The sequence below is a fragment of the Eleutherodactylus coqui genome, chromosome 3 (genome assembly GCF_035609145.1).
Source record: "Eleutherodactylus coqui strain aEleCoq1 chromosome 3, aEleCoq1.hap1, whole genome shotgun sequence".
NCBI lineage: Eukaryota > Metazoa > Chordata > Amphibia > Anura > Eleutherodactylidae > Eleutherodactylus > Eleutherodactylus coqui.
This window is the reverse complement of record NC_089839.1, coordinates 301064341-301136429: the sequence shown is the minus strand read 5'-3', so window position 1 is coordinate 301136429 and position 72089 is coordinate 301064341. Positions and strand designations below refer to the sequence as shown.

The window sequence follows — 72089 nt, the reverse complement described above, 5'->3', positions numbered from 1 at the left end:
ACTACAATGTAAAAAAAATGTATTGTGACGATGAGGGATTAGTCGTGTCTCAGGACCACCTTCTCCTCACAAGATGGGTGGCAGCACCTCAGGAATTCACTTCCACACCGGGTCTTTAGTAAAAAAAAAACAAAAAAACTTGCGTAACAATATCACAGTTATCAGAGGCTGCACAGTGCAAATACAGAACAGTAGCTGGCCGTCTAGCCACTAACTAAACACAAGCTCTTCAGTCTTCTCGAACCACAGGCCTAAAGCCTTTATGTAACATAGCAATGTCTGTATGCAATTCCCAGTGTCAGTCCAGAGGGCATCCTTCCCTGTCTAGTCTCACAGCGACCATCTCTCTTAGACCGCAGTGGACCCAGAGAACAGAAAAGAGCTTTTTACCCGCCTGGAGAGACACAGAGGCAGGTGTCTCCTGATTAATGGGCCAAAAACACCCTTTCTCTGCCAGACACTTTTGTGTCAGTCTGCAGCACAGAGTGTTGAGGTAGCAGAAATGCAGTCCTAAGCTCTCACTCATAACCTGAAGGTTGCGGGTTCAATGCCCACATGATTCAGGTAGCGGAAGTTGGTAAAATGAGTACCCAGCTTGCTGGGGGGATAAAGATGACTGGGGAAGGCAATGGCAAACCATCCCGCAAAAACATCACAATGTGATGTCACCCTAGGAGTCGATCGCGACTCACTGCGTGCACCATGGGACTTTACCTTTATCTTGCAGCCCTTTGGTGGCCATTTCTGGTATTGCACCTACTACAGTATATTGAGTAGGAATACTACGCTTTTCTATCCTACAAATGTATGGCTAAACATAGACCTACAGCTATGCTTACGATCGCATCCAGTTCCTTCATGTATCTTTAACATATATGCTAAACGTACATTAAAACGTGATGCGTTCCCTCTTAGATCGGAGGTTGGCGGGGCATGAAGGCACTTGTAGTTCTACAGCAACTAATAAGCCCCAAGTTCTGAGAACAGCCGTCCTAAAAGGTGCAGAGCCGGTAAACCCCCCCGATGTTGAATATCGCTCTACAATGGCCTTTTGTTATTTTCCGTGTTATGCGATAAACACTCCCATCAAGCTGCGGGTTAATTAGCGCTACAGTCACATCAAGAAAGCAATCTGATTCATTATCACAGCCGGAAATGCCCTTCTACGTTCCTTATTCTCAGACAATAATAGTAATTAATGAGTATTATCATGAAATCCTTTACCTGCGGCTCACCTCTAGGGCTCCTTCCCAGAAAATAGTATATTTACAAGCGCGGCTGCTATTAGAGGACGCCACGTCGGGCTCTGTTGTTCTGCAGAACGCCACTCGAGGCTCCGGCAGACTAATACAGTTCAGGCCGGGCAGAGGGTTTGTTTTTAATTAGGACTAAACTGATGTTCTAGATTTGATGTTCCTCTCAATGACTTCATTCATTGATAATGGTTACAACTTCCGTTTTTCTGATACAGAGCACCAAATTTCTTGTATAGACATTCACTGTCCTACCAAAAGTAACTGGACACCTGAATAAGAGTCGAAAGTAGTACTTATTCCCGTATGGTAATACTTAGTGGGGCTCCTTCGACCCTAATGACATTGGATACTCTCTGTGGTATGCCTTCTACTAACGTCTGATACACTTCAGCTGGTATTTCCCTCCATTCACCCTGCAAATATCTGGCGAGATCTTTCAGAGGAGAAGCATTGGCTGGTCTATAATGGTGCAAGGAGTGTCGTCATTGTGCAGTTGAGCGATGAAAAAAAAACGTTCCATGGAGTGACGAATCACACTACTACATCTTCACATGAGATAGCGGTACCTAGGTGAGGAGGTAAGTACGGCAGAGGTCCTGTTATGGTCTGTGGATGTTTTACGTGGCATGGTCTCGCTCTGTTGGTTGTAGTGACAAAAACCATAAATACAGAAGTGAACCTTGACATCCTGAATGATAATGTGCTGCCGACAATGTGGTAATACTCTGGAAGTGGTCGGCCATACTTCCAACAAGACAATGCACCTTATTCCAAATCCAGCACTGATTTACCTTGGTTTGAGGATATGGATGTTTCACGATGGGCCTGGCTGCACAGAGTTCCAACCTGAACATCTCTGGGACATACTGGAGCATTGGGTCAGGAAATAAGTACAGCGTCCATCTTTTTCTTTGAGAGAACTTGCTAGACATTTGCAGGATGAATGGAGGGAAATACCAGCTGGTGGTGGTGGTGATACAGGGCAATCCACTGCTTTGCCAGTAGGGGTTGTATTCCTGTATGGTGTGGAGCACTTACCTATGGCTGGCATCCTTGGTATCAGGTCATATGTGCGGATTATGTTGTCTGCAGTCACTCCTCCCCCAATCTGGGTTGAGTTGAGTGGCTGCACATTAGTCTGCACTGAACATTTAGCTTCCCCATATTGCAATCTGTCTTTCTACATGCTACTAGGGTATATGGTGATGGAGCCTCCCTGCAGTATCAGGTGATGCATATTTGGCATGCGCATAATCATAAACTTCAAGCACTTCACTCCTCAGCATTTTGGAGTAAAGGGTGGTCCGAGTAGGTTTTTTTTGGTAAAATCCTGTTCCCCATGAAGTAAAATAACTAAGCGGCACATACTCGCCTCTCCCTGTATCTCCCGCGCGCGCCGCTCGGTGCCTCGCTCCGGTTGTTTACAGGCTGCTGCAGCCAATCAGTCGTGACATCAGTGGGCAGACCCGGAGTGCCGGCGCGGTACACAGCGGGGAGCAGGGATTAGAGGCCAGTTAGTTATTTTACTGCATGTGGAATGGGATTTTAACAAAGAAAATACTACCTAGACAATCCCTTTAAGACCGGCATATGAAATGTCGTTTCTGAGTAAGTCACCCTAAAGTCCATACAGGAGATTTGGACTTTTCTAACAGGAAAACAACTGCTATAAAGATATAATAAAGTGGATCCATCATTGAACTATGCAAAGGCAGCACTGTGTGGGGACAGGTCCGCTCCCCAATGATCCCTGGGGGAACAGTCCGCTCCAACTCGAAAGGTAATATAGCATGCATACCTAAATAAATCCTTATCCCATTGCGGACGAGTAGCTACTTGATTTGCACGGCCAAGAGCGCCCCTTTATCTGTATTATCCCAAAAGGCGCGCGCACACAAAAATATATCATGCCGGTTGGCTAATAGGAGCCATCAAGAATATAGTCATATTGAATACTCCAGCCTTCCCTGCTCCTCTGTGATTGATGTCCGGCTGCATATGAACGCGAATGAGTAGGGATGAACTGCAGTACCAGAGGCGGCCTATGGACAGGTGTGGTGCCGTATCTGCAGGAGAGTAAACATTTTTCTAACCGCATACAATCTCTTTAAAAGGGAGGGGAAATACCGGATCCAGCGGTGTCAGAGCCCCCCCTTGTGGCCGGTTCCAACACCAGGCCTTGTGGTATGGCTCTTCCGTTGCCTGTGAAGTCATCGCAGCTGTTTGGCTTATGTTAATACCAAAGCCAGCCCCTTCTGTCTCTCCATTGGTTGTCACACAGAAGGGGTCTGGCTTAGTTATTAAAATGAACCCAAACGGCCAGATGCCTTCCGAAGACGTCACGGACAATGGAAGAGCCATACCATAGGACCAGGTGTTGGAACTGGGCCATACAAGGAGGTCGTGAAACATCAGGACTGGGCATTTCCCCTACTTGGGCAACTACTTTAATGCCCCAGTGGAAAGGTAATGGAGCCGGTCTTGGTAAAGACGGATGGTAACAAACCTGAGTGTCCGAGTGTATCTAAATAACAGATGTAACTCCTACTTGCAGTAGAGTCTGGATTTCGTCATAAAGAACTTGTCGAAAACTCAACATTTCATTGATGTTTTTGTATGCCAACATCTCCTCGATGGAAAGCCTTCTGGCGTCTCCCAGATCTGCCGCCGACTTGCTGTTTATAGCCTTCAGCATCTCCACGGAGGCCCAGACAGATTCCTGCAGCGTTGCATAACACGGGAAAATACGGGCGTTCCATAAACTCAAAGACTTTTGGTCACCGGAGAAAAGCTCTTCAGAAACTCGGATGCCCCACAGCTCCAGACTCTGCAGGAGGCTCGTTCCAAATATCTGAAGCGAGTTCACATCCGACAAGGAACCCACGTTCTTCTTTAAGTTATCCTCAATCCCAAACATGATGGTTGCATACATTACTTGGCCATCAATCATCAGACTTAATGAACTCACGAAAGATTTGTCTGGGATGACACATCTAATACTTATGCATGAGCCGCTGATAACACAGCATTCCCCCACGGACACATCAGGGCCCAGCTTGGAATATTCAATGACTGTGTGAGGTGAAACTTTGCATTTTGCATCTAATAGGCTTTGAATGACACAGGCTTTTTGACTCAAATTTTCATCTTGATCCGGAACGATGCTAAAAACTTTCGACTGTAATCCAAGTTCTGCCTGGAGGGAAGTATCAGAAGTGAGATGATATAAGTATTCCTGCAAGGTCCCGATGTGATAGAATTTCGAGTTATTTAAAACTATGACAGAAAATTCCGTCCCTCTAAGGAGAAAGTAGATTTTTCTTCTCACTGCCGTCAGCTGGGATTCCACTTTCGAGACGTTGGCCGTGTCTTCTGTGTAGTCCAAAGTTGCGTCGGGTCCCAAGGCTTGCAAAAAATCCCCGTAGGCGTCAATCTCGCAGTTAATGACCCCTAAGTCTTCATAGAACTGGAGCAGGATCTTCACAGTGCCGTGATCCATGTAAAACAAGCTGTCCGTATAAACCAGCTCCGATGTGGAGACATCTGATTGGGTTCTCGAAAGACCAACGATCTTTGGGTTAAGGGTTACCGCCCCCGTCTTACGCATTTTATCAACGCTGGGCTTGTGAAGGTAAGATCGGCACGTTCTGTATTCTAAGTCTTTATAGTCAGACGAGGCATCCTCCAGCACAAACACCCCGTGCGTCGTCCCCGTTTCCAGCGGTGACGGGTGAGCTAGAGCGGTAATGCCTGGTCTGTTGAAGGCGACTGCCAAACCATCGGTGCTGTAGAGTTCGATGTCGTCTGCGCAGGTCACCAATACACCGGGATTCATGTTGGAGGGGAAATCTATGTAAATGGCCAGTTTGAGGTCTAGCATTTGATAAAGCGGATCACCGAACGGTAAAGCTGTAAATATCTTGCCCAGCGCACTTGCATTCGGTAATCGTTGACTGAAGCCACCTATAATAAGAAAAAAAAAATGGCAGAAAATGATACTTTACTAAAATCGAAATATATCAGCGACTATAGCGAGTACACAGCCATCATATATAAAAGCATGTAGGTGCTGGAGTATCAAACATGCCAGACTATTAGATCTTTGACTATATATGGCCTATCCTCAGGAAAAGTCATCTGTAGTAGATTGGCAGAAGTCCATTGCCTAGGACCCTCTGCTGGCCAGCTGTTTGCCGAGCCGGTGTGCTTGTGAATGTAGCTGATTTCTGCAGGAAGTAGACAGCTCCGTTCTTACTGTAGTGGCTAGGCGTGGTATTGCAGGCCAAGTTCCCATTGAAATAGCAGAAAAAAAAGCTTCCTGATCTGAACTGGTAGGGATTCTTTAGTGTAAGAGCAATGACAATATTGGGCTCTCTAACACAGTGTATTTAATAGTTAAAGGGGTTGTCCACTTGTAAACTCTTGATGGCCTATCCTTACTACAGACCATCCATAGTAGATATGCGGCAGTCTGCCACTCCAGGCCCCTGTGGATCAGCTGTTTGTGGAGCAGATGCACTCATTAACCGAGCTGATTTCTGCATGAAGCAGACAGCTCTGTTGTAACTGCAGTTGCCAGGCTTGGTATTACAAGCCATTCACGTCAATGAGAACTTCGCCTGCAAGTCCAAGCCTGGTTACTACAGTGGGAAAGGAGCTGTCTGCTTCCTGTAGACATCTGCGCAGTGCATGAGCACACCAGCCCAGCAAACAGCTGATTGGTGGAGGTCCTGGGCGGCAGGACCCCGACAATCTACTAGTATCTTATAAAGTCATTGTTATTAGGCTTGTATAAAGAGTCTAACATTGACTTGCAGGAATACTGCCTTCCAATAGGTGGCGCTGTTCCATCTTCCTTATTTGCATTAATGTGCACCTTCACACTTAATTTGTCCAATGTGCAGACATTTGTTATTTGTTACCCTGCCTACTATTGATGACCTATCCTGTGGAAGCCTGGCCACTACAATGGGAATGGACCAATGGGAATGGACGGAGCAATCTGCTTCCTGCAGAAATCAGTTCAGTGCCCCGGCCTAGAAAACTGTTGATCAGTGGGGGTCCTGGGCAACAGACCCCTGCCAATTGACTACTGATAGCTTATCCTCAGGGCACGCCATTAACAGTTTACAACCGGGCAACCCCTTTAAAGACGCGTCATTGATCCAGGGGTTTAGTACGATGATCACATTTGTCTGGAGGGAAGGTCTTTTCCCGCTACAATGAAGAATTTAGTGAACTGTCTCATAATGATTTGTTTTTCCCCACCTCTGTTGCAATATAGCGCCCAAGTTCCGGTCCTCAGACCCCCTATGGAAGTGATGTACCCCATTTAGATAACCACGGTAATGGTGGTCCGAGTGCGGTTCAGTACGGCCTTAGATCTAGAGCCTTTAGCTGTAGGTATACGGTATTCCGTGTCATTGGCAGAGGTATATATGAAATATGAATAGGAAGCTCTGACCCCAACAGAGACCGGTAGACAAACTCTGCCCGACTCCAGGAAGGATGTTTGCGTAATTGAAAATCATTATGAGAGCCGTTCAATGTAAGCGCATTGATTATGTTTAATTAGTTAAAACAAGATCATGGGAGATTATCTATTGACTAAAAAGAAGAAAAAAAATCCGGTAACCCCAGGGCCAGCTAATTATTCCTGGAGTAATGAGAAAATTATCAAAGAAATGTTGTGATTGATAAATGTACAAACCTACCGGCATGGATCAGGATCACCGTATAGGAATCCAATTCCCGTGGATACAGCCGCTGCAGGCAGCGCAGGGCGTACAGGGTCGAGCCGCCGTTTCCTTAATTTACAAAGATGCAAAATTTTATATTAGAAAAGCATGATGAAGAACGGCGCACAAAACCCAGGTTGGTACTGCACTGAATTCAATGAGAGCTGTGCCTGCAGTACCAAGCCAGGCCACCGCAATACGGACAGCGCTGTCTGCTTCCAGTGTTGTTCTCACTGAGAGCTGATCGGCGGAATCCCAAGCGACAGACCCCAGTCCATCATCGACTGATGACCTATTCTGAGGATAGGTTATCATTAGCTGAAGTCCTGCATAACCCCTTTAAAAAGAGGTCCTGACATGTCTGTTTTAGTAAATACGTACGCTTTCCATTAAACAATATTTCTGGAGTATCTTTTCGAAAAGCTTTTTATAAGGGATGCGGAAATGCCCGACAGCTGTCCTATCGATAACTGCGCAGTGAATGGAGGTGGAGCGGCCGAGGATCGTTATGGCCCACCGGCCCCCATACGCAGTACAAAAAAGCTGTTGCTCAGTGCAGCTTAACCCTTTCCAATCCACTGTCTGATGTCTAAAGACATTATGATTTAAGGCTGTACAGCTCCGATGTTGGAAGGCATCCGTCGGGGTTCTCTTACTGTATATTGCCAGCCTCCCTGCTGTCGGAGCCTATCCAATGTGTCACCTCATGCAGTACTGGCTTTAGCCAGCAGATAGCGCCGTTGTATAACAGCAGACAAAGAGTAAGCCCCCTAGGAAAACCAGGATACAAATTGGATTGGAAAGGGTTAATAAAGGATATGCTTCCTCTCCCGTCTACTGTCCAGTGCGCAGAGTTCCCTTCTTCCTCGAGTCTTTGCCGATTGGTTACGGGGGCAAGCGCTCATCCGCTGGGGTGACCGCACAGCCGATCCAGGTACCAACGTTCCTAATGCCGCATTTACACAGGACGACTCTCGGCTAAATGATCGCACGAGCAGGTGACATCACCACTAGTGGAAGCGGCGAGCGTTTACACGCAGCGAGAAGTGAGCGAACCCGCCATGATTGTTATGCTTGTTAGAAGTGAGTGACAAACAAAGTAAAAGATGGCTTTGCATTTAGAGGTAACGATTATTGCGCATTTTCGTTCATTTGGCGAATTTTACGTGATAATCGTCCTGTGTAAACTGCCCTTAATGCCCGCCTACATGCACTCTTTTGCCCCGTCCATCAACTACTGATGGGTCAGTAGTTGAAAAATGTCAAGAATATCCCTTTAAGGCGAGGACAATAAGTTGATGGGTATCAGATCTACATCGGGGTCTGGGCGAATATTTTACACAAAATTCCAGGTCTGATGAAAGCGAGGCTGATGACAGCGGGCAGGATGCCACACGGCTCGTCGCTGAGCTGCGTGACCAGACCCCATGCTGCTGCACAGCGGCGGGGCGGCAGAGCTGCCACTATCTACCAGACAACAGAAGGATCAGAGAGTCGAAAGCAGCTGCAAATCTCCGCTGAGAGATAATGAGCGGGAGGATGCCCAAGAACCTCCGCTTGTAGTGTCAGAGGGTTCCGGATAATGAGGGATCGGTCAGATCTGGACGGCGACGGGTTAACAGTGCGAGCGGGCGCAGAATGTACGGGAACGTGAAATATAGCAAGTGCTCAAATATCTAGATCTTCCTCCCTTTAAAGGAGTTTTCCCATTAAAGACATCTGCTATCCATAGGATAGGGGATAACCGTGCGATCGCTGGGGTCTGACCTATGCAGAACCCCAGCGATTCTGACAGGAGTGGAGGCGTGCATGCGTGGCCACCGCTTCATTCACTTCTATGGGAGAGAAGGAGATCGTCAAATGCATCATTCTGCAGCGGTCCCATAGAAGTCAATGGAGCGGCGGCTGAGCATGTCAGAATCACTGGGGTTCCCAGAGGTCAGACCCCCAGCGATCAGACATTATCCGTTACCCACAGGAGGATAAAGGGTCTTTAAATCTGAGAAAGACAAAAGAAATCTGTGCAAGTCCCAGAAGACCAACCGCATTCCTTCTCCTCAGGGTATTGGGTCTGGCTATAACCAGGAGCCTCCCCCCGTTGGGCGCCGATAGTTTCCGCCAAGTGATGGATTGGACAGGACTTCATGGCTGCCACTATAAATGAATGTCATAACGCAAATACTTGCAAAGATGGTTGAATTGAGTTTTTCCTTCACTTCACTCCATTTCGACATGTTAAAGTTTTTCAATACATTATGTGATATATAAACAGGGTTGTCCGGTTGTAAACGACTGCTGGCCTGTTTTTAGGACTTAATATAATAGATCGGTGATCGGCTACCAACAAATAACTATGCACCTTTCTGTGATGATTTCTGCAGGAGGCAGACAGCTCCATTCTCTCTTCAGTGACCAGGCTTGGTATTACAGGCATAGTTTATATTCACATCAATAGGGACTTTGGCTGCAATACCAAGCTGGGCCACTGCATCAAGAACGGAGCTGCTTCCTATAAAAATCAGCTCAATACACAATCACACTGTCAGAGTGAACACATCATCCGTGGGATCAGACCGCCATAGATCTACTATTGTTGGCCAATCCTGCGAATGGTTTACAACGGGACGACCCCTTTAAATAATACCAGTGAAGTAAAATAAAACAACTTGTCCAGCAAAAAACAAACCTTCAGACAACCACGTTGACAGGAGGGGAAACAAAAAAAGTTATGATTTTTTGAAACTGGGGAGGAGAAGTTGAAAATAAAGAGAAAAAAAAATAAATGTGCCGCACCCTTAAAGGGTTAAACGAACCGGACTTCCTACTTTGCAGACGACGCACTCACCTGCTTCTCCGTGGTGTGCGAGTCGACACAACACCTGATGTGGCACATTATTAGGTGGCGGCGCCCGGTGGGCGTACGCAGCAGTTATTTGGGAAGTCAAGTGTTGTGGAGAGAAGATTAGAGGGGAAGCCGCTTGTTTCTCTAACCAACAATAAGGCTGAGGAACGAGGGGATATTTATAGGCTCGGATCAAACGCTAATTGGCAACCCGTGTGCACAGCGGCAGACACACCGCCACAGATGGGAGCGCTGCTCCGGGCTTAAGGCTGCCAATTAGAAACATCGCTGAAGAGCTCACCTATTTTTGGTCCCGGTGGATCAGAGAAAACGTGATAACGAACTCCGAGAGGAAGTTCTTTCCTCGCCACTTTATCAGCTATCTGCCGCTGATAAGCCCGCTCCTGTTGTCTGTCGGCCGCGGTAATCACAACCACATCCCAGAATTCCCCAGGCTGCGCTTCTCTACCTGTATGGGGCACAAACAATAGAGGATCAGACGGACGCAGAACACATCACCGAACCTAATACAATGCTGACTACATCGAGGCCTTATTCCCGCGGCCGTATAGACGCAGCAAGTCGCGACCGTCCGCGGCATTAGATTCCAATGTAATCATTCAGATAAACGATTTTTGACTGCGTAAAAAAAAAATTGCGGCGGTGAAAATAGCACATCGGCGACCGAAAACAGTCACCAATGTGCTATTTTTGCCGGCGCGATATTTTTACGCAGCCATAACTTTTTTATGCTGCGCCCAACGGTAGGTCTTGCCCGATCTTTTGCCGAGATACGCTGGAGGCTCCCATAGACTTCAATGGAAGATGAAAAAAAAAAAGGGGGGGGATTTCTGCTGACCAAGGGATTTCCGCGCTGCAGCGTATTTTTTCGCTAATACGCCGCAGCACACAACTTAAGCGCAGGACTTGATCACGGTTATTTTTCTTTCATGCGTTTTCTAGTTGCGATCGGCCGAGAATCACACGTACAACTGTGTGAAGAAGGCCTGAGGGGGGATTTGTCCCGAAATGCCTTTTTTGTGGACCCTGTGTGGTTCAACACAGTGCTCAATTAGGAGCGCCCCCTGCTGGTGCTTTTATGAGGGGTGACACCATCCGGGTCTGACTGTGAATCTAATGAGCCCAACTAACTGCAAACGTGCGCCAATCAGTCTGCTTAATACTTGGTCGCCCCAAAACAGCAGCAGTAACCCCTCAAGACTTCACAAACCCTCTAAGGGGTCCGGTGGTATGTGGCAGCAAGATGTTCGCAGCAGATTCTTTAACCGCTTAATGTCGCAGGCCATACGTTTACATCACGGGACTCATGGTCCGTAGCGCAACATGATGTGAACTTGCCACCGCGGCGACATGGCAGCCTGCCACTACTTACCGCTGAGGGATCAATCACAGCGGTCCTGCCCAACAATTACTGTGATTGGTTAAGTTAGCATTGGCTGACCAATCAGAGCGCAGCAGACAGAGTTCGCGCTATTTACAATGCTCTCTCTCTACCCCCCTCCACCAATGATTGGGGGGGGGCTCAGAAAACCCCTTTAATGGTATAGCTAATCAGTGTATGTTCTTTAGTAGCCCTTGACCTTCCCACCTGTGGGCCGGGCTCACACGTCCGGATTCGTATTGTGGTTTCAGCGTCTGCGCGGGTGATCCGCTGGCAGTGAAAGGCACGCATTTTCGTTTTTTTCGTTCACACTCATGGATACGAATTGCGTATTCCGCAAGAGGAAGAAAGATTGTGGCATGCTCTATTTTGCCACGGAATCCATGCGGACGGCCTCCATTGTCAATAGAGGCGTCCAACCCGCAGCCCATATGGAATTAACCTGGCATACGGGCTGTGGGTACTTGCGTCACTGCTAAGCATCGGCGCAGGAAATGCAAATTAAACATTGTACTTCCCATGAGCGCTTGCGAGCCGCCACGGTCATCCACAGTACAGTAAATGGAGGTACGCAGGGTCACCAGCCGGGCTGACAACGGGAATCAGACCCGCTCCGCATAGAGCACCTCCTCACACGTCACCCATAGTTGTGCGCTATTGTCCTAGGCGCAGTCCTTCAAGGAAGTATTAATAAACGCCGCTGAATTCCACGATCACTCAAGTTTTTAACCCCTTAGTGACCAAGCCTGTTTGCGCTTTAATGACCAGACCAAATTTTGGAAATCTGACATGTCCCTTTAAGATGGAAAAACACCGTAAAGGTTTTTCATATCCAAGTGATTCTGACATTGTTTTTTCGCCACATGTTGTACTTCATTTAGGTGGTAAAAATAGACCGATAGAATTTGTGTTTATTTATTAAAAGCGCCAAAATTGGGAAAATGTTTAAAACATTGCTATATTACATTTGAAAATGTGAAAAAATGACAAATATGTGCAAACATACTGGACACATTTTTGATAAGATATATATTTCCATCTGTTTACTTTATTCTGGAAGCACATTTGAAAAGCTTTCGTTTTTTTTTTTTTTAACCATTTAGGAGACGTACAAATTTAAGATTGATTATCAACATTTTGAGGAACATTTTACTTTCCTGCACCGAGCCAAGATTACAAAGACTCATGGGTGTCAGAATGATAGAAACCCCCACAAATTACCCCATTTTAAAAACTACACCCCTTAATGTATTCACTGAGGGGGCCTGGAGTATTTTGACCACACCGTTTTTTTTCTGGAGTTAATGCAATTTAGGAGAGAAAAATAAAATTTCAGATTTCTGCAAATACGTCATTTTAAAGGCAGTTCTGTAGTGCACAGAAAATGAGGATTTGCACCCCAAAATGGATCCCCCTGTTTGTCCTGTGTTCAGAAACATACCCGTTGTGGCCCTAATATTATGTCTATATGCACAAAGGGGCCCAAACCATTGGATAGTGCCGATCGCATTGCCGGGGGGGGGGGGGGGGGGGGGGGGAACTGCCCGAGGCCGGGATGACAGCTTCATGCTGTCGGCTACCTGCGGGCACCGACAGCGTGAAGCTGTCACGTCCAGAGCCCGCATTGCATTAATCCCTGCAGGACACGTGTTTTTACGTCCTCAGGGATTAAGGCCCACTTGGGCAGGACATAAAAAGACTATGGGCTGGTCACTAAGGGGTTAAACATGATACTCCGGCAGCAGAATTCCGCGACGCTCACGAGCATAAGCCCTAAATCTGTACTGCGGATTGGTCCGGCTGTTGCACATGCGCAGCACAGATTTCCCCGTGCCGTCACTGTGGCGATGACGTGGTCCCGCCGACATTCCAGAATTGATATTTCAGAATGGCTGCGGGTCGGACGGCTTCCATTCACTTCAACAGAAGCCGCCCCCACACAGGTCCCACATGAAAACGGAGCATGCTGTGATTTTTCATCCGTGGGTGGAAACGGCGATTGGTTTCCGCTCGTGTGCGTGAAGAATCGTTTTTGCATTGCATGCTATGGAGGTTATTGCTGCGGAGCCCGGGGACGGTCGCCCGCTCCGGATTCCACAAGTTAAATCCGCCCGTGTGCATTCACCCGTACTAGAGGCCGCCGGGAGGAGTGCGATGACAGCCGAAGACTTCTGCGGCGAGCGCTGGCTCCCTGTGATTGGCTGCGGGGACGCAGAGACCGCAACGTTCCTGCCCCGTGTAAACATAACCTAATGTGGATTCACACTGAAGCACACGAGTAGATTCCCACCCTCCAATTGGAGCTTCCAACCCTCAGCGCTGCTTGCTGTCAGTGAATAGAAGCGTTACTGCATTTATCTGAGGATCAGCTGCAGGACTCGTTACAGTGTGTCAGACGGTCAGGACGGGTTTTCTGGTGTCGACTTCAAACTGGTGCAACTTTCTGCACTTTTTTTTATTTGCCACATAAAAAAGCGACAGCCGCAGCGTTCGGCTCGTTCGCGGGGCGCGTGTGAATTCACTGCATCTACGGGACCAAAAAAAAAACCACACACTTGCCTGCGAGCCTCATCCGCTGCTGCACTACATACACTGCGTATTTACACATGCACGAGCGCAGAAAAGCCCATTGATTTGCCGCGCAGATACGCAGTGTATACGTCGCCCGCTACGACGTGTAATACACGGGTCCTGCTGCACGTTATTTCAGGCGATCGAACATTGTTTGAAATAATATATTCAAATGTGAATGATTCCCTAAAATCAGTGGGTTCTATTCACTGCGGGTTATGCACATGATGTCTCCTTGCTGCCCATGACAACCAATCAGAGCGCACAATTCATTTTACCACCGCAGTTCAGGAAACGATAGCTAAGCTCTGATTGGTTGCTAGGGGCAACGGCGGCACTTGGATCTGCTGGTTGCTAGGGGCAATACGACTCCAGCAAGTGGCAGCTAGTGTGTTGACATCACGTGACCCAGGCGGCCACAGACGCAGGGGGCGCCATGTCTGTACCTCTGAGGCCGCTGTACTGGGCCAGCCTCCGCCGGCTCTCCCCCAGCAGACCGCCCGCTCCGGGGTCACACATCCTGCACCTCTGACGTCACGGCTCCGTGGAAGGCGCAGTTGTTCCTGGTATGACGTCACTGGAAGGGCGGGGCGTCTGCGGAGAGCAGGAAGTAGTAGGGGGGCGGCTGTCGGGCGTGCTGGGGGAGGGGCCGCTGTCGGAGGGATCATGGCGATGACTACAGATGGTATATATAACACAGTGCCAGCCTCAGGTGCCCCCATATAACACTGTGCCAACCTCAGGTACACTCGATGTAACACAGTTCCAGCCTCAGGTGCCACCATGAAACACAATGCCAGCCTCAGGTGCCCCCATGTTACGCAGTGCCAGCCTCACGTGCCCCCATATAACACAGTGCCAGCCTCAGGTGCCCCCCATATAATGCTGTGCCAGCCTCAGGTGCCCCCATATAATGCAGTGCCAGCCTCAGGTGCCCCACTTTAACACAGTGCCAGCCTCAGGTGCCGTCATGTAATACAGTGCCAGCCTCAGATGCTACCATGTAACACAGTGTCAGCCTCAGGTGCCACTACGTAACACAGTGCCAACCTCAGGTGCCCCCATATAACACAGTTCCAGCCTCAGGTGCCACCATGAAACACAATGCCAGCCTCAGGTGCCCCCATGTTACGCAGTGCCAGCCTCACGTGCCCCCATATAACACAGTGCCAGCCTCAGGTGCCCCCCATATAATGCTGTGCCAGCCTCAGGTGCCCCCATATAATGCAGTGCCAGCCTCAGGTGCCCCACTTTAACACAGTGCCAGCCTCAGGTGCCGTCATGTAATACAGTGCCAGCCTCAGATGCTACCATGTAACACAGTGTCAGCCTCAGGTGCCACTACGTAACACAGTGCCAACCTCAGGTGCCCCCATATAACACAGTTCCAGCCTCAGGTGCCACCATGAAACACAATGTCAGCCTCAGGTGCCCCCATGTTACGCAGTGCCAGCCTCAGGTGCCGCCATGTAACGCAGTGCCAGCCTCAGGTGCCACCATGTAACACAGTGCCGGCCTCAGGTGCCACTATGTAACACAGTGCCAGCCTCAGGTGCCCCCATGTAATGCAGTGCAAGCCTCAGGTTCCACACGTAACACAGTGCCAGCCTCAGGTGCCCCCATATAACACAGTGCCAGCCTCAGGTGCCCCCATATAACACAGTGCCATCCTCAGGTGCCCCCATATAACACTGTGCCAGCCTCAGGTGCCCCCATATAACACTGTGCCAGCCTCAGGTGCCCCCATATAACACAGTGCCATCCTCAGGTGCGCCTATATAACGCAGTGCCACCCTCAGGTGCCCCCATATAACACAGTGCCATCCTCAGGTGCCCCCATATAACACTTTGCCAGCCTCAGGTGCCCCCATATAACACTGTGCCAGCCTCAGGTGCCCGCATGTAACGCAGTGCAATCCTCAGGTGCCCCCATATAACACAGTGCCATCCTCAGGTGCCCCCATATAACACTGTGCCAGCCTCAGGTGCCCCCATATAACACTGTGCCAGCCTCAGGTGCCCCCATATAACACAGTGCCAGCCTCAGGTGCCCGCATGTAACACCAATAACAATGCAGCTTTTATTTTACCTCAGTGGTATAAGAATTGTAAGCTGCTCTGTGATTGGTTGCTATGGGCAACAAAGAGTTAGAGGCCCTGCGCTTACACCCCCATGCGGCTGCGGCAGCGCAAATGTGACCTAAAACATCATCATACGTTCTGTAACATCAAGACAACAACAGACCTTAATGCCCTTAATGCCCCTGATGCCACTGATGTCCTTAATACTCCTGATGCCACTGATGCCCTTAATGCCCCTGATGCCACTGATGCCCTTAATGCCACTGATGCCTTTAATGCCCCTGATGCCACTGATGCCCTTAATGCCACTGATGCCTTTAATGCCCCTAATGCCACTGATGCCTTTAATGTCCCTGATGCCCCTAATGTCCCTGATGCCACTGATGCCCTTAATGCCACTGATGCCCTTAATGCCCCTGATGCCACTGATGCCCTTAATGCCACTGATGCCTTTAATGCCCCTGATGCCACTGATGCCCTTAATGCCACTGATGCCTTTAATGCCCCTAATGCCACTGATGCCCTTAATGCCACTGATGCCTTTAATGCCCCTAATGCCCCTGATGCCTTTAATGCCACTGATGCCCTTAATGCCCCTGATGCCCTTAATGACCCTGATGCCCTTAATGCCCCTGATGCCGCTGCAGGGGTTATACTAATAATATATTGATGTAAGCACCTATTTCTGCGCTCCCGGACTGACGTAACGCTCGCCGCGGCTGAAGCGCTTTTCTCTCATCTTTTTCTCTGTTGTAAAGGAATGAAATGTGTAAAAAAGAGATGCTAAATCCGTAGCAGAAGCCGCGATCCGTCCGCCTGTTAACCATCGCCGCGCCGGCCCCGCAGGCCCACAGTGAACAGCCGGCAGTCCTGGTGGCTCTGGCCCTTTAAGGCTTGTTGTGGTTTCCATGGCAGCAGAATGTATCACACACAGTGTATCTGAACTTCCCGGTGCGAGACAAGTGGCTGAGCGGAGGTAATTGTAGCCGACTGTCAGGAAGCTTCCACCAGGGAATAGCCTGATATATACTGTATATACAGGGCGCACACTGATCCCCCTGCGGCGGGGGGATGCACCAATACTTACCTCTCCCCCACCCCCATAGTATCCGCACATGACATTGTATGATTATTGTATACGTAGCAGATATAGCTTTATGCTGCGCGCAATAATAGTAAGAGTAGTTACAAACAAGGCGGAGCCTATGTATCGCCCTGGGACTATACGGAGGCGTCTATGGCGCCATCCTGAGTGGTTCGAGGCGCAATTTTCTGCCACTTCTACGTTATTCATTAAACGAGTGTCGCGGAAACGCTGAGACTGCCTTTGGCGTCCAATGTTTCCTAAGGGCTCCTTCACACTGGCGAATGCGATATCGCTGCGATTGTTTTACGCAAATGTTAATAGGACTTTCTAATGTTAAAATCGCATCGCACAAAAATGGCCAGTTGGCGCTCAGCGAAGTCCTATTGACATTTGCGTAAAACAATCGCAGCGATATCGCGTTCGCCAGTATGAAGGAGCTCTAAGGGAACGAAGACGCAGGCGGTGACGGAAACGCTTCAGTGCTCGTAAAGTCGCCCGTGACTGTGGCGGTGTCGCCCTTGATGTAGCGAGAGCAGATGGATATAGAGATGTAGCGGAGCTGAGTTTGTAATGTGGTTTTCCCCTCGTGTACTTTTAAAAGGAACGATTACCATTCAGTATAAATTCGCGCAGCGGGCGAACGGCGGAAAGTCTTTTTTTCACTAACATGTTTTTTTTTCACAGTTTTAACATTTTTACACCTTTTTTCTGTCGTTGTTTATATGATTGCTACGCTACATCTGTACTGCGTTCTATTATCGCTATGCTAATGATCGTATGCCATGGCAGACCTGGACGCCAGCCAATCAATGTTCGTGGCACGTAAAGAGTTAACAGCGGGGATCGGAGCTCTGCTGCAGCGGGATAGTGCAGCCTCTGAGCCCACGCCATACACAAGACGTGAGTTTATGTCCTGTTGTACTAGACAACCAGGAAACCCCCTTATGTCCTGTGGCGTTAAGGGGTTAACGGGTCTGTCTGGGACTTTTACTATCCTCAGAATATAACACAGTGCCAGCCTCAGGTGCCCCCCATATAACGCTGTGCCAGCCTCAGGTGCCCCCATATAACACAGTGCCAGCCTCATGTGCCCTTATATGACGCAGTGCCAGCCTCAGGTGCCCTTATATAACGCTCTGCCAGCCTCAGGTGCCCCCATATAATACAGTGCCAGCCTCAGGTGCCCTTATATAATGCAGTGCCAGCCTCAGGTGCCCCCATATAACGCAGTGCCAGCCTCAGGTGCCCTTATATAACGCTGTGCCAGCCTCAGGTGCCCTTATATAACGCAGTGCCATCCTCAGGTGCCCCCATATAACGCAGTGCCAGCCTTAGGTGCCCCATATAACGCAGTGCCAGCCTCAGGTGCCCCCATATAACACAGTGCCAGCCTTAGGTGCCCCATATAACGCAGTGCCAGCCTCAGGTGCCCTTATATAACGCAGTGCCAGCCTCAGGTGCCCCCATATAACACAGTGCCAGCCTCATGTGCCCTTATATGACGCAGTGCCAGCCTCAGGTGCCCTTATATAACGCTCTGCCAGCCTCAGGTGCCCCCATATAATACAGTGCCAGCCTCAGGTGCCCTTATATAATGCAGTTCCAGCCTCAGGTGCCCCCATATAACGCAGTGCCAGCCTCAGGTGCCCTTATATAACGCAGTGCCAGCTTCAGCCCCTCTATATAACACCAATTGCAGTGCAGCTTTCATGTTACCTCAGAGGTATAAGAATAGGTTGGTCGTCCGCTGCTCAGGATTTTTGCACAAATGGCCCTTGCGCCAAATTTTGCGACTCCTCCATACCAGTTTTTGGCGTACAGCCTTCTTAAATTTCACTCGATGTTCATAAAGTAAGGGCTCCTTCACACCGGCGATCGCCATATCGCTGCGAGAAAATCACGGCAAAATTGTGACCTTTTACCCGCTTTTTCTTGCAGAAACGTCGCGGCCACTTGCAATTTTCTCGCGTGTTTTTTTTTTTGTGCGATTTTTTTTTTTTTTTCTTTTTTAAAGCAATTTTATAGGGAAAGTCAATAGAGTTTCTAATGTTAAAAACGCGTCACATAAAATCGCAAGTTCGTGTTTTATGATGCGGTAAAAAGGAGGCTCCATGGGAAATGAAAGAAAGAAAAATCGCAGAAAGGAAGGACACGCCACCATTTTTTCTTGCATCATCGCACGAGTGAAAACATCGCAAATCTGAAGGAAAGCACCGAGAGGCGCGGGTTTCATAATTTGGTGGCTTTATTCATTCTCGCATTGCGCAAAAATCATGTGATTTTCTTGCGGGCGTAAAGGTGCCCTAAAAAAAAATGTCGCTGGATCACATGGTATGCTTTCAGTGACTCAGCTGGCATTTCTCCCAACACATGGTATTATGTATATCCAATCGTTTATTACCGTAAGTGTAGACGGCACAAACGAGTCAGCCGGAAGGTGCGCCAAATATAATCTGCAGTATGAATTCATCTGCAAGTGTGAACTGCGACTCAGCAATGACCCGGGACGTTTTTATAGAAAGTGGGCGCATGGGCAACAGATGAAGTAGGTCTACCATGGCCATGGCATTACTGTGACTTCAGCCCACATAATACCGCCGCACCGCCCTATAGTGCCCGTATAATGCCGCCATATGCAGCCCACATAATGCTATATAATATGTGATATTCAAATACAAAATTGCTAATAGATGTCACACAATACCACCACATCCACTGATTGGCCGCTTTATTAGAGCCCCGCCTCTCTCATGATTGGCTCTTCCCTGTATGGTAATTCTCCCCGTGACCCCGGAGCATAAAATCACGTGACAAGTTTTCCGTGGGTCAGTCTCTATGTGAATCCACATTAGATGGGAAAATCCAACGAGGCCGGTCATCAGTGCTGGACTAGCCGGGGTCTCACTGCCAACCGCGGGGGGGTTATTTCTCATGTAACGATGTGGAGAGTATACGGAGAATGGCGCGATCGAGGAAAAACATCCAGCAAAAAGGAATCCTGTGGACGGAATCAACTGCTTACTGAAGGGGTCAGAGGAGGATGTCAGGAATCACTCTGACCAACAGGAGCTGCCCAGTCAACAGCAGCCGAATACAACGCTGGTGCTACAACTGATGTGTCTGAACATGCACCTCACCGTTCCTCCGCACGGACGGGCTATAACAGCGGACGACCAGTTCCAGCGCCATTGTGTCTAAGAGGAACAGAAAGACGAGACTCCAGCGGGCAAAACTTGTATCACAAGAAAAACATCTCCTGGTCAGATGGATCCAGGTTTCTGTTGCTGATGGGAGGTCCGAATTTGGTGCAAGCAGCATGAATCGCTGACCCCTTCCTGTCAGACGGTCAGAATATGTCAGCACTGCCTTCTAATCTACAGCAACTACAAGAAGCTTCCTGTCCGCAGGGGCCGATATTCCTGCAGGCTGATGTCATCACCAAGTGGAATCTTTGCCACGGCGAATTGCTGGGGTTCTGAAGGCCAAAGAAGTCCAACGCCCTACTAGATGGGGGTCTCTAATAACGTGGCCACTCAGGGTAGCAACCACAAAATGCTGAAATTCATTTCCCAAATAATAGTGGATGGATTTCGTGCGCTCCTGGAAATACCTCCTCGTAGGACGTCCAGGGTGCGACCTGTAAACCTTCCCCTCTGCATTTCTACTCCTTATTTGTGACCTTCTGTATATTTCTAGGATCCCGCCGATGGTTTGATAACATGGAGGAGCGTTATCTCGCGATCGCCTCCGAGAGCCTGGTACTTGGACATGGGCGCTCCCTGGATGATTGTCGCGCTGCCGAGCTGGAAAGACTAGTGACTATAAATTTAAGCAAGCAGCTCCTGAAGCAGGTGGAGGTCCTGCAGGCCTGCAGCGCTCTGAGGTCCTGCACTCTGGCTAACAACTACCTAACGGACATCGCAGCGCTGAGAAACTGTGTGCAGATCATTCACTTAGATTTGCATGGGAATCAGGTAGGTGGAGTCTTTTGAACACCTCATTTTTGAATATTGAGTTAACATGGTTAGGCTATTGCAGAAACAGCGCCACTCTTATGCATTGACCGTGCCTGGTATTACAGCTCAACCTCATTGACTTGAACGATGCAATAGCAGATTATGGCCGGGCCTTAGCTATGCGCAACCTATGCCGTCCCACAGGGTGCTGGCTACCAGCTTAAAGGGGGTGCACCAGGCGGATATAGGCTGGGGGAGGGCTTCCCCCTTAGATCCCCCTAGCCAGATGATCCTCTGTGGGGCAGAACCTTGTGGAGCTATGGTGCATGAACCATTTTCCTCCTGGCTCTGTCTCCTCTCCTCTCCTCTCATTGTCTGAGCCATCACTGTCGGCCCATAGGTATTCCTGAAACACAATCACTTAGTTCTGATACTGTATTTATGTTATGAGCTTGGTATTGGTATTGTATCTATGTACTGAGCTCATGCTTTATTTATGTTATGAACTTTGTTCTGGTGCTGTATTTGTTATGAAATAGGTTTGTTCTGGTACCATATTTACATTATGAGCTTGGGTTTGGAGCTGTATTTATGTTTTGAACTTGGATCTGGTGCCGTGTTTATGTTATGAACTTTGTTCTGGTGCTGTATTTGTTATGAAATAGGTTTTGGCATTGCTCTATGTACTGAGGTTTGTTCTGGTACCATATTTACATTGTGAGCTTGGTTCTGGAGCTGTATTTATGTTATGAACTTAGATCTGGTGCCGTGTTTATGTACAGAGCTTAGTTCTGGTGCTGTGTATATGTTATGAGCTTGGTTCTGGTGCTGTATTAATGTACAGAGCTTGGTTCTGGTACAGTATTTATTCCCTAAGCTGTTCTGGTGTGGGTTTGCTGATATCTTGCTGCACAAGCAGAATACAGGCAGACTGTTTATCAGTGCAATATTTGGGGCACCCAAAAAAAGTCTGTACAGGGTGCTATCTAACCTGTACCAGACACAGCCCATGGACAAGAATGGCCATATTGTTTTAATCTCATTCGATTTTCTAACAGCATTGAGCTCTAAGGAGCAATAATGTGTCAAAAATGTCCAGTGTGGCCCTCGGTCTACAAGAACTGCCTTGCCCCTTGACCCATGATAGGGGTTGTAATGATGAGGGGAGGGGTATCAGTAATTCTCATGATGGTAATTGACATTATAAGCTTACATAAAGCTTACTGAAGGGTTCAGGAACTTCAGGGGAGGGGAAACAATGGCCCAAATATGACCCCATAGGCACGGCCCTAATACAAAACTTCTAAACATATTATAATTAATAACTTGTAAAAAAAAAACTACAACATTTCTGTAACTTTTAGGTATGAAATTCACTTAAAGAACAGATGATGAAAAGAGTTCACAGCGTCTCATTTATTTTTAGTGAACTAACCCGGGAAGCTTCCTGTTGAAGTACAATAAGAACAATTTAATTGCAAGAGCATAATTTATCTCTTCTCCACTTTCTCCCAGCTGACAGTACTTTTAATCAGGTCCATAAGTGCTAACAGGTGACCAGGCTGCCCATTGTTGCATGAACAAATGAATGGTAAAAATAAAGTAATTTAAATATACATTTTCATGAGTGTCTGAGGAAAATTGTCCTTCTCCGGCTCGAAGATGAACATTTCCAAAAATATCTTTAAAAAAAAAATGTTTAAAATTAAATGTAATTAACTGTAACATTATATTTCACTGTCAAGGATACTTCGAGAATGGGCAAAAGTAACACAATGCAGAAAGAAAAGTAGATTCTATAGCAAAACTAATATAGGTCCCTCTGTTACCTTAGTATGGGCCCTTTGTCAACAGTATTCCTCCTCTAGCACTGCTCACCAACTGCATCCCCACCCCCGTTCTTGAATCACCAGCTCCTCAGGGGCGGAGCTGCTTGAAGATGAAAGAACTGAAAAGCGAGGGTTGGAATACACCTTCTTTAAATATTAATTTTCCATATGGGAATTGATGCTTGTAGAATAGCAGGTTAGCATAGGGCGCCTTCACTTTCTAAGCCCGAGAATAATATTATGGCCTGTCTTATTGTAAGGTTCTACACTGACAATGGGAGTTTGTCACTGTGATGACCTCAGAGGGGGCAGAGGGAGGTGTGTGGGGAAACTTTTAAAACTGGGGGCTCACAAAGGACGGGTTGTCAGACCACGGAGATATGCTGCTGCATATGGAGTGTCCTGTTTTTGCTTCTAGGAACTACGCCAATCAGACTCTTTGGGCTGTGTATCCCAAAATCTGGTAACTTTCTTTTAATTCCTGTTTATTTAAAAAAAAAACTGTCTTTTTATGTATTAAATACTGTATACCCTTATACTACCATGTAACATTATTTTCTGCATATATCATATATATATATATATATATTTTTTTTTTATATCTGCACTGCTAGTCTTTTTTCTAGAATAAATCTACAATTTATTAGTTAAGCCTTGTCCGTTTTAAAACAAATCATAATCGAAGTAATCGATCCGTGAATAATCGGGAGCAGAGGCGGGATTGATAGGTATTGTTTCCCTCTCTCTCACCCGTGACAGTCATGACAAGAATAAAGGGGTTGTGCTAAGATAGAAAGTTTTTCCCTAACTACAGGATAAGGAATAACTTTTTAATGGAAGATGTGATCACTGAAACTCCCACCAAGAACACAGCTCCTGAAGGGCACTGTATGAATGGACCAGCAGTTGCATATGCCCATTGTTGCAGCATTCATTTCATTTTGGGTGTTAGAGATATCCGAGTTCAAGTTCCTGACAATATTTGGCACTCGTGAGCACCACTCCATTCAAATGGGGACCTTCAGAACCACCGTTGATTTGTGGGAGTCCCGACAGTTAGACCTCCACTAATCAAAAAGTTGTCCCTATTCGGGTAGACTACCAATACTCTATACCTGCCCTCTAATTGGCAAAAGCTGGTCATGTGATTAGCACAGACTAATTGGAAAGTAGTGCACAGTGTGCATTAGGTAGTTAGAAAATTCCTGCAACCATCTTGGATGACTGAAACACATGCCCTGTAACCATCAGGGCGGTACAGAATAACAACTGTGGGTATTCGCCCTCTTCCTTTTGACTTAGGACAGAATTTTGTCTGTAAACCAGAGAGTCGCTTTAAGGCTACTAAGTATAGGATGTCCTTCAACTTAACGTCCCCAACATACCGAAACCCAAAACATTTTGGTGGATGGGATTGAAAGATATGACCATATATTACCTTTACAGGGGGTACAAAAGTAGCATGTGCCCAGTGGCCTTCCCGCCTGGTAAGGGCAAAACGTAAGAAGGCAGAAGTGTTATAAATTTATAAATGTCACATACTAGGTGGGCACCCTACTACAAATTTTGTATTGGGGCCGAGTAGTTTACAATTACACCTCTGGTGGGCCTTTATGTGTAACGCCCACCTAACTTGTGTCTTTCAGATTCAGAATCTTCCAGGTCAGGAGTTTTGGAGACAATTAAAGAACTTGAAGCTGCTTTATCTCCACAACAACAGGATCAGAAGTGTGCAGAATGTTGAATCGCTGTCCTCCTCCCCAAATCTCACAGGACTGACTCTGTACGATACACCACTGAGCCTACAGAAGAGTTACAGACACATAGTCGTCAATAGTATATGGTCGTTAAAAGCCCTGGACAACTTTGTTGTTTCTGATGAAGAAATCATTGAAGACTGGACCCTCCAGGGAAAGTTCAAAGCCCTGAGTCCTGATTTACACATCAACATGTTACTTGTATTCAGTAAGGTAATGTAAGATTGAGCTGTCAACCGAGCATACGCAACATGTACGTCCAGTAGACCTGACGCAGAAAATTTGCAGTAGTTACATTTTTACAAGAATTTCCTATTACAATAACCCTGAAAAAAGTGATAAACCCTAGTAGGGAATTGGGTTATCTGCTGCTTATCTTCATGTTCGCTGACCTGTTCTGTGTTTTTTTTAACAGGGAGGAATGCAAAGTCCTAGATTTGGGCAAGAAAAATAAAAAAAAACACATACAGAATGGGAGGAATTGGGCTAAGCAGCAGCACACTTGAAAAAGACTTGGACGTACTAATAGATCACAGACTGAACATGAGTCAACAGTGTGATGCAGCAGGAAAAAAAAAACAAACACAATTCTGGGATGTATTAAGAGAAGCATAGAGTCTAGATCTACTCTGGTCATACGACAGAACTTTTGTCCCAAACCAAAAAGTTGTTTTAAATATCTTCTTTCTTCGCTTTGCGTTAGATGGCCAATTACAGTCCCCTTTTAGGCTTATTTAACCCTGACCTTCACTTTAAACGGCATCGTCCAGGATTTAGAGAAACATGGCTGGTTTCCTTCGCAAACAGCGCCACACCTGTCCATAGATCGTGTGCGGTATTGCAGCTCAGCCCCATTCACTGCAATGGAGCTGAGATGCAATACCAGACAGGTGCAGCCATGTTCTTCTCATCCTGTACGACCTCTTTAATCCGTATAATGCAAAGTAAAGAAACAAGTCTTCGCCCCCCTGCCCATCTCCTGAGAGCCCATATAATAAATTCAACGCTTCACATTTAAAAATATCGCCTCCGTCGAACTGTTCTCCCCCCCCCCCGCCCCTTCGACAGAGCATCCTTCAAGATGCCAGAAAGTCCTTATTATAGGAGCGAGGCGCCGTTAAGTGAGACATTAGTACACGGGTTACGTCTTAGGTGTAAGGTTAGAAAATCCCCTCTAGACATTTCCAGTAAATGAGCCGGTCCTTTCGGTAATCCTGTCTGGCTCTCCGTTCTTGCATGCGCGCTTCAGGCTTTAGCTGTAACACATTAATGAGACAATGCTTTGTTTACTAAGAACTTAAAACCCGTAGAACCTGAAAGCTCCCTCTCAGTGGCGAATCTTCAATATATCACGCTTAAGCCTCAAACGAGCGTCTGTGCACAGCGCCTCTTTGTTAGGACGTCACGTGACGCATTGATTATGCTCTTGTTATGTTGCAGGATATCAGCCTAGAGAATGAAATGAAAGCGCTGAATGAAATCATTAGAAAAATCAATCGCGTTCTGGCAACTAGTTCCCCGGTGCTAATTGTCCAGAAATGGATCCGAGGATATTTAGTACGCCGGAGAATGGGGTGCGTGTAATCCCTTCACTTCATTTTATGTTTGTTTTGAGCAAAATGGGCAAAAAAAAAAATCATGTTTCAGAAAGTGGTTTATGTTCCCATAAAGTATTCGGGCCCCGGCGTACCATGAACACGCTGCTATATAACAATAATAGGCCTCCATAAAGGGCCCGCACCTCCCTTAGCCCTGTTCTTTAGGGTGAAATAAACTCGTAAGTAGCAAAGTCTGGAGGGCACGAGCTCCGTGAAAATATTCATTCTCAGATGCACATTGGACTATAAGTGGCTGAAAGAGAGAAAAATGCAGCCTCGGAGTTCTGCCGGCGCGATGCAGCATTTCTGGTTTATAGGTAGAGGTTAGCGGGGTTACCTACAGCGCAGGGAGGCCCGGCCCGCCATGTGTGAGCGCTCCCTGCAGCTCCAGCTTCATTATTTTATGTGCCCCCTCGCAAAGTAAGACGTGGAGTTCAGGATCTTTGCCCCCTCTTATTACGGTTGTGTAACAACAAGCTTAGAGGAATTTCATGAAATAGGAACGGAAACACGCGCTTCAGCGCTCAGATACGTGTAATAGTTAAGTCAAATTGCACAACTGTTGTTTATACTATGCAAGGTTCTCAGCACATATTTTGATCAAAACATGTGGGCCCATCCGCCATGCCCAGGTGAACCTGATTGAATGGGTTCCTAAATTTAAAGACACCCCTCTTTGGGTAAAAAGACTCCAAATGAACTGGATAGTGAGAGTATATAGCCAGATATCCAGCTTTCACTTTCATTTAGAAGCTTGTTGCCCATAGTGAGGTGTCTTTTAGAGTTAGGAACCCAGCTATAAGGTTCTCCTGGACATGGCGGATGGGCCCATATGTTTTGATCAAAATGTGCACTAAAAATCTTGCATTTTCATGCGGTTAATATAGATAGTTGTGTAATTTATTCAAATACTGTGTATCAGTGCTGAAGCAGGTGTTACTGTGTTTGTCGCAGCCATGGCTTAGACTCCATTTACACTGAAGGATGATCGCTCAAAAATCACTCAAACGACAGTTTGAGTGACAGTTTTAAGCGATCATCTTTGCATAGTCTATAGTAGCTAATTAGCTACTAAAGAGCTACGCAGGCGGAGCAGGACACCGCCGCTATCCCTCGGCAAACAATACAGCTGTTTTGCTTAAGCTGGCGTCCCGCTGTGAACTACCAGCGGGACACGAGCTGAAAGAATCTTATCAGCACTGCCAACTGTGATAACAGCCTGCACCGCTGATAAGAGTTCAGTGCTCAATTCTACAAAATGCACAAAAGCTGCACGATGTCCGTGCATTTAGACCCAACGATTCTCGCTCAAAAGACGACTTTGAGCGAATTTTGAGCGATAATCGTTGTGTCTAAATGGGCATTTATGTGCACTTTCATATTTAATTTATTTTTTGCTAGTGTTGACTTTGTTTTTTGCTCCCCACATAATCATTCATGGCATATCAGGAAAATGTGTTTCAGGAGGGTGCAGTTCCTTCTTGTGGAGAGCGCCAAGTAGGCATGCGGAGACTTGGAGGCCATGCAATGGTTCTCTGGGAAATTTGGCATGCCATGGTAGATAGTTCAACATCTTTAGAGCGCCATCTATTGGAAGTAGCTTCCCTATAAGTGGTATAATGCCCTTACTGGTGGTGCCAACCAGATCCTAAGTAAGACGTTCATTCACTTCTGGTAATCCATGGAAAAGTGACCGCCACAAATGTCTCAGTGAGACCAGTTTCTATGATTCCCATTTGTTTCATTGGAGAGAAACTGAAATACACATTATCTTGGGGTCCAGCTGGGGTTTAACATGTTCAGTAGAGAAATCTATTTGATACAAAGAGAGGTTAGAATAGCAGTAAGAAATGCTAGCAGATTTCAGCTCTGAGGCCTACATTTTGTGAATGTAGCTCTGGGCAATAATGCAAAACGTAACTCGGGATCAGTACAAGATAAGTATTGTATGTAGATAGTGACTGCATCCGCAGAATAGTGAGTGCAGCTCTGGGGTATAATACAGGATGTAACTCAGGATCAGGATAAGTAATGTATGTACACAGTGACTCCACCAGCAGAATTGTGAGTGCAGCTCTGAAGTATAATACAGGATGTAGCTCAGGATCAGTACAAGATAAGTAATGTATGTACACAGTGACTCCACCAGCAGAATAGTGAGTGCAGCTCTGGAGTATAATACAGGATGTAACTCAGCATCAGTACAGGATAAGTGATGTATGCACACAGTGACTTCACCAGCAGAATAGTGAGTGCAGCTCTGAAGTATAATACAGGATGTAACTCAGGATCAGTACAAGATAAGTAATGTATGTACACAGTGACTCCACCAGCAGAATAGTGAGTGCAGCTCTGAAGTATAATACAGGATGTAACTCAGGATCAGTACAAGATAAGTAATGTATGTACACAGTGACTCCACCAGCAGAATAGTGAGTGCAGCTCTGGAGTATAATACAGGATGTAACTCAGGAGCAGTACAGGGTAAGTAATGTATGTACACAGTGACTCCACCAGCAGAATAGTGAGTGCAGCTCTGAAGTATAATACAGGATGTAACTCAGCATCAGTACCAGATAAGTAATGTATGGGAAATATACCCATTTGCTTTAAAAAAAAAAAATCCCTTTTCCCAAATAGTGCATAATGACAGACTGGGAAATACGTCTGCTAACACCGGTGTAAATGTAGCCTAACCTTCCTTACTGTATATCTCCATATTCCAACTCTAATAACACACATTCCCTAACTGAAGGGGTCGCAGACGTCCTTAGCCTAGAAGCCTGCAATTATAGTGCCCAACATTTCTTGGATTTGCTATATAGAGTGCTGTGTGCTCTATCGCTGTGAGTGTGCAAAGAGGACGGACTGTCAACCATCCGGTAGCTCCGCCCCCCGGACTCCACGTCCAGAGCTTCAGAGACTCTACCAGTGATATCATTTTATTGGAAAGGATTCAGTATATCAATCTGCTCAGCTCTATAGCATGCCGCCAGCAGGGAGGGCAATATGTTCAGAGTCAGAGACCCTCTTACACATGCAAAGAAACTCAGAAAATTACTTTACTATTTTGAATTTAGAAAATTGTATTTATTTTATCGTTTTTTTGTATCCAAACTTTAAGATTTTTCCTTTCACTCCTCTTCGTTGTTTCCTTCCAGTATTGCGGCTTTTGCTGATATTCTTGGTCCGCGAACTCCTGTCCACTCAGCCCCTGATCTGGATAATGCTGCGGAGTTTTCCTTAGAGAGATATACCTGTCTCAGTGAAGAGTTAGCAACTGAAGGGAGCTCAGACGGAGCAGGTAGCTGAGAGATAGCTCAGAGCTAAAGAGAGCACTGGGACTTAGGGAGAAGTGATGGCGACATAAAAAAGAAAAATGAAGTATCCATAAACAAAATAAAATAAGATACAGAAAATCCAATCTTCACTATGGCTGCAATAGGAATCTCCATTATTAATGTGCAGGGTCACAATGCGACTCTTCATCCTTCATATATTACCCCAGGCTTAGAATATTTGCAAAGTATACTAAAAATAATATGCTGTGCGTATATTTGCAGCCTTATTCCGCAGCTGGAGATGAAGAGGATGAAATTACATTACCGGCGTGGAGGAAGCCAAGAGGAGAGAACGAGCCCCTGTGATAAGGCTGTAGCGATGCAGAACCTCTGGGCCCTTCCAGTGAACCGCAGAAGACCCCCTGCGATTAAACAGGTCAAAAATGGAAATAAGGTATCAGAACAAAAATCTGCTTTACGGGGCAAACGCTTATTTATAATCCCTGTTTACTTATATAGCATCAAACTATACTGCAGAGTCAGTACCCTCTGGGATATGTATTAACCCTTTGATGACCGGGAGGGCACTGACGCTCCCGTGGCCAGGTCACATTCTGCAGTTCTGGTATTCCCACTTTCCAAAAAATTCTAATAAAAAAAAAATTAGTGATATATCTATATGAGACTTCATTCACATGAGTGTATATCGGTCCCGGCTCGCCGATATACGCTAACCATCTGAGGCTTTGGCTTCCAATGCCTCGGTTCAGATGGCCGTTTTTGCGGTGCGTAAAAACAGCCGTCCGGCAAAGATAGCGCATACAGTGTGCATTCCAGTCATCCGTTTGTACTATTGTTCTGGAACTATCTTCTGGCCAGAATACGGTGGCTGATCCCATAGACTCCTATGGGAGCTGCTGAAAAAGGGAGGTGGGAGGGAGTTTAGCAGAGGCTCTGCTAAACTTCCCCCCTCTCTGCCCCTTGCCAGCTGTTGGCAAAGGGAGGGGGCGGGAGATTAGCTTACTAGCTCCCGCCCCCTCCCATTGCAGACAGCTAGCAAGGGGCGGAGAGGGAAGGGATTAGCAGAGCTAAACTCTTTTCCCCTGCCCGGCAGTATTCCGGGCTCGGCATGTACTCACTGGACACGAGCCGTCTGAACAGGTGCATAAACAGGAGATGCAACCTCTCGTTTTTGCGATTTACAGTCGCACTGTGGCCGTGACACGGACGGTCGAAAATCGCAGTGCCCAGATGAAAGAGCCCTGAGGGCCTGTTTTTTTTTGCGGGACAAGTAGTATTTTGCAATTTCACCATTTAACGTACTATATAATATATTCGAAGACTTTTTAACATTTCTAATTGGGGCAAAATAGGAAAGAATGCACACAATAATTAATAGAGCAAATATACTTAATATAGGTTTTTAAATTTATTTATTAACTATTGATACAGGTTGTTTGATGTAGTGCTACATTAAAATTACATTCGTTGTGCACCCCCCACAACTTTTTCATTTTTCTGTCCGTGGGGCTGTGTGAGGGCTCGTTTTTTTGTGGGGCCTGAAGTTTTTATTGGTACCATTTTGGGGGGTAAATGCAACTTTTCAATCACTTTTTATTTTTGGGTGACCAAAAAAGTGCAATTCTAGCATTGAGTTTTTTTTCTGACAGCCTTTATCATGCAGGATAAATAATGGGATATTTAAATAAATTGGACCTTTTATGGATGCAGCAATACTAGAGATGAGCGAGCACCAAAATGCTCGGGTGCTCGTTACTCGGGACGAACTTTTCGCGATGCTCGAGGGTTCGTTTCGAGTAACGAACCCCATTGAAGTCAATGGGCGACCCGAGCATTTTTGTATTTCGCCGATGCTCGCTAAGGTTTCCTTGTGTGAAAATCTGGGCAATTCAAGAAAGTGATGGGAACGACACAGCAACGGATAGGGCTGGCGAGGGGCTACATGTTGGGCTGCATCTCAAGTTCACAGGTCCCACTATTAAGCCACAATAGCGGCAAGAGTGGGGCCCCCCCCCTCCCAACAACTTTTACTTCTGAAAAGCCCTCATTAGCATGGCATACCTTTGCTAAGCACCACACTACCTCCAACAAAGCACAATCACTGCCTGCATGACACTCCGCTGCCACTTCTCCTGGGTTACATGCTACCCAACCGCCCCCCCACCCCCCCACAGCGCACACCAAAGTGTCCCTGCGCAGCCTTCAGCTGCCCTCATGCCACACCACCCTCATGTCTATTTAGAAGTGCGTCTGCCATGAGGAGGAACCGCAGGCACACACTGCAGAGGGTTGGCACGGCTAGGCAGCGACCCTCTTTAGAAGGGGCGGGGCGATAGCCCACAATGCTGTACAGAAGCAATGAGAAATAGAATCCTGTGCCACCGCCATCAGGAGCTGCACACGTGGGCATAGCAATGGGGAACCTATGTGCCACACACTATTCATGCTGTCAAGGTGTCTCTGCATGCCCCAGTCAGACCGGGCTTTTTAATTCATAGACACAGGCAGGTACAACTCCCTATTGTGAAGTCCCTGTCGACTGACAGCATGGGTGGCTCCCTGGAACCCACCGGCGATACACAAAAATATCCCATTGCATTGCCCAACACAGCTGAGGTAGTAATGTTGTGCTTAATGCAGGTGGGCTTCGGCCCACACTGCATGCCCCAGTCAGACTGGTAATATGTACCTGAACAGTAACCGCGTTGGTGGTAATGTGGTGGTGACTGCGGACCTAGTAGCACGGTTTTATTTTGTTGGTTTTCGGAATGTGGCCAGGATTAAGTGGGCCGTGGTGGGGGATGTTTTTGAGGCACTACGTGTCCTCTCCACGTGTCCGTGGTTATATGCACCTTAACAGTAACAGCGTTGGTGGGAAATGGCCTCGCCGCCATCATGTCTTTGGGAAGCCTCTGTTTCCACACCCCAGAGACATACCATTAGCAGCGGTATAGGCAGAGCCCAGAATTAGTAACATTTCAGCCGTAGCATTAGCGACAGGCCCCACTAACATATCACTAGCAGCATTATCGGGGGGGCACAGTCTTAGTTCCATTTCAGTAATAGTAGCAGCCTACACAAGCCCCAGTAACAATTCCGAAGCAGCAGTATAGTGGGAGCGCAGTCTTAGTTCCATTTCAGTAGCTGCAGTATAGCCAAGGCCCAAGTTACATTTATGTAGCTAAAGTGTAGGCCAACCCCACACACCTTTCTGTACCATGAGTGCAGGCGAAGAACATACAAATTGCTATGATTACACTGTAGGTGAGGGCCCCAAAAAATTGGTGTACCAACAGTACTAATGTACCTCAGTAAAAATTGCCCATGCCCAACCAAGATGGCAGGTGAAACCCATTAATCGCTTTGGTTAATGTGGCTTAAGTGGTAACTAGGCCTGGAGGCAGCCCAGTTTAACTAAAAATTGGTTCAAGTTAAAGTTTCATCGCTTGTAAGAGCATTGAAACATATAAAAATTGTTTAGAAAAATTAGATGAGTGAGCCTTGTGGCCCTAAGAAAAATTGCCCGTTCAGCGTGATTACGTGAGGTTTCAGGAGCAGGAGGAGGAGGAGGAATATTAGACACAGATTGATGAAGCAGAAATGTCCACGTTTTTGATGGTGATAGAGAACGTAGCTTCCATCCGCGGGTGCAGCCTACGTATTGCTTACGTATCGCTGCTGTCCGCTGGTGGAGAAGAGAAGTCTGGGGAAATCCAGGCTTTGTTCATCTTGATGAGTGTTAGCCTGTCGGCACTGTCGGTTGACAGGCGGGTACGCTTATCTGTGATGATTCCCCCAGCCGCACTAAACACCCTCTCCGACAAGACGCTAGCTGCAGAACAAGCAAGCACCTCCAGGGCATACAGCGCTAGTTCAGGCCACGTGTCCAGCTTCGACACCCAGTAGTTGTAGGGGGCAGAGGCGTCACCGAGGATGGTCGTGCGATCGGCTACGTACTCCCTCACCATCCTTTTACAGTGCTCCCGCCGACTCAGCCTTGACTGGGGAGCGGTGACACAGTCTTGGTGGGGAGCCATAAAGCTGTCCAGGCCCTTAAAGACTGTTGCACTGCCTGGGCTGTACATGCTGCTCGATCTCCGCACCTCCCCTGCTACCTGGCCCTCGGAACTGCGCCTTCTGCCACTAGCGCTGTCGGATGGGAATTTTACCATCAGCTTGTCCGCCAGGGTCCTGTGGTATAGCAACACTCTCGAACCCCTTTCCTCTTCGGGAATGAGAGTGGGAAGGTTCTCCTTATAGCGTGGGTCGAGCAGTGTGTACACCCAGTAATCCGTAGTGGCCAGAATGCGTGTAACGCGAGGGTCACGAGAAAGGCATCCTAACATGAAGTCAGCCATGTGTGCCAGGGTACCTGTACGCAACACATAGCTGTCCGCACTAGGAAGATCACTTTCAGGATCCTCCTCCTCCTCCTCCTCAGGCCATACACGCTGAAAGGATGACAGGCAAGCAGCATGGGTACCGTCAGCAGTGGGCCAAGCTGTCTCTTCCCCCTCCTCCTCATCCTCCTCATGCTCCTCCTCCTCCTCCTGAATGCGCTGAGATATAGACAGGAGGGTGCTCTGACTATCCAGCGACATACTGTCTTCCCCCGGCTCTGTTTCCGAGCGCAAAGCGGCTGCCTTTATGGTTTGCAGGGAACTTCTCAAGATGCATAGCAGAGGAATGGTGACGCTAATGATTGCAGCATCGCCGCTCACCACCTGGGTAGACTGCTCAAAGTTTCGAAGGACCTGGCAGATGTCTGCCAACCAGGCCCACTCTTCTGAAAAGAATTGAGGAGGCTGACTCCCACTGCGCCGCCCATGTTGGAGTTGGTATTCCACAATAGCTCTACGCTGCTCATAGAGCCTAGCCAACATGTGGAGCGTAGAGTTCCACCGTGTGGGCACGTCGCACAGCAGTCGGTGCACTGGCAGATTAAAGCGATGTTGCAGGGTGCGCAGGGTGGCAGCGTCCGTGTGGGACTTGCGGAAATGTGCGCAGAGCCAGCGCACCTTTACGAGCAGGTCTGACAAGTGTGGGTAGCTTTTCAGAAAGCGCTGAATCACCAAATTAAAGACGTGGGCCAGGCATGGCACGTGCGTGAGGCTGCCGAGCTGCAGAGCCACCACCAGGTTACGGCCGTTGTCACACACGACCATGCCCGGTTGGAGGCTCAGCGGCGCAAGCCAGCGATCGGTCTGCTCTGTCAGACCCTGCAGCAGTTCGTGGGGCGTGTGCCTCCTATCTCCTAAGCTGAGTAGTTTCAGCACGGCCTGCTGACGCTTTCCCACCGCTGTGCTGCCACGCCGCGCGACACCGACTGCTGGCGACGTCCTGCTGCTGCTGACACATCTAGATTGCGAGACAGAGGTTGAGGAGGAGGAGGAGGAGGGTGCTTTAGTGGAAGAAGCATAGACCGCCGAACATACCACCACCGAGCTGGGGCCCGCAATTCTGGGGGTGGGTAGGACGTGAGCGGTCCCAGGCTCTGACTCTGTCCCAGCCTCCACTAAATTCACCCAATGTGCCGTCAGGGAGATGTAGTGGCCCTGCCCGCCTGTGCTTGTCCACGTGTCCGTAGTTAAGTGGACCTTGCCACTAACCGCATTGGTGAGGGCGCGTACAATGTTGCGGGAGACGTGGTCGTGCAGGGCTGGGACGGCACATCGGGAAAAGTAGTGGCGACTGGGAACTGAGTAGCGCGGGGCCGCCGCCGCCATCATAGCTTTGAAAGCCTCCGTTTCCACAACCCTATATGGCAGCATCTCAAGGCTGATAAATTTGGCTATGTGGACGGTTAACGATTGAGCATGCGGGTGCGTGGCGGCGTACTTGCGCTTGCGCTCCAACACTTGTGCTAGCGACGGCTGGACTGTGCGGTGCGAGACATTGGTGGATGGGGCCGAGGACAGCGGAGGTGAGGGTGTGGGTGCAGGCCATGAGACGGTAGTGCCTGTGTCCTGAGAGGGGGGTTGGATCTCAGTGGCAGGTTGGGGCACAGGGGGAGAGGCAGCGGTGCAAACCGGAGGCGGTGAACAGCCTTCGTCCCACCTTGTGGGGTGCTTGGCCATCATATGTCTGCGCATGCTGGTGGTGGTGAGGCTGTTGGTGGTGGCTCCCCGGCTGAGCTTTGCGCGACAAAGGTTGCACACCACTGTTCGTCGGTCGTCAGGCGTCTCGGTGAAAAACTGCCAGACCTTAGAGCACCTCGGCCTCTGCAGGGTGGCATGGCGCGAGGGTGTGCTTTGGGAAACAGTTGGTGGATTATTTGGTCTGGCCCTGCCTCTACCCCTGGACACCGCACTGCCTCTTGCAACCTGCCCTGCTGCTGCCCGTGCCTCCCCCTCTGAAGACCTGTCCTGTGTAAGCGTTGCACACCAGGTAGGGTCAGTCACCTCATCGTCCTGCTGCTCTTCCTCCGAATCCTCTGTGCGCTCCTCCCTCGGACTTACTGCCCTTACTACTACCTCACTGCAAGACAACTGTGTCTCATCGTCATCGTCCTCCTCACCCACTGAAAGGTCTTGAGACAGTTGCCGGAAGTCCCCAGCCTCATCCCCCGGACCCCGGGAACTTTCCAATGGTTGTGCATCAGTGACGATAAACTCATCTGGTGGGAGAGGAACCACTGCTGCCCAATCTGAGCAGGGGCCCGAGAACAGTTCCTGGGAGTGTTCCCGCTCCTGAGCATGTGTCATTGTAGTGGAGTGAGGAGGCTGGGAGGAAGGAGGAGCAGCAGCCAGAGGATTCGGATTTGCAGCACTGGACGGCGCAGAACTCTGGGTGGATGATAGCTTGCTCGAAGCACTTTCTGCCATCCACGACAGGACCTGCTCACACTGCTCATTTTCTAATAAAGGTCTCCCGCGTGGACCCATTAATTGGGCGATGAATGTGGGGACGCCAGAAACGTGCCTCTCTCCTAATCGCGCAGCAGTCGGCTGCGACACACCTGGATCAGGAGCTCGGCCTGTGCCCACACCCTCACTTGGGCCTACGCGCCTCGGCCGCGTCCACGTCCTCTCGGCCTACCCCTATCCCTCAGCATGCTGTATTACCAGTGATTTCCAAGCTAGGAAAGAAATTGGCGCAAGCCTGCAGCCAAAATAGAATTTTTTCCCTTGTTTTTCAAAGGACAAGCCACACTGCGTGTATTCAATGAATACTACTAAGTTTAATAACTGTGTTGTGGCCCTGCAAATGTGTCACAGAACTGCAGTGATGCAAAGTTATTGGCTCCAGCAGATCAGGGATTTCCTATGCAGGAAAAAAATTGGCGCAAGCCTGCAGTAAAACGTAGCTGGCTGCGTCTGATTTTTTTGTAACGTTCTGCACGCAGCACACACGTACCCAGAGCCCTGAGGACTGTCAGAGGCAGGCGAAATAGTTTTTTTTCCCTTGTTTTTCAAAGGACAAGCCACACTGCGTCTATTCAATGAATAATGTATGTCTTCTGGCCCTGCCTACACAATTCTGTCCCTGTAGTATTAATGCCGGGTGCAATGGTCTGCACAGCCGGTTTTGAGAAAAAAAAAAAATATGCAACACTGCTAACAGCAGCCTGGACAGTACTGCACACGGATAGAAGTGGCCCTAGAAAGGACTGTTGGGGTTCTTGAAGCCTACACTCACTGCTAACACTCTCCCTGCCTAACCACGACTTCTGTCCCTATTGCAGGGCGCAATGCTCTGCAGATCCAATTTTGAAAAAAAAATAAAAAATACAGTGCTAACACAGTACTGCACACTATTAGATGTGGCCCTGAGAAGGGCCGTTGGGGTTCTTGAAGCCTACACTAACTCCTAACGCTCTCCCTACAGCAGCTCCAGCACGATACCACTGTCCCTTAGCTAACTCACAAGGCATCTGTGGCGAGCCGCGGGAGGGGCCGATTTTTATACTCGGGTGACATCAGATCTCCCCAGCCACTCACTGCAGGGGGGTAGTATAGGGCTTGAACGTCACAGGGGGAAGTTGTAATGCCTTCCCTGTCTTTCAATTGGCCAGAAAAGCGCGCTAACGTCTCAGAGAGGAAACTGAAAGTAACCCGAACACCGCGTGGTACTCGTTACGAGTAACGAGCATCCCGAACACCCTAATATTCGCACGAATATCAAGCTCGGACGAGTACGTTCGCTCATCTCTAAGCAATACCAATTTTACAAACAAAAAAAACCTAACATCTTTTTCTATTTTTGTAATACAACGACTGGGAAAAGGGGTTTCAGCTTTTAATATTTTTTTGGAATAATTAAAAAAAATGATTTTACTTGTTTAAAACTTTTTTTTTTGTAGCCCCCACATGCGACTTTACCTTGTGTGTGTTTGATCAATTATACAGTTTATGGTACTGTGTTATACTGTACTTTAACAGACACATCTTAATAGGCAAACAATCATGGCGGGCCTGGGGGCTTCAGAAGGCCGCAGGCAGCCATAACACCCGGACTGCACCCATACAAGCTAATCACAGGGGGCCGTTCAAAACATTTGAATCACAATCCATTGGGACATTTACGTGTTAGAGTAGACAGTGACATTAAGAGTTGTGGCTGTTTGGAGCGGGTGCCGGCTGGGAGACGTTTACCAATAGAATCCTGATTTATCCTCTATTTTTGTTTAAAGTTAAAAATCAACAAGAACAAAGCAAAAAGTTTACAAGGATGGAGAATATAATTGTGTTATGTTGTAAGTTTTCATTTAGAGATGAGCGAGCATACTCGCTAAGGCAAACTACTCGAGCGAGTAGTGCCTTATGCGAGTACCTGCTGCTCGTCTCTAAAGATTCGGCTGCCAGCGCGGGTGAGCGGTGAGTTGCAGGAGTGAGCAGGGGGAGCGGGGGGGGAGGGGGGGGGGGAGAGAGGGAGAGAGAGATCCCCCCCCCCCGTTTCACCCCGCTCTCCCCCGCCGCTCCCCGCCCCCCGCCGTCCCCCGAATCTTTAGAGACGAGCAGGCAGGTACTCGCATAAGGCACTACTCGCTCGAGTAGTTTGCTTTAGCGAGTACGCTCGCTCATCTCTATTTTCATTCAAAAGTGGCATCTCCCTTTAAGTGTAAGTAAAAAAAAAAATATGGAGGTCACGGCGCCGGTGACGGCTCTGCTTTATTGCGGATGGGGGAGGTTATTTTCACTCCAGACGTTAAATACAACATAATTTAATCCATAAACTGCCTTGTGTGACCTTGGTGAGATGGGACCATAACGCTGTGACATTGTTGTATAGAAGGACGCTATTTCATGAGGCTTCTTTCTATTACTAATACTTAACAGCCCGTGAGAAGAGTAAACAGCAGAGCGGACCTGCGGCCAGCGATGCGTATTACAGTGGATCTGCGCAAACTACAACGCGATGTTCTGCAGGTGAGGAGCTGCAGCTGTTTATTTAAAGGGGATGTGTCACCACCTGAATGCTGCCCGCTCGGATATCAGGGTTGTGTCTACTATGTCTGCCTGCTGTGCAGTTTGTGCCGTGAGCAGCGCCGGCCAATCAGAAAGCAGGGTGCAATGTCTGACTACCAATGCACATCGTCTAGTAAAAGAAACAATGTGGCCATGTTGGAAGAATGAAGAGAAGCCCCAGGAGGAAGATCAGCGCCTGAATCGGGAGAAAGGAGGGTGACAGGTCATTTAGATCCCCCACTCCAGTTCCTGGATAAGGCTGGGCTCACATGGGCGGACCGGATCCCGAATGCGGGAGGCCTGCAGCGGATTCCGTCTGTAAGCCCTACCGGCGACCTCGTGGTTTCTGTATTGCAGATGACCACGTTGTCTCGCCGTCAGACATTCACAGTACTTTTTTTTTTTCAATATTTGTATTTCCCGCTCTGTCGCTCAGCGATGACGCGGGTTCCTGCAGCCCATACACAACGTTAGTTGAGTATGGGCTGCGGGTTGGATTGACTTTAATGGAGGCTGTCCGGGTGGAGTCCGGGCTAAGTTTTGTCCCTAGGACTGTATGAAGGCTCACTTTATCACCAGGACTCAAAAAGTGGATCCCTGTGTCATGCGCCGCACCCACAGGCCCTGCTTCTGGAAAAGAACAATGTATCAACTACACCTGGAGGGTTCCATTATCGTTAGCAACCAGTGCCAAGTAGCTGCTGACAAGGCAAAGAAAAGAATGTCATACTTTAAAAAGAGGCCTAGATGCACATGAAATGAACATATATCACTAGTCAGGCAGCACAGGGATTAGTACAGTAAATACAATTTTGGGTACCTGTGTAAGAAACCTATAGTTGAACTGGATCAGATGCAGAGAAGGGTGACCAAAGTAATTAATTAGGGCCGGCAATACTTACCCAATTAAGTCTAGATCCAGTGTTGATGGTACCTCCACTTTTGGACGGGTTCTGACACCAAGTCACATGGTCTGGAGTCTTCCTCCTCCCTCTCACGGTCAGTGATGTTATTGCAGGGGGCTCGCTATCTGGCTTATTTCAACAACTAAGCCGACCCTCTTCTCTGCCTCTCCATCAACTGACAAAGAAGGGGGCTGGAATAGTTAGCCCAATACACCAAACAGCCGTGATGACATGACCAACAACGAGAGGAGGGAGGAAGACTCCATACCACGTGACTTGGTGTCAGAACTGGTATAGAAATGGAGGTGTTGGTCCTGTTGGCCCTCAACTGGATCAAGTATTTCCCTCCCCAGACAACCCCTTTAAGGGCGCAAATGGGGTAAATTGAATTGGAAAAAATATAGCCTACATCAGTGTACAGTAAGACGATCTGCTAATGATGCAATACGGCAATTTGCAATCACTTCATAGGGTTTTGGGGCCTTATTCTGGATCAACAATTTAATATAACAGGTTGAATTTGATAGCTGTGTCTTTTTTCAGTCTTCCTATGTTACTACGAACCTGGAGGGACAGAAGAAATTATGTTCCTAAGTGATTGATTGCAGAGCTATGGAGTAAATTAATAGCAAGTAAGCATTACCCAGAGCCAGTTCCATGCATATAATTTATTAAAGGGAACCTGTCATATCGAAACAGCAGTCTATTCTGTATGCAGCATGTTGGAGCGCAGGAGGAGACGGGCACAATGATATATGGCTTTGTGGGAAGACATTCAGTATAACTTGCAATGTATTAAGAGCTGCTTCACACGGGTGTATTTGCGCGCGACTTTACACAGGCAAAAATTGCGTGCGCAATATGCAGAGAATGGCGGTTTTATTTGTTTTATTGTTGTAACTCATTTGGATCTAATTTTAAAAGGTCAATTTAACTACTGGCATTACTAATAGGTTGTAAGTAGAGATGAGCGAGCATACTCACTAAGGACAATTACTCGAGCGAGCATTGTCCTTAGCGAGTACCTGCCTGCTCGGAAGAAAAGGTTCGGCTGCCGGCATGGGTGAGAGGTGAGTTGCGGCAGTGAGCAGGAGGGAGCGGGGGGGGGGGGGGGGAGAGAGAGAGATCTCCCCTCCGTTCCTCCCCGCTCTTCCCCGCCATCGGCAGCCGAATCTTTGCTCCCGAGCGGGCAGGTACTCGCTAAGGGCAATGCTCGATCGAGTAATTGCCCTTAGTGAGTATGCTCGCTCATCTCTAGTTGTAAGCCTGCATGTACTATGTGGCCTCACACCCTTGGTATACTTTATCTATGTGCAAGTATAATATTAAGCAGCCGCCCCCCTCACTATAAGGAAGGTGTGTGAGTGGTTGTTCATCAGTGCGGTGACTCTTCCATTGACCAGTTTGGCCGCATACACCTGGGCAGTAGCCTGCAGCGGAATCCAACCCTGCGCCTGGCCAGCATCTGCGTGTACCTGCTATCTTCTTTTGTACTGCGGATGGTCCGCACGGCTCACCGTTGGACATGCGCAGTACACATTCTTTTTTTTTTAAACTCCTGCTTTTCCCGTGGAATCTGCAGCCGCTGGTCAGACAGCTTCCATTGACTTCAATGGAAGCCGTCCATGTGGGAACCGCAGTAAAATGGAGCATACTGCGACTTTTCATCCAATGGCAGAAACTGCAATTGGTTTCCGCTAATGTGCATGAAGAATCATTTTTCCATAGCATGCTATGGAGGGTTATTACTGCAGAATCCAGAGGTTGACGCCCGCTCCCCATTCCGCAGCGAAAATCCACCCGTGTGCATAAGGCGTTTGGCTGTTTGCATGTTGGAGGATGTGGTGCATTACCTGCCCTCATGTATCAGTACATTGGTAAGTATATGGCCACTTTCTGTCATTTTAAAAAGTCAGTTTGCAACCAGAAAGCCCTAAAGAGGTCATAACCCAAGGACAGCCACTTGTCACCACCATATGCCCCACTAGGCTACAGTATATGGATGTCATAGATGGCAACTCCTTCTGTTTGTCAGAATAGAGAGCCACCAACATAGAACAGCTACTACAGACCCATCCTGTCCACATAGTACATTTGGTATGTAATACTGCACTTTACCTGTAGTGGCCGCTATAGAAAACTATGCAACTTTTGCTATTGATCTTAGCTCTTTGGAGTACACAGATCGGATGGGATGGTCTGACTTCAACTGAAAAGGGGCAAGAATAAGACCATAACTGGACTTCACATGGAATCCCCTAATGTCATGTACCACCCGCCATATACTTCCAGAAGAGATAGCTCAGATATCCCTGTTACATACCGGTCAGAAGGAACATAAGCACTAAATAAGCCGCACGGAGTCGTACAGGGTTGTGATTGACTTTATCAGTTTCTGTCAGACTTTCCACAGAATAGAGTTTCCTATCAAGAAATTGTAATGTAAGGAGAAAAAAAATCTGCAATCTGAAGAGCCTCCAGTGACTCACCGGCCGGGAGAAGCAAAATATATTATTATTACCATTATAAGTGGGAATATAGGAGCGCGGTCGCCATGGGATTCAGCATCTAGTTCACTTTCTTGATTGCTTTCCCCTCGGAGATAAAACTAGGCAAGAGTTAACAGCAAGAGCGAGTGTGAATCACTCCCAGCAGTCGCTGCATGCTTTGTCTTTCTTGCTTATCATATCTCCAGCAAACATCTCGAACTGAGATCTGTGTTATGTACTTCAAAAAGGCCCAAAAATATGATTCAGTATGGCTTCTCTCTATGATGTGAAGGACCTGGCATGTCCATGCATGAAGTGCATGCTCCATTGATTTGAATGAAAATTGTGTAACACTTCATTTCACCTTCAGGGGTGCTGTAGGGAAAAGCAACACTTGCTACTGGGTTCCCTTGTTAATTATAGCCATAGGTTCTGTATCTGAGATGGGTAGATTAGATTGTGAGCCCCACTGGATATGGAAATGGAAATTAGAGCTGTGACCCCAGAGTGCAGCATAAAGTCACGTAACAAGTTTTCTGTGGCTTAGTTTCAGTGTGAATCCACATTAGATGTAGAGTTGCCATCTTTGTCACCAAAAAAGATCTGCCAAGGTAAGAAAGGGCGAGGTTTAGTGGCCCCAGCATTAGTAGCTCCACTTTTACTGGCCCCAGCAATAAGAGCACCACCTTAGTGGCCCCAATAAGAACAGCGCCCACTCTTGGCATCCTCCTCTCCGGGCAAACAGTAATCATGTCATCAAGTGCTATAACTCACCTGGCCAGAGGTGCTCACACCAGGAAATTAGCTTTTACTGGCCATTAATATGGCTGGTAAAAAAATAACTACCAGCACCATCCTATAGAGTAAAGTACTGGCCAGGTGTTAACCCTAATTAGATGGGAAAATCCAGTGAATTGAGAGACTTCCAATGAGGCCTGGTCATTGGTACTACACTAGCCGGGGCCAGGATTTCACTACCAACCACGTGGGGCTTTCTCATGTAACAATGTAGAGAGTATCCCAAGAATGTTGTGATAGAGGAAAACATCCAGCAAAAAGGCGTCCTGTGGACGGAAACAACTCATTACTGAAAGGGGTCAGAGTATGATGTGAGGAATCATTCTGGCATGCTACACTATTTTATCCAGTTTGATGGAATCTATGATGGAGGCTCTGTCGAGATGTGAACAGAGCCTAAGTTAAGGATATACAACATCATTTGGTCACCTGCAGTAAAAGTAACATGTCAACCTTACTGTAACACAATCTTAGTGTTTCTTTATAGAAACTAAGGTTTCAGGTGACCTTTTGACAGTCACCATAGTAAACCCATGAGAAGAAATGTCACTGTCTAGCGCTAGTTTATGCAGTGAGAAGTTCAGCTTCCTTTTTAATATTTTTTGCATTTCAAAAGTTGCTATCCACTTCAAGATCTCTTCTTCCTGTCAGTTGATATAAACATTCTTGCTTACATCTAGGCATTGAAATCCTATCCTGATCATGACCTGATAACTCAATTGTGCAGGTTGATAAGAGTAAGTTTGCACATGGCAGATTTGTTGCATACATTTTTACAACTATCCCATGGGGCTGGCAGAAAGCCCTTCACCTGCTGCAGAAATGACCCCGTTCACTCATGGAATAGATTTTTCAGTTGCAAAAAATTCTGATATGGATCTGCTGCATGTAAACATATCCTTTACATTCCTACCAATGAAAAGTGTGCTGCAATTTTTTTTTAACGTTAGACCACAACCCTTTTATGCTAAACTATGCCCATTTTGATCCTCTCACAGTGACCTCCTTACAGTAATAGTGTCCCTCGGTGACTCCTGTACAGTAATTGTGCCCCTCAGTGATCGCCTCACAGTAATAGTGCCCCTTACTGACCCCATAGAATCATAGAATGTTAGAGTTTTAAGTTGCCAGAAGGCAAAAAAGAATTCCTCCGTGCTCAATAGGAATCAAGATTGAGTTGCCACTGTGCTAATTAGCATAAAGGGTTTATTCGTCCATAAAACAGTTTCAAGATCTCTGACAGAGATGGACGAGAAAAACCCTTAATTCTAATTCCCTGGATATGGACAGGAGCAGAAGTTCACCACTCTGAATACAAAGCGAATCTGGACTCTGCAGTGCTGGCGGGTAACCCTATATTAGAAACCCTGCCGAGTACCAGGTTAGTCCTCCTCTATTTATGTACCTATGTGCATATTTAATATAGAAGCATTAGGCTGCAAGTTGCTGTCCAACCGTTAGAATGGTAGAGTTGGAAGAGACCTCCATGGTCATCGGGTCCAACCCCCTGCTCAGTGCAGGATCATCAATCATCCCAAACAGATGTCTGTCCACCCTCTGTTTGAAGACTTCCATTGCAGGATAACTCACCACCTCCTGTGGTAACCTGTTGCACTCATTGATTACCCTCACTGTCTAATATCTAATCTGTGTCTCCTCTCTTTCAGTTTCATCCCATTGTTTCTAATCTTTCCTTGTGCAAATGAGAATAGGGCTGATCCCTCTGCACTGTGACAGCCCTTCAGATATTTGTAGACAGCTATTAAGGCTTCTCTCAGTTTTCTTTTTTGCAAGCTAAACATTCCCAGATCCTTTAACCGTTCCTCATAGGACATGATTTGCAGACTGCTCTCCATCCTGGTAACTCTTCTCTGAACTTGCTCCAGTTTGTCTATGTCTTTTTTAAGGTGGGCTGCCCAGAACTGGACACTGTATTCCAGATGACGTCTGACTAAGAAAGAGTAGAGGGGGATAATGACCTCACGTGATCTAGACTCTATGCTTCTCTTAATACATCCCAGAATTGTATTTGCCTTTTTAGCTGCTGCATCACATTGTTGACTCGTGTTCAGTCTATGATCTATTAGTATACCCAAGTCTTTTTCACATGTGCTGCTGCTTAGCCCAATTGCTCCCATTCTGTATGTGCTTTTTATATTTTTTTTGCCCAGATGTAGGCCTTTGCATTTCTCCTTGTTAAATACCATTCTGTTAGTCACCGCCCACTGCTCAAAATTTACTAGATATTTTTGAACCCTCTCTGTCTTCCTATCACCGTAAAAGTGCCACTTAGTGACTCTCAAAGTAGTAATGTCCTTTGGTGACCCTCACAGAGTTATAGTGCCTCTTTATCACCCTCTCACAATAATAGTGTCCCTTGGTGACATCTTCACAGTAATAGTGTCCCATAGAGACCCTGTCAGGGAACTGGGGTCCAGGTATTGGTATTCCCTGAAAGCTGCCCGCAACCCACTCTCCCTACCTACTTGCCCCCCTGGGCTAGACCCCAGGGCGACAACTGGGCAACAGTGCCTATACTCTCTAGGGAAGTGGAGCAAGGGGTCAGACTTACAAACAGATACAGAGACAAACAAAGACAGAGGCAAGTCAGGAAGTCCGGGTCGGCAACAGGAGAATACGCGGTACCAGGGATCAGGCGAAGGCGAAGTCTGGGTCAGCAGCAATATGTCAACAACAGGGAATCAGGCAAGAGCAAGGACACGAGTGTAACAGGAGACCAAACTAACACTGGCAAATGCTGGAAGCAGCAGAGGCGTTTAAATACTGTCAGGACTCCCGCCCCAACAGTTGATTGGGCAGGGAGCCAGACAGCAGCAAGTCAATCACCGAAGCACAGGAGAACCCGCCCCCAGCTTAGCTGGAGAGACTGAGACCAAGGACGCATGCCTGGTCGTCATGGTGACGGGGACGCAGCGTGGGGCGGCACCCACTGCGTCCTTAGCAACTCGGCGGAGAACAGAATTATGGCGGCCAGGGGAGGTCACCAGAACCAGGGCTCCACTGCGCTGCACCACTGCAGTCCGGGTAATAGAGCTGGCGATGTGGGCACGGTAGCCCTGCGAGCCGCCGGTCCTGACAGTTACATTAATAGTGCTCATTAGTGATCCCAGTAATAGTGTCCCTGGTGACCCTCTCACAGTTTTAGTGCCCTTTTTTCACCCCCTCACAATAATATTGCCCCTTTAGTGGTCACCTTACATGAATTGTGCCTCTAAGTGACCCTCTCATAGTTATAGTGCTTCTTAGTAATCCCCTCATAGTAATAGTGTCCAATAGACCAAACCCCTGTTATGCTAAGCCACACATTTTTTGACCCCTCACAGTAATAGTGCCCCTCAGTGATCAACTAACAGTAACAATGCACCTCAGTGATACCCTCACAGTAATAGTGAGGGTGTCACTGTCCATTTGTGACCCTCTCATAGTAATAGTGCCCCTTTAGTGGTCTCCTCACATTAATAGTGCTTCTTAGTGACCCTTTCACAGTTAGTACTTCTCAGTGATACCTTCACAATAATAGTGCCCAATATACCACATCCCTTTCATGCTAAGCCAGGTCCTTTGTGTCCCCTCACAGTAATAGTGCCCCTCAGTGACCTTTTTACAGTAGTACCCCTTAGTGATCCCCTCACAGTAATAGTGCCCCTTAGTGATTCCCTCACAGTAATAGTGCCCCTCAATGACCCCCTCACAGTAATAGTGCCCCTTAGTGATCCTTTCTCAGTAATAGTGCCCCTCAGTGACCCCTTTACAGTAATACTGCCCCTTAGTGATCCCCTCACAGTAATAGTGCCCCTTAGTGATCCCCTCACAGTAATAGTGTCCCTCAGTGACCTTTTCACAGTAGTAGCACCCCTTAGTAATCCCCTCACAGTAATAGTGCCCCTCAGTGACCTTTTCACAGTAGTAGCACCCCTTAGTGATCCCCTCACAGTAATAGTGCCTCTTAGTAACCCCCTCACAGTAATAGTGCCCCTTAGTGATTCCCTCACAGTAATAGTGCACCTCAGTGACCCCCTTAAAGTAATAGTGCCCCTTAGTGATTCCTTGTTAGTAATAGTGCCCCTCAGTGACCCCCTTACAGTAATAGTGCCCCTCAGTGACCTTTTCATAGTAATAGTGTCCCTTAGTGATCCCTTCACAGTAATAGTTCCCCTCAGTGACCTTTTCACAGTAGTAGCACCCCTTAGTGATCCCCTCAGAGTAATAATGCCTCTTAGTAACCCTTCCACAGTAATAGTGCCCCTCAGTGACCCCCTCACAGTAATAGTGCCTCTTAGTAACCCTCCCACAGTAATTGTGCCCCTCAGTGACCCCCTCACAGTAATTGTGCCCCTCAGTGACCCTCCCACAGTAATTGTGCCCCTCAGTGACCCCCTCACAGTAATTGTGCCTCTTAATAACCCTCTCACAGTAATAGTGCCCCTCAGTGACCCCCTCACAGTGATACTGTCCCAGCTTGGCCCTCCCAGTAATAATGCCTCTCCATTACACCCCCTCAGTAATAATTGCCCCTGTTCAGTAATGCCCTGTTTTATGTAGTAAGATTTTTTTAAAGCCTATACTCTCCCCTTTCGCTCTCCCCGCTGCTCTGGTCCCATGTTTACTCAATAGGTAGCGCAATCATGTCACACAATCACCAGCCTCAGCGTTGGCGCGGCCAGTGACTAGCTGCAGCAATCATGCGCTAGATGGCCCATGGCTGCGCTACCTGGAAGTGCTTGCGGAATCGGAGCGGTGTGGACCGGAGCAGCAAGGAGGGCAAAATGTGTAAGTATAGACTGCTTTTATTTAACTTTATTCCTGGCTGCACAGGCGGTATGTCCACTCCTGCATACCATGCCTCTTGGGAGGACAGCCAGGAAAACCTAGAACGGTTGGGAGACATACCTTTCTAATATCAGGTTGCGAAGATGAGGCCAGGCATTCAACCTCAGCAAGCAGAGATCTTGAAAATGGCAAAGAATCGAAATACAAAGTCTATTAGAAAGTTGTAGAATCTCTAAGCCTTATTTACATGACAAAGCACATTTTGTCACCCCGAGTGTCACGGTCTTGTGACTCTGTCCATCAGCGCTTGTCACGTGGCGGATTAGTCATCATTATTCCGTGTGTATCTCATTACAAGATACTGATTCACCACTAATATATTTGCTGGAGTTTTTATGCTTGCAGCCGGTAGACAATTTATACAGCAATGAATGGCTTAAGAGCGCGCAGAATTCATTCTAAGAAAGCTATTTAAGCCTCTTGGATTTATCAGCTTAGGTTTAAATACTCATTCTGCTTGGTGAAGCGGAACCTGCGCTCAATCTATAAACAATAAAATGATGATGAGAGGAAGAATCATAAATTCTGCATTGTACAGTAAAATCCAGAAATTAATGCCATCTTCTGCATATCTGGAAATGATCTCCCGTAACTGCTCCCCCTTCCTTGGGCGCGCGCCATCTGTCTAAATATTGACATGGAAACAGATATATGTCCTATACATTAGGATGATTTCTTGGAGAAGCCAATGCAGCGTATACATGATCCAAGGTGTAGACTGTGATACCTACACGTCTGATAGCAGGAGACCGTCTTTCTTTAAAAGTGACCCTCTGGTTTCTGGACAGAAAGACGAGGGGTATTACCCGCAGTTTTCTTCTTTGTTGCCCTTTGATCCACCAGCCCTGTTTTTGGTCACCCAACATGGCTGCTGCATTGCTAGAATGCCGTAGTGCACGGAAAACGGTGTGTTACCTAAATTCTGTACAGCTTTTCCATGTGACCACATGGTCAACCGTTGATTAGGACCATGCACACAGTGGCACGGAGCTTTCCAAGCACCACTGCCACTTTGTACTAGATTGACAAGGGTTGCAGTGGTCCTAGCAATATCCCAGCATAAGACAACCCCTTTAAGACCAGGTTCACATAGCCTAATAAGATTGGAACTCTTTAATGCTGCCTAAGAAGCGCTGTGCTTCTTATTAGTGTGGAGGGAATGAGAACAGTCAAAACCTGTTTCGAGTTGAACTTTAGTGAAGGTTCACTATGACCTTTGGGCGGTTCGTCTCGGATGAAGCTACTAGATGGTGGTGGCAGATTCGAAGCTAGGAACCCAGCACTGTAAGCCAACTGTGCTTCTTCTTCTTTGTTCTTATTCCTCTTTCTGCCTCCTGCTTTGCTTTCTCCGGAGGAGAAGGAGAGATTCTTCTCTTTCTCCTCAGAAGAAGCAAGGTAGCTCAGTGGTTGGCACAGTTACATTGCAGTGTTTAGGATTCTAGGTTCGAATATGACCAAGACAACATCTGCATAAACTTTGTATGTTTTCCTCATGTTTTTCTCCTCCTCCCTCTCCTCCTTCTCAGGAGGAAGAAGTAAGAAGCATGGTGGCTCTGTGGTTGGCACTGTTGCTTTGCAGTGCTGGCGTTCTAGGTTAAAATCTGAGCAAAGACAACATGTGCATAGAGTTTGTATGTTTTCCTTGTGTTTCTCCTTCTTATCCTTCCCCTCCTGATCCAGAGGAAGAAGGAAGATGCATGGTGGCTCAGTTCTTAGCACTGTTGCTTTGCGGCACAAGGGTTGTAGGTTCAAATCTGAGCAGGTTATTGTCTGCGTGGAGTTTGTAAGTTCTCCCTGTGTTTCTTTATAGTAATAATCAAGCTACTAACGACCACTTGTCAGTTAGTATGTGAGTGCTTCTCGTGCTCCACCCGTGGTGACATCATCGCTCCGCCCTCCTGTTGACATAATCAAAGGTCCTACAACATATATAAAACACAGAGTCTGAGCGACAGAAGAACAACAAAGTTAGGGCTCTTGAAAAGGGGAGGACAAAAATAACAAAATGAGAATACCACTAAGCCATTATTATCTCAGACACAACTCAGCGGTCCTGTCAGAAGACACCGACCTACCGCCACCACAGAGATCCGGTGGGCTAAAGGACCTGCGGTCACGTCACTGGTGTGGGAGGAGGCAAGCTATGCTTGTCTTGTATGGGGATCAAGATGGATGTAGTAGAGCTGCGTGTGTAATGTGTGGGGATCATAATGGATGTACCATCTAGCACAGCTGTGTGGCGCATTGCACCACCAGAAACACTGGTACTGTAATTTCCTAATAATTACTATTCACCTTATATAGAGCAGACATTTATTGAGAAGATGAAAAATAAGGAGAACATACAAACTCCACACAGATGTCGTCCTTTATCAGATTTGCAAACAGTGCTAACCACTGAGCTACAGTGTACGACCAAGACAGTGTTATACACTAGTTTTAGGGGTCCTTGTGAAGTACCAGTGCGGTCCGAACTAATTTGGACCTAACCAAACTTTTTGCCCAAGTTCAGCGAATCAGCCAAACCAAACTTTTCAAAAGTTCACTCAACACTACTTCTCATCATTGGAGACAGTCAACAAGATTAATGTCAGCTTTGTTGAGCTTTAAAACTATGGTGCTGGTGGTATGTTCTACATCAGATTACTGCAATTGTAACTGTAAAGATGTTAGGTGGGAGATTTCAGCTCTGGAGTAAAAAATAGAATTTTACTACAGAATAAGAGTGCTTTTACACAGGACTGAACAGAGGGGGAGCGGATGGGGATCCTTCCAGCCCGCCGCCATTCACAGTAAGCAGGCAATCATTGATTGAACGACTGCCTGTTTACACGAAACGATACATCTTTCAGTTTTCTGTAAATGTATGTACGCAGTGACTCCACCAGCTGAATAGTGAGTGCAGCTCTGGAGTATAATACAGGATGTAACTCAGGATCAGTGCAGGATAAGTAATGTATGTACACAGTGACTCCACCAGCAGAATAGTGAGTGCAGCTCTGGAGTATAATACAGGATGTAACTGAGGATCAGTACAGGATAAGTAATGTATGTACACAGTGACTCCACCAGCAGAATAGTGAGTGCAGCTCTGGAGTATAATACAGGATATAACTCAGGATCAGTACAGGATAAGTAATGTATGTACACAGTGACTCCACTAGCAGAAAAGTGAGTGCAGCTCTGGAGTATAATACAGGAGGTAACTCAGGATCAGTACAGCATAAGTAATATATGTACACAGTGACTCCAGCAGAAGAATAGTGAGTGCAGCTCTGGAGTATAATACAGGATGTAACTTAGGATCAGTACAGGATAAGTAATGTATGTACACAGTGACTCCACCCGCAGTATAGTGAGTGCAGCTCTGGAGTATAATACAGGGTATAAACTGTAACTATATCTGACCCTGAATACCTTCTCGGTGCTGCATGAACGATGATGGGATGAATTATAATTAATAGATTGCTTTGTATTTTCTGGCTCATCAGTATTTGCCTTTATTCCAGTGTTAATGCCAGTGGCTAGTTAAGCAGGATTCATCTTGCTCAGGGCATTGGACTTCTGTCCTTGTAACCAAACATACTGTAAGTCAGGACGGGTTTAAAGCAACATGACATTAACAAAGCTGAACATTTATGTATCAGATACAACTGTTTTAACATGATATTGCCACAATTGAAACCAAGTGTCACTTTTATGAGCAGGCTTTGCCCGAAGCACAAATTGTTTATGATCTGGGGAACCAAAATCAGCAACTGCCATCTCCTCCTATATCAGAGGGCTTACATGAAGAAAAAAGAGCCAAAAGCATCAAATTAACAGCTTCCAAATACAGAGACCAAGGTTAGTACTTCTCCCGTTCTATTTTACTGACCGTTCTGCTGGTTTTATAAGGTTACCATATGCTGTTTGAAAAAAAGTAAAACTGCACTTCCATATATGGCCAGCAGGTGGGATCATTCACATGTTTCTAATTGTATTTATATGATTTATACACCATTTAGGGCAGGAATTGTATATAAAATGATTGCTGTGTACAAATAAAATAGTAGATGATCACTAATAAAGGCCTAACTGGAAGCTCCTGCACCCCAGTGCAAAATCTGTAACAGGACCCCATTTATAAAATTGGTGTCTTATGTGGCAAAGGTTCCTCCAGCCTGCAAAAAATATTTAAAATATATATTTTCTTTATTAATCACATAAAGGAAAAAAAAAATTTCATGTACTCGCAATCAATATGATTCCACTTTTCAAATGCACTTTGAACATGTGACACTCTTAATTGTAGCTAAACTAAGTGTGCCATGCGCTCAAAACACATTGGAAATGGGATCATTGATTGCTAGAACGTGGAATTTTTAACTTTTGTGATTAGTAAGTCTTTTCTTATGTGGCAGAGGGGTCTTTAGGTCGTCTTAGGCAACAGGGCATAGGTGTGACAGCTACAACACAACTGCATCCCATATGACTACTCATCTGATGATGATATACAAAGGCTTAGAACGCTAGCCTTAGGCTTCTTTCACATGAGCGCATATTGGCTGGCCATTTTCACGGCCAGCCAGTTTGCGCTGTGATCTGATGCATTGGATTCCAATGCATCAGATCACGTGGGCGTATTTCTGAGACGGAAAAACGCCCGGCGCTATATTGGCGGGCCCAAAAGATAGTCCTGGAACTACCTTTTGGGCCGGAATACGTTGGCTGCTGCATGGGATCCTATGGGAGCCCATGGCAGCGGCCGTAGGTGGGAGGGAATTTAGCAGTGTGACTGCTAAACTCCCTCCCTCTGTTCCCCTTCCTCCCCATCGTAGGCTCACCTCTCATTCCTCCCCGCTCGTTCTGTGCAATTGGAGGGGGCAGAGCTAAGTACCGGCCCGCCCCGCCTCCTCCCATTGATGGCTATAGACAAGAGGTTGGGCGTGGGCGGAGCTAAATGTCCACCCTCTCCCCACTCCTTTGTCCATAGCTATCATAGATAAGACGGGGCCTACCGTTGCTTGGCTCCGCCCCATCCCACCCACTTCCATTGCACAGAACGAGTAGGGAGGAATGAGAGGTGAGCCTGCGATGGGGAGGGAGGGGAAATGGATGATGGCCTGGTGAGCTCGATGCATTTGCACCGGCCTCACCAAGTCATATGAACAGGTGCACAAACGTTTGATTTGTGCGCCTGTTCACCAGACTTTGCACTCCCAATGTAGCATATATCGGCCGGCTGTGAAAACGCTTGTGTGAAAGAAGCCTTATAGTTCTATAGGCTACCAAATACCAATAGACAACCAAAGAGACAGTAATAAAAAGCATTCAGTTAGGAAACCAACAGAATTTTGAATGCAGCTCTGGTGGTGACCAAAGCACAAAACATGATGATGATGATGATGATGTAAGGAATAACTACTATAAAGCAAAATGTTTACTCGATATGCGAGGTAGATTTAGACTGTGAAATCATATTACTCCATATTAGATGCACAACATACATAGCAAAATTCCCTTAATCCAGAATGAATGAGTTCCGACATTCTGCACATATCAAGTAGTGATAAAATAAGAAGCTCCAGAAAGATCTGACTGTCTTCTTAAATAGAGAAGTCTCATAATTGGTCATTTGTTTTCAGTCCTACAGTTATAAACTAGAATCAAGCGCTGGATTATCAGAATGTCTGGACTATTGGACTGAAGGACTGTGGGGGAAATGTACTTGGATCGGTGTTGTATATGGTCTACGTAAATTTGGTTGCTAGTGTAATTGGCAGCAAACCTGATGGGCCAGTAAGACCTTGCTTCTTTGCTAAGAAGTGGAACTTCTTAGCAAAAGGGGCAAAAATAACAAAAAGTGCAAAAATGTGTGACTTTTTTTATGCCAGCAATCTGGCATAAAGGGGGATACATTTCTCCCTGTACCTACTTACAGAGGCCATATGGAACTTATACTACTGATGACCTATCCTTGGGATAGGTCATCAGTAGTTGAGCAGTGAGGATTCATCACTCGGGATCCCCTCCCAACAGCCGTTTGCCAACAGCATTGAATTCAATGCGAGCTGTACCTGCACTACCAACCTGGGCCGCTGCAATGTTGACAGTGTTATCTGCTTCCAACGCTGTCACAGCGGCCCAGCCAACAGCTAAATGGCGTGAGTCTCAAGTGGTGGACCCCTACTGAGCAACTACTGATGACCTATATAGGTCATCAATAGTAAAAATCATGAATAGTGTTGAGCAAACAAAAATAATAGAACCCTGTTTCGAGTTGAACTTTGCTAAAAGTTCGTAAGAACTCAAACCTCAGAAGCTACATCTTGGCCGAACCCTCTAAGAGAAGAAGTTGGAAAAAAAAGAAGAATCTTTTTATTCTATTTTCCCTGCTCTTCTTCTTTTTCCTTCATCCTCTTTTTTCTTCATTAAAGGGGTTGTCCCGCGAAACCAAGTGGGGGTAAGCACTTCTGTATGGCCATATTAATGCCCTTTGTAATATACATCGTGCATTAATTATGAGCCATACAGAAGTTATACACTTACCCCCTCCGGTGTTGGCGTCTCCGTCTCCATGGTGCCGACCGAAGCATGCGCAGAAGACCTTTGCGGCGCGAGCACGCCGGGCCGGACAGAAGAGGGCAGACTGCGCATGCGCGTCTAATCCAGGCAGAAGTAGGCTTCAGTCGGTGCCATGGAGACGGGGACGCCAACACCGGAGGGGGTAAGTGTATAACTTCTGTATGGCCAATATTTAATGCACGATGTATATTACAAAGTGCATTAATATGGCCATACAGAAGTGCTGAACCCCACTTGCTTTCGCGGGACAACCCCTTTAACTTTGCCTTAAAAACAACCCAAAAGTACTTACTTACACTGTTAGAGGGCCTAAGAGTGTTATACAGGGCTTCTATGCCTCTTAGACACTTTTACACAGTAGTTTTAGGGGTATTGGTGAAGTTTCGGTTTGAACAAATTGAGACTGAACCAAACTTTTTGCCAAAATTTGGTGAACCAACTAAACTGAACTTTTCAAAAGTTTGCTCATCACTATTTCCGGGCAACAGCTTTAACATTTGCTTTCCGGGGCTTTCGTTTTTGGCTTACGGAGCTGGAAGACTACTTGGTGGAACGGCTATATAGAGTTCAGGTTGGTGTGGGGTGAAATTTGTGCTTTTTTAGGTGGCTACTCACAGTAATATTCACACCCTCAATTTTTTTTCCCCCTATAGACCACCCAGAGCCGGATCAAAAAAATGATACCGATCTTGGTCTCTTTGGAAGAAAAGCCATTGTTTATGAGTCAGAACCATCAAAAGACATCATGATATCCAACGAGAAGTTAGCAGAGGAGATTCGCTGTTCCATTCATCAAATCCACGCGGCTATGCAGGCGAAGGGAGACGCGGCAAATCTCATAAAAGATCAGCCTCATGTGAGACGTGCAAGAAGCGGCAGACATTTAATTAAGCTGTTACCCTTGTGCGCTGTAGACAAAGCTTATGAAAATCGTGAAAAATATGACAGTCAAATGAAGAAAAGGAATCTAGTGATGAAGATACAAGCCGACAGAAAACAAGCAAAATATAACATCGAAGACTTCTTAGAAGACAAAATTAAAAAGGCCATAGACCAAGACGCAAAGGACTCTCTGATTCTACAACGACACGCAGAAGGCAAAACCTTGGACAACTCCAACTTTATCGACAAAGTCAAATATAGGCACAGGCAGTTCCGCAAGCAAATGGAGGCAAAGAGGTCGGACCATCTATTGACCAAAGAGTTCAACATCCACCATTTATCTGTTGCCAAAACTTTGCTGAGACATCATCGAATGATCCAAAGACAGGAGGAGATGCAGGAGAAGAATAGACTGGTGCAAACTTTGAAAGAAGACCATGATAGGCAGAAGGAATTTACAAAGTGTCTGCAGGACCACCGGTAAGAATCTTGTTTAGGCTGGAAACGCATGCAGTTTTTATAGAACTTTTTGATGTACTTTTTGATCCAACACGTGGATCAAACAGACAGAGAACGGATTAGTCCTTCATTTATTTTCCCATCTAGTCTTAGCTTTAGCTTTAAGAGACTGAACCAAAACACCCCCACAATGTGCGTCTGTGATCCCAGCCTTATAAATGCGCCGAAGGTCTAAGCAATCGCTGATTGCAACCATTGATGTCGATTGGTCATACAACTCATTTTGGGTTGGGTTGTAATTGAGTGTAAAGAGCTGGGAAATAACTTTTGTAACGTTAATGGGCAAGAAAGTGGTAGTCACAACAGGGCCCTGATGCTAAGTCTTCCCAAAGGCCGCCACATGAACAAAAAATAGTAATCTGTATGAGCATGATAGTCAAGGTGGAAGGGCTTGCTACAGATTTAACTTAAAGGAGTCAGCTGGTCCTCACGGGTCTTCACTTCTGGGTGCAGAGTGATGACGTCTCAAGACCCGGTCATATGACTGCTACAGCTAATCACTGGCTGAAGGGAGTCGAGACTCGAAACCCCAACAATCTAATATTAAATTGGTGGTAGTTTGATTCTCGTCTCTCCCCGACCAACTGTTTGAAGGCAGCATGCATTGTATCTTCTCCATTCTTCACTGTGATACTGTTAGTGGCAGGCATGCTTGGCATTGCTGCTTTGTCTCATCCACTTGAGCACCATGGCCCCTTCAAACAGCTAATTGACATTGGTGCAAGTGTTAGACCCCCACTAATCCATTAGTGATTGAGATATATTTACCTTTCCCACTCCGCAGATGGTCCTGTTTGGCCAGCGGCTGGTCCTCCCCAGTTTTCGTGTCTGGGTGCAGAGCGGTGGCATCCCAACACCAAGTCATATGATGGCTGCAGCTAATCAGTGGCTGATGGAAGCCCAGAATCAAACCTCAACGATTTAATATTAGATTGGTGGGGGCTTTATAATTGGCACCCCCGAATCAGCTGTTTGAAGGGAGTGAATGGCGTATACGCCCTTATTTTTTACAGAGGTACTATTAGTCGCTGTTGTGCTTGGTATTGATGCTTTGTCTCATTCACTTAAGCACCATGGCCCCTTCAAACAGCTAGCCGGCTTAGGTGCAAGAGTCGGACCCTCACTGATCCATTATTGATGGAGGATAGGCCATCAGTTATAGAGAACTGATAACCCCTTTAACCACCTACCAAACCACAGTCCTTCTCTTCTGAAAGGCCCGTTACCTCCAGCATGGGATCCTGAGATATGGCCACGTCTATTGGTCTGGTTAGTAACATTGACAGAACAATTATAATCCCGTTTGTTTCTATTGATTTCTCGTTAAGCTATTGGACTTCTTGTATTCTCTGTCGTCGTGGTAATAATGGAAGCATGTATTATTTTGAACTCAATGTCATTCCTTTGTCTCCGTCAGCATTCACTTCTTTACTCTTGTGTATTTTAGTCTCGAAGGACAAACCTGGCAAAAGCAATCTCGAATTTGTAGAAATGTGAATTTTTAGTTGTTTTTTTTAAAATTAATTTCAGCATTATGGTCGTGGTACATTTTTATTGCTCTGTAACTACATATACAAATCGGGGAAGCTCCCCCATATATGTGAAGTTTTCAAACTAGTCGTTGGATATTACACGGGCAGTATGCCAAGCCAGTCACATCCATTCATACCATGCATAACCAGTTTTGAAAAAGACCTCTTTTTTTTCGTTTCAGTAGGATATTGTCCATAGAGCAAGTTCCCTAATTATACACAATCCTACCAAAAGTAAGCAATAGCAAGAATCAAAAGTAGCATTTACTTTCATTTGTTAATACTTAGTGAGGCTCCTTTGGCCCTTATGACATTGTATGTCTCTGTGGTATATTTCTACTAATGCCTGATACACTTCAGCTGATACTTCCCTAGATTCATCCTGCAAACGTCTAACGGGTTTTCTCACAGAAGGACGCTGCTCATATTTTCTGATCCAACGTTCAAGTTCATCCCAAAGGTGTTCATTAGGGCTCAGGCTGGGACTCTCTGCAGCCGGTCTCAATCGTGGAACATCCATATCTTCAAACCAATGTAAAACAGCGTTGGATCTGTGACAAGGCGTAAGTATGGCCGACCACGTTGTCAGCAGCACATTATTGTATAGAATGTCAGAACCACCTCCATGTTCATGGTTCTTGCCACTACAACCAACGGACCAAGACCATGCCACGTAAAACATCCACAGACCATAACGGACCCGCTACCATACTTACCTGCTGGCACAACACACTCAGGTAGGTGGCGTTGACCAGGAGCCTCCTGTTTTACCAATAGAAAAGAAGTTTCAGACACTATTATAATCATACAATTAGTCATTTATTGTAGCAGTTGTACAATTAATATAGACGTAGTAAAGCATAGTAGAATACATTACGGATTAGACGTAAACTTCTCTACACCCTAGCCAACTCATCAGATGGGGGAAGCCCTTGATTTCCATCAAGGCAAGAGTCATGTCTGCATCATGGTACAGGTCCCAGGCATCTCACCAGATCCATAGGGCAGATTCCTGCCCACTTAGCCTCAAGCCCTTCTTATATACTGTTCTTTCCAAACATAGTCTACATGCCTACTGTATGTGCGCCTAGACGTGTTATAGTTCATTCCTGCTGACGCATCCTAATATTTACCTGACTGTGTCGTCTCATCTGCACATATTAGCCAGATACCTGGAGAGGTCACAAGACAGCCAAGCAAACATTAAGGGCCCTTTTATACGGGCCGTTAAATCGCTCAGATTCGGGCATCCAGCGAGAATCTTAACTTTTGTCGTTTAGTCTAAATGTCCCGACTGAACGGCGTCCTCTTATCATTCAACGATCAATTTATGCGTAAAAACTGACCAACGATCGGCTTGCATAAACAGGCTGTCATTAATTTATGAAAGAGTGCCTGTTTACTGTTTATGGATGCAAGCGGGCTGAACGATCCCCGGATCACTCTACCTCCGTTTACTAAGCAATGATGTGTGAAAGCATAGGGACGATCATCATTGGGACGACGTGTCGGGCATCTGTGCCCGACAGGTCATCCTGCGTAAAGGGACCCTAAGACCCATTGTTCTGGATAGGGTCTATCTTACACCTTCACACCCAGGTACATCCGTCCGATGTGAAGATGGAGGAGAGTGGTCCGTCACTCTGTCGAACGTTCTTTCACTTCTCAACTGTCCAGTGACAACGCTCCTTACACCATGTAGACGGACCAATGCTTCTTCTTTGAGAAAATTTGCCAGATGTTTGAAGGATGAATGGGAGGAAAGACCAGCTGAAGTGTATCAGACGTTAGTAGAAAGTATGCCACGGAGAGTATCCGATATCATTAGGGCCAAAGGAGCCCCACTAAGTATTAACATATGGAAATAAATACTATTTTTGATTCTTGCTCAGGGGTCCAATTACTTTGGTAAGAATGAACCTAATTGCAAAGATCTAGAACAAAGTCTACCTAGAAGATGAAACCAAAGTGGCACATGACATCTACTCCTTGGCTGGTTGTTCGTCCTTCACAGACTCTCTCACAACTTGATGGAAATATCAATGTGTATCTAGGAAAAGTCTGGCAGATCTGGGTGCACAGCGCTGTGTAACTTCTAATGGCAGCCATATTGGTTGTCACCCAGCTGTTCCAGAATCGAATATAAAAGTGAATGGGATTTCTAGCAAATTGAAGAGGAGCCATCATGTCTTTGGGTCAGGGGGGCAGTTTGCTCCTCCTCCAATGCCTGTTCTCCCATACGGAGTCCCGTTAGACTCGGCTCCCAGCACTTTGAATCTGTTGAGTTGGCAGTCTCCATTGCTCACTGTCAATCAAATCTGTCACCATCCATTGACAGTAAGTAGTGCAGACCACCCACTTGACAGATTTAAAGCATCGGGAACCAAATCTAACAGGGTTTGTACAGGTGATGGGTCCTCTTTAAAGTGCTTCAGTGGTTGAGACAGCCAATTTTATAACCCCCTTCCAGGAGGACAATTAATGAAGGGATCCCTATTGTGGAACCGCTATCAATTAGCCTAAGCAAAGAGCATCTCGCTCTGGAGGACCCAGCCAAGTCCTTGGTTTACATGAACATGCCATAGATTTCAATGCGCACCATGCAATGCTTCATTTTCCAATGTTGTGCTGCCAGAAAATACCTGCTCTAAGTGTTACAGGTGATTGCTTCAGGTCTCAGCAGAGTAGCAACCTGTGATGAGCTAATTTTTGGTAAACCCTTCTAACAAAGGCTGGCACCCAGCAAACCCGAACATTTGCCGAGGCCCATTCAGATGTGGGATGCAGTCCTCGTTCTTTGAAAGGAACTGTAGCCAAACGCTTCGTGCTGTCCAACACCTTCTCTGTCACGCAGATGGCGCAGTGATGTCATTGCGCCGCCTTCATTGTTCTACATGAGTGATGATCCTGGCCAGAAGAGTATGGAGGATGCCGTGGGAGCGTGATGGACATGAGCAAGTTTATTATTGTATTATCAGGGCACAGTGGGGCCTTATTAATTAGGGGCACAGAGGGGCCTATAAGTTTCTAAGTCAACACAATGAGGACTATAAATTACCAAGGGGGCAGCTGAACCTTTATTTTACTAAGGATGCACAGTGGAGCATCTAAATTACACAGCAGAGCCTATATATTACTAAGGGAGCACAGGGGGGCCTATAAATTACCCAGTAGGCACAAAAGGTCCTATAAATTTCCGGGGGGGAGGGGGGGGGGCGCAGTGGCGACTATAAATTACCAAGGGGGCACAGTGAGAACTATACATTCAAAAGAGGGTATAGTGAGGATTATAAATTACCTAGGGGCATAGCGAGGATTTGAAATTACCAAAGGGGCACAATGGGGCCTATAAATTACCAAAAGGGAACAGTGGGGCCTATAAATTACCAAAAGGGGGCAGTGGGAGACCTATAAATGACCAAGTATGCACAGCGGGGACTATATATATCTAAGGAAGCACAGCAGCATTTATAGATTAGTAAGAGGGCCCACTGTGAGTCTGTCAGCCAAGGGCCCATATAAGCTTAAATTCAGCCCTGAACGAAGGGGTTGTAAAATGTGGGCAATCCATCTCCATGTCTACATATACAGCAGACACTATAGACAATATCTCTGCATTATATTCTCTCCACTGTGAAAAGCCTCACAACAGGTAAATGAAAATTGAATCTAATTTAATACATAATTGCAAAATAATGTTCAATGGGATGTAACCCGGACCGGTCTGAGTGCCGCCTGCGCAGGGTGCAAATATATATCAATTATAATCATTGAATGTGGAGACAAAAGGTTTCATATTTCCAATCTCTTCTATTCACAGGCAGCTGCTGCTCCAGATTGAAAACGCTTCGGAAAAGGTTACGCTCGGGTCTCTTGTTTTGCAGAAAGCTAATGACAGGTTACATGAAGCCCGGGCTCATGTCACAACCATGAAGGGTCAACACATCTCGGCAGAACCGATGTCTAAAGTGCCCGTGAAACAGCCGGTTTCCAAGGGGACGCAACTAAAACATGGCTGCACTTAACATAATTGTAGGAAGAGATCCAGCGTGATGATAGTCGAAATAGAAATGCCGTTCTTTTTGAATTGAAATAAAATCAGAGTTTTTTGTTTGTTTTTGAGCATTTTTTTAATTGTCAATCTGATTAAAATCATTCCAGGTCTCCATTACCCGAGTGCATTACATCTGTTTCGTTTTTTTAAAGCAACACTCCTCCATGTAAAACTGCAGATAGTAGTGCTGAGGGTTTATCTTCCGATGGCCTTAGTCATGAATTCTCCGTTTCAGGCGTCAACTCTTCCCCATGGTCCTCTTTCTGACGAGCTTCTAGGGGTTTTGACACTTTTTTTTTTTTACTATTGATGACCTATCTTAGGCCATCAATAGCAGATCAGCATGGATCCATCATTAGGGATCCCTACCGATCAGCTGATCCTCCGTCCCACTGTCAGTGTAGTAGAGCTGGACGTCCGCATCGGTGGTCAGGGCCAGAACTGTAATAGACGGTAATAGATTACCCCATGTGTTACAACAGTACATTTTACTGATGTGCGTATCGAACAGGTTCGAATGGGGGCTCACGAAAGAAGCAGCATGCCATGCCACAGGAAGTGGTGTTTCTCGATCAGCCATACCTCGGAGATCAGGACGATGCTTAAACTAAACTTTATTGTAAAACACGGCACACAGGTTGAGACTTTCGATTTTGGCAACGGATGCAGCAGTAGTACCGGCCTCTCTATCTCCAACTGGGGTAGCCAGGGTATAGAGCTCACCCCCTCAGCAGACAGGAAATCGGCAACGGGCACTTTTTGCTGCAACGCCTCACACTTGTGACCCTTATTGCTTTTCTAGAGCATTTCTCCAACCAGCAATCACTATGGATTGCACTGCTCTCCATAGGAGGGATGCACGTCACATGGGCATATACTGCCTTTACTTGACTCCGCCCTACTAAGGAGCCAGAACTACAGTTGTAGCCAAAAGTTTTGAGACTGACACAGATTTTGGTTTTCATAAAGTTTGCTGCTTCAGTTTTCATAGTGGCAATTTGCATGAAGATTGTCATGAAGAGTAATCAGGCATTGCTGCTTGTAAGATTACTCCCAAATCAACCATCTATCAGATTATCAAGAACTTCAAGGAGAAGGATCCAATTGAATTGAAAAAGGCTTCAGGGCGCCCAAGAAATGAGGACGTCTCCTAAAGAGTATTCAGCTATGGGATCGGTTCAGCAACAGTGCAGAACGTGCTCAGGAGTGGCAGTAGGCGGTGTTGGTACATCTGCACATACAGTGAGGCTTCTGGAGGCCGGTTGGTGTCAAGAAGGACAGCAAAGAAGCCACTTCTCTAAAAGGAAAACATCAAGGACACACTGACATTCTGCAGATATGACGGGACTGGGAGAAAGTGATTTTCTCTGATGAAGCCCCTTCAGACTGTTTGGGGCATCTGGAAGAATGATTGTCCAGAGAAGAGAAAGTGAGCGCTACCTTGAATCCTGTGCTACACCAACAGTAAAGCATCCAGAGACCATTCATGGGTGGGGTTGCTTTTCATCCAAGGGAGTGGGCTCACTCACAGCCGAAGACCACCATGAATAAAGAATAGGATCTAGTCCTCCTCCAAGAGTCCTCCAACCATCCAGGAGCAACTTCTTCCAACCATCCAGGAGCAACGTCTCCCAACCCTCCAGGAGCAACTTCTTCCAACCCTCCAGGAGCAACTTCTTCCAACCCTCTAGGAGCAACATCTCCCAACCCTCAAGGAGCAACTTCTTCCAACCCTCTAGGAGCAACTTCTTCCAACCCTTCAGGAGCAACATCTCCCAACCCTCCAGAAGCAACTTCTTCCAACCCTCTAGGAGCAACTTCTTCCGACCCTCCAGGAGCAACATCTCCCAACCCTTCAGGAGCAACTTCTCCCAACCCTCCAGGAGCAACATCTTCCAACCATTCAGGAACAATTTGGCAATAAACAATGCTTTTTTCAACATAATGGAGCTACATGTCACAAGGCAGAAGTAATAACCAAGTGGCTCGGTGAACAAAAATTTGAAATTCTGGGTACGTGGCCAGAAAACTCCCCAGATCTCAATTCCATTGAGAACCTGTGGTTCTCAAAATGTGGGTAGCAAACAAAAACACTGAAAGTACTGATTAGGAAGAATGGGTTGTCATCAGTCAGGTTTCGGCTGATATCCAGCCTGCCAGGGTGAAGTTCAAAAGTCTTGGGGGAAAAAAAGGCTCAACGCTGTAAATATTGTTTGTCTAAACTTGATGTATTTGTCAATAAAAGTTTTTTTTAAAACTTTAAAAATGCTTATAATATAATGCTTGTACTTCAGTAACCGTGGAAACATCTGACTAAAAGCGTTAGGCCGGTTTCACACGACCGGATTTGCACTGCGCAATCTGTGGCGGGCGTCTGTGCGAAGGATCCGTAGCAAATACCTTTCAAAGCATGCTAGGTAAACTCGCTTTATCCTTTACACTCGCAGAAGCGAATTGCGATTTCCATGAGTGGAGGAAAAATCACAGCCTGCTCTATTTTGCTGCAGACTCCACGCTGACGGCTTCCATTGAAGTCAATAGAAGCCGTCCGATCTAGCGATGGCGCAGGAAAAAAGAAAAATATATTTTTTTACAATCTATACTGCATATGACCGACGGCGAGCATCCGCGTTCATCTGCAGTACAGCAGAAGCGGGTACGCGGGGTCGCCAGGCCGGGGTCTGAGCCGGAATCTGCTGCGGGAACCCACATGCGGAATCCGGCTCTGCCGCGTGCAGCTGGCCTCAGGCCGGGCTCACACAACCGTTGGGCAACATGTTGCATGCACTACGTATTGTCGCGTTTTTACTTGCATATGCCTGCTCATGTACCGTGTATTCGAACGCTGTCTTGCACTGGCTTCCTGATTTCTTCTTTTTTTTTTAAATTCCCTTCTCATGTCTCCTAGCAACATACGTACAAAACGCCACATATTTTCAATGTGAGTGTGTATGCATTGCGTTTCGAACGCACCCATAGGAAACAATAGGGCTCTTACGCACGTAATACGCGGTACGATAAACACGCCGCATTCTTTTTTACACATGTAACATACACAAAAAATATACACGAGTGTGAGCAGAACAATGAACATCAATGTATTGTCATTAGCGCCATTTTCCTCGTATTATGCGCTCATACGTTACGTGCGTAATGCGCAATGTAAACACTGAAGCAGCAAACTTTGTGAAAACCAAAATTTGTGTCAGTCTCAAAACTTTTGGCTACGACTCTAAGCCTGGAGAAACAAAGATGGCCGAACTGCATCTCTGACTACTTGATGCACACTGCGTCAGGTAGTCAGAGATGCTGATGTGACTGGCCTGGTTGATTCATGTGGGCAGCACTGATTAAGGTGTAGTATTTTAGACTAATGATGCAAACTAATGTGTATCTGGTAGTCAGAGGAGAAGCTGGTGTGCCCATTAGAGATGAGCGAGTATACTCACTAAGGCACATTACTCGAGCGAGTAGTGCCTTAGCCGAGTATCTTCCTGCTCGTCTCTAAAGTTTCGGGGGCTGGCGGGGAACGGGGAGCGGCGGGGGAGAGCGAGGAGGAACAGAGGGGAGATCTCTCTCCCCCTCTCTCCCCCCCGCTCCCCGCCGCAACTCACCTGTCACCTGCGCCAGCCCCCGAATCTTTAGAGGCGAGCGGGGAGATACTCGGCTAAGGCACTACTCGCTCGAGTAATGTGCCTTAGCGAATATACTCGCTCAACTCTAGTGCCCATCTTTGTTTCTCCAGGCTTGGAGGATTGCTTTAAACATGTTGAAATGTGTCCGGCTACTAGGCCGCTCCAGTTGTGTGATACCCATGCCAGTATCCGCTGACAGTATCGGCCATCGTGTTCTTTGGCGCCAGGTCTTCTCTTGCCGCTGTTCTGTCCGAGCATTATAGTTGTAAGCTACACAGTTGGAAATTAGCGTAGTTGCCGGAAAAGGAAAGCAACATTCCGGTATGGAGTCCAGGCTCCTCACGCTCCACCTGTGACTATCGGCTCTGCGGGTGGGGATCACCCATAATACTGCAAGCCAACAGAAGGCAAAGTAGCGCAAAACTTTACTAGTGGCGCTCTCTATATTCTAGGGAATGGCAAGGATAGAAGTTGTCGGTATATCCTAGCTATGCCTGTACTGAGACAACCCTCCATTTACAGGGCCATATCATCTAACACATTTGTATATACTTCACTGCAGCTCTCCGGATCCGCCACTGATTCGTGATGGAATGAGATGTTATTCATTCTGGCAAGTCATGTGACTACAGCCATCAATCACAGACTGGCACATTTTAATGAATCTCAAGCATGGCCGACCTTAGCTATGTATGGCCCGTGCAGTTGCACGGAAGGGGGGTTACCAGGTGGGTGTAGACCGGGGAAGATTGCTCCCCCTTAGGTCTGCCTGGTCAAATGATTGTCTATTTCAGTGCAACAGTGTCTTCTGGAGCTACAGTACAGGAATCGTACTGCTTCTCCCTCTGTCTCCTCCTCTCTGATGTACCAAGGTAACAATGTCAGCCCTTCGATGCCCCCACGACACAATCACTTAGTTCTGGTACTGTATTTATGTTAACAGCTTGGTTTTGGTATCTATGTGCTGAGGCTGGTTCTGGTGCTGTATTTATGTTATCAGCTGCTGTATTAATTTTATGAGCTTGGTACTCGTTATCCACTTGGTTCTGGTATCTATTTGTTGAGGTTGGTTCTGAGGCTGTATTTATGTTATAAGCTTGATTCTCGTGCATTTATGTTATGGAGTTGGTTCTGGTACTGTATGTACTGAGGTTGGTTCTGATGCTGCATTTATGTGCTGGGCTTGGTTGTGTTGCCGTATTTATGTTATGAATGGAGTTGAGCGAACGCACTCTGCCGAGCTTGACTCTCGTTCGACTATTAGCGTACTCGATGGTGCTCGTTACTGGAACAAGCATCACGCCGTGTTCGACCCCGCCCCAATTTTTGGCTCCTCGCTGCTGTGACGTGTCTGTTTTGGCCCCTCGGGGGGGGGGGGGGAGAGGAGGAGGAGGAGGAGAAGAGAGAGAGAGCGAACACACACGAACCAAGAAAAACAAAAGCTCGGGCCCTGGCGTCCCACATACAAAAATGCTCGAGTCTCCCATTGTAGTCAATGGGGTTCGTTACTCAAGTAGAGCTCTCGAATTTTATTTGGGTGCTCGCCCATCTCTAGTTGTGAACTTGGTTCTGGTACTATATCTATTCACTGAGCCATTCTGGTGGAATGTCTTGTAATCTTGCTGCTTTCTGCACAAGCAGAATACATATAGACTGCCTATCAGTGCCATATGTATATATCGTTTTTTTTTTTTTTTTTTTTTTTTTGGGGGGGGGGACAAGTCACCAAAAAAAGTTCTGCATAGGGTGCCATGAAATAAAAAACTAGCACTGACCTCAGGTATTCAGGATTTCTTAACAAAGGTCAGTCAACAGCAGCTTGTTGATGGTTTCCATTTGGTGACATTATGTATACAGTATATATATAGCTGCACCTGAACAGGTAATGAAGATGCAGAACTGTACTTTGGTGTCATGGTTCCGTGTGACTATAGAACTACAGTACGAGGGGCCATAGTGCACTGACAGCTGTTCTGCAGATAATGCTCCATATGGCGCCATACGCTGCTATACGGCCTGGGAAGCGCTGCCGCTACATTATGCGCTGCCATACAGGCCCCACGCCCTGCTGTGTAAATGAGGCCTTCATCAGAGGAGGAGCGTCCTATTATTTTGTGCAGCGGTTTGGTTTCTACAAGGGTGGAAGGATTTCTTCAGCCGCTCGCTGCGATCCTGATGGCGACGTTTCAAAAACAAATCAGCTTGTTTGTGTAATAAATCAGAGTCAGAGCGTTTAATGCCGGCTGTAGATCCAGCTGACAGGCGCGCAGATTATCTCATTTCAGGTTCTCCCGGCTCTAGTACTGAAGCAATCCAATTAATGAAGAAAGCAGCGGTATTGACAGGGCCACTTTTGAATGCGGCATCATCAATGCTGATGGTTTTTACCCTTATTGGGTATCTTATATGACTACGCAGCTCATCTATGGAACGGGCGATTTCTGCTCTTTTGGGTTTTGTTTACTGCAAGGATACATGATGATACGTTCGCAGCGTCGCGTTGCCTTCCCCACATGTAATGCAAATGAATGCAGTTGTGTTGCGGCTCGCAAGTTGTAGCAAACGTGACTGGATGGTCGCAAGAAATCAAAAGCTGTTACAGTTTTTTGTCCTTGTAGGTCACGACGACGTGCGAGTCAAAACGTGACTGCATTCACTTAGATTATATGCGAGGAAGGCAGCAGGACGCTGCGATCCTTGGCCGTGTGATGTGAGTCATGGTCAAAGTAAGCATGTAGCCCAAGCCTAAGGACGGTGACAGATAAGTGTATTCCAGCCACATCATAGAATGGTTGGAGATGGAAGGGACCTCCAGGGTCATCGGGTCCAACCCCCTGCTCAGTGCAGGATTCACTAAATCATCCCAGACAGATATCTGTCCAGCCTTTGTTTGAACACTTCCATTGAAGGAGAACTCCCCACCTCCCGTGGTAACCTGTTCCACTCATTGATCCCCCTCACTGTCTAATATCTAATCTGTGTGTACTCCATTTCACTTTCATCCCATTGCCTCTAGTCTTTCCTTGTGCAAATAAGAATAGGGCTGATCTAGACTCTATGTTTCTTTTAACCCCTTAGTGACGGCCCTACAGTGTTTTTACGTCCTGCTGCTGCAGGACGTGTATGGAGGGAGATAGCGCCGCTATCTCCCTCCATACAGTGCGGGCGTCAGCTGTTTATCACAGCTGACACCCGTGGGCAATAGCTGCAATCGGCCGATCGCGTCTATTAACCTTTTAAATGCCGCTGTCAATTCTGTTAGGTTTTTACACTTTTTTGCAATAAAACCCCCTTTTTTTTGGAAATCTTTTTTTTTCTCTATAGCTGCATTCAAAGTCCTGTAGCTTTTTTATTTTTCTATGTACGGAGCTCTATGAGGGCTTATTTTTTGCGAGATGAGCTGTAGTTTTTATTGGTACCATTTTGGGGAATGTACGGCTTTTTTTGATCCCTTTTATTGCATTTTTTGGGAGGCAAAATGCTAAAAATTAGCATTTTGCCTGTTTTTTAGCGTTTTTTTAACACTTTTTGTCGTACAAAATAAAAAGCATGTTCAACTTTTTGTACACATCGTTACGGACGCGTCAATACCCAATATGTGGGGTTTTAATTTTTTTCCCCCTTTTTTTATGCTAATATTAGAAAAAGCATAAAAAAAGGGTTTTTTTACATTTTTTTTTACACTTTTCTTTTCTTTTTTTTACACTATTTGAGTCCCTCTGAGGGACTTGCAGCACTGTGCCTATGATCGCTGTCATAAGGCATGGCAGAGCTACTGCCCTGCCATGCCTTATCGCTTGTACAGCGATTATAGACACAGGCAATACAGGACGCCAGTGTCTGGCGTCCTGTTGCCATGGTGACAGGCCGGGCTCTCGCGATGACATCGCGAGTTCCGGCCGGAGACACAGAGGGAGTCCGCTCCCTTTGTGAACTCTTTTCCTGCCGCGATCTACTTAGATCGCGGCAGGGAAGGGGTTAACAGCGGGGGGGGGGGGGGGGCGCATCTCCGATGCCCCCCCACTATTGCAGCGGGACGCCGGCTGTGACTGACAGTCGACTCCCGCTGCAGGATAGCCTGGGATCTTATGTGATGTCGTGGTATCCCCAGGACGTACCGGTACGTCCTGGGGCGGGAAGGGGTTAAGCGATCTGTGTAGCCCATTGCAGTTTATTGACTGTTGCACTAATAGGGAAGAATGCATCTGTATGTTGCTGTATGGTTATAGCTTGCAAGCAAAACCCTGTGTGTAGTCTGATTCTGCAGTCATGTGCAGAGACATAACTTGAAGCTCCTGGGCCCCAATGCAAAACCTGTAACAGGGCCCCCAACTATAATGCTTTATTCATAGTACTGGGCTCCCTATATGGAGAAGAGAGGCCTTATGGGCCCCCTAAGGCTCCTGGGCCCGGGTGCAACCGCATCCCCTGCATCCTCTATAGTTATGCCCCTGGTCTTGTGGTACTTCTTTCCATCTTCCTTCTGTTTCTTGATAACCTACAGACAGTAGAAAAAGAAGTAGAGTAACAAAAGCCTGCAGGTTTAGGCCAGGGCTACTTTAACAATAGGGCAAAGGGTACAACTGCACTGAGCCCCCTGGCAGTGGCACCTATTTTATCTGCATCCATCTCTTCATTACATGGATATAGTTGAAAAGTATTCAGGAAGGTAAACAATAATGAAAAGCTATACTCAACAATGTTGTCTCTGTGCCGCTCCAGTCTCCACTTACCTCCGGGTCCAGCAGTCATATGCCTGGATTTCACTACCAACCTAGTGAGATTTTCTTGTGTAACAGTATCAAGAATATACCAAAAATCGAGGAGAAACATTCAGCAAAAGGATATCCTGTGGATGGAAAAAAACTCCTTACCAGAAGGGGTCAGAGGAGGATGTCAGGAATCGTTCTGATAAGCAGGCACTGTACAGTCAAGAGTAGCCGAATACAATGCTGGTGCTCCAGCTAATGTGTCTAAACATACAGCTCATTGTACCTTAGCACGGATGAATTATAACAGCAGGCGACTAATTCCAGCACTATTGTGTCTAAGAGAAACAGTGTACCTACTGTTGAAACTGGTGTTTTCTGAAGAGCCATTCGGCCTCCTCAGGACCTGGGTTATAACTACTACCTCTGCACCCCTTATAACTAAAGCCCTTCTGCTGTGGTGCATCAGCTGCAACTAGTAAGTGGTACAGAAGTGATGTCATCTGTGAGCCATGTGACCACGTCCTTGGCAAATGCACTCTATCATTTGGGGGCACCGCACCATTCTTTGATCATCTCCCTGTAGTATGTGAGCTGGCAGGAACGTGTTGCCCTTAGCAGGCCAATCAGTCATGATAGAAGTGTATTTATTCCGGCCCTGCCTCTGTATGGGCGCCGGTTATTCTCCTGCCTGAGGTGTTTGGTGAGGCAGGGGTCTCCTGTTAAGTAGCAGTGACTATTTAAACTTCGTTTGGGTCATATTCACTGTTGCCTCATTCTGTTCTTTCCTTGGTTTTTTCCATCTGCTAATTACAATCTCCCTAACCTCGACCCCGAGACACACTAGGAGGCCCAGGTTCCTGACGTGGGGCCGTCCTTGTCCGCCTCTCCAGAGTTTGTTCCGGATCGCTTTCCCTTTCTGTAACCTTTTTTTGCTCTATTTTGTGTTAGCGTAAGACAATTCTACGTCTTGGTCTGACGTATCCGCGGCGTGTGTGAGGAGCGCCGTTCTTGCATCCTGCACGAATGTAACCCCCTCATGTTTACTATGTAGCAGCCACATGAATACAATCTAATGCAAGTTGCATATTAGAGTCATTTATTCATAATTTTGTATGTTCTACGAAAAAAACAGGTTGAATAGAATTTTCATTGTAGTTATTTTTATTTTTGTCTCTTTTTTTCCCAAAATATTTACATATTTTCAGGTCCTAAACTCACAGCACCAGGAAGTGTTGTCCTATATAGAAGTAAAACTGAATGCAATTATGTCAAACACTTTGAAGTTATTTCTTCTTCGTTTTGTGCTCTGAATTCATAACAATATAACGGATTCCAAACCTAATATGCTTGTAGTTATTTATATTCCCGTTCGCTATTTCCACTCTACTTTAACTAATATGTGGATAATTCTTAATTAAATACTACAGTAAAGAGCAAAGGCTTTGTAGATTCGTTTTAACTTAATTGATAGACCTGTGTATAAATTGGCTTATTGTTTAATACTGTTAATCACATTTTTTTTTATACTTTTTGCCTTTTAAGCCACCCTTTTCAAAAAAGAAAATATTTTTATTGTATATTTGTATACCAACATTTCCAGGTTTGTGTATTGGGAAAAATTAGTGTGGAATAAAGCTGTTGTGGGGGGAAGGGGAGTGTTCTGTTTAACCACTTTAGTTTAACCACCTATCTATTTTTGTTTTTTCATCCCCGCCTTCCAAGAGCCATACATTTTTCGATTGACATAGCCGTATTTTGTAACGGCACCATATAACAGACAGAAAAACTTTTAAACATTCTTAGGGTGGATTCATACGACCGTATATCGGCCGAGCCGATATACCGTGTCCTCATCTGCAGGGGGGGGGAGGATGGAAGAGCCAGGAGCAGGAACTGAGCTCCCGCCCCCTCTCTGCCTCCTCTCCACCCCTCTGCACTATTTGCAATGAAAGGAGGTGGGACAGGGGCGGGGCCAAGTTCCGAGAATTAGCCCCGTCCCGCCTCTCCCCATTGCAAATAGTGCAGAGGGGCGGAGAGGGGGCGGGAGCTCAGAGCACTGCTCCTGGCTCTTCCAGGCTCCCCCCCTGCAGAGAGAGATGACTTATATCGGCCGGCGTGAAAACCCAGCCGATATATGTTTGTCTGAATCCAGCCTCAAGTGGGAGGAAATGAAAACAATATGCAGTTGTGCCATTTTTTGGTGGGTTTAGTTTTCACAGCATTCATAGTGCAGTAAAAATGACATATGAGCTTTATTCTGATTATGCAGTGATACTTAAATAGTTTAATGTTTTTCTATTTTTGAAAAGTAAATAAAA

General features: G+C 46.6%; 2 protein-coding genes across 5 annotated transcripts in view; one reads left to right on the top strand and one right to left on the bottom strand.

The window, feature by feature from the left end:
* Positions 1-14375, bottom strand: part of LOC136621924 (serine/threonine-protein kinase TNNI3K) — a 328182-nt gene extending 313807 nt beyond the window's left edge. Inside the window, exons 1-4 of one of the 2 annotated variants that reach the window (XM_066597787.1) lie at positions 14256-14375; positions 10138-10305; positions 6971-7063; positions 1-5219 (exon numbers count right to left, since the gene is read on the bottom strand). The exon at positions 1-5219 is cut by the window's left edge and continues 3136 nt beyond it. In XM_066597787.1, coding sequence (XP_066453884.1) covers positions 3781-5219; positions 6971-7063; positions 10138-10305; positions 14256-14328 — 1773 coding nt within the window. In that variant the 5' untranslated portion in view covers positions 14329-14375 and the 3' untranslated portion in view covers positions 1-3780. The remainder of the gene's footprint in view (positions 5220-6970; positions 7064-10137; positions 10306-14255) is intronic. The other variant, XM_066597788.1, reaches the window with a different exon arrangement.
* A 2415-nt stretch (positions 14376-16790) lies between these two features.
* LRRIQ3 (leucine rich repeats and IQ motif containing 3) lies at positions 16791-61487 on the top strand. Of its 3 annotated transcripts, none has more exons than XM_066597786.1 (9): positions 16791-16867; positions 20675-20952; positions 24410-24733; positions 25961-26094; positions 29682-29835; positions 38699-38788; positions 51578-51716; positions 55091-55799; positions 61191-61487. In XM_066597786.1, the coding sequence occupies exons 2-9, from the start codon at positions 20698-20700 to the stop codon at positions 61393-61395; spliced, it is 2010 nt and encodes a 669-aa protein (XP_066453883.1). In that variant the 5' UTR covers positions 16791-16867; positions 20675-20697; the 3' UTR covers positions 61396-61487. The 3 variants fall into 3 exon arrangements, with proteins under 3 accessions (XP_066453883.1, XP_066453880.1, XP_066453881.1); XM_066597783.1 differs by having other exon boundaries at positions 29682-29853; XM_066597784.1 differs by lacking the exon at positions 16791-16867 and adding an exon at positions 17795-17878 and having other exon boundaries at positions 29682-29853.
* The last annotated feature ends 10602 nt before the right edge of the window (positions 61488-72089 follow it).

Coding starts and splice junctions, on each gene's coding strand:
- LRRIQ3 (XM_066597783.1), top strand. CDS start 20,698: ATGGAGGAGCGTTATCTCGCGATCGCCTCCGAGAGCCTGGTACTTGGA. Junction 29,854..38,698: donor AGGTCAAAAATGGAAATAAG/GTATCAGAACAA, acceptor AATACTTAACAG/CCCGTGAGAAGAGTAAACAG. Junction 51,717..55,090: donor TTCCAAATACAGAGACCAAG/GTTAGTACTTCT, acceptor TTCCCCCTATAG/ACCACCCAGAGCCGGATCAA.